At 34.1% G+C, this 67,533-nt stretch overlaps 10 protein-coding genes, 1 long non-coding RNA gene and 3 pseudogenes across 14 annotated transcripts; 7 read left to right on the plus strand and 7 right to left on the minus strand.

The window, feature by feature from the left end:
- Positions 1–4,097: 4,097 nt before the first annotated feature.
- On the plus strand, positions 4,098–8,460 carry LOC123195414 (annotated as a pseudogene).
- A 910-nt stretch (positions 8,461–9,370) lies between these two features.
- Positions 9,371–15,462, plus strand: LOC123195456 (pentatricopeptide repeat-containing protein At4g35850, mitochondrial). The gene is made up of 12 exons (XM_044609150.1): positions 9,371–9,526; positions 9,616–9,914; positions 10,361–10,426; positions 10,513–10,610; positions 11,520–11,640; positions 11,725–11,931; positions 12,882–12,958; positions 13,607–13,700; positions 14,329–14,394; positions 14,501–14,578; positions 14,679–14,780; positions 15,019–15,462. The coding sequence occupies exons 1-12, from the start codon at positions 9,502–9,504 to the stop codon at positions 15,118–15,120; spliced, it is 1,335 nt and encodes a 444-aa protein (XP_044465085.1). The 5' UTR covers positions 9,371–9,501; the 3' UTR covers positions 15,121–15,462.
- An 818-nt stretch (positions 15,463–16,280) lies between these two features.
- On the plus strand, positions 16,281–19,865 carry LOC123195791 (annotated as a pseudogene).
- A 295-nt stretch (positions 19,866–20,160) lies between these two features.
- LOC123196682 (ras-related protein RABB1b) lies at positions 20,161–22,650 on the minus strand. The gene is made up of 6 exons (XM_044610751.1): positions 22,465–22,650; positions 22,245–22,384; positions 21,254–21,336; positions 20,782–20,986; positions 20,561–20,629; positions 20,161–20,466 (listed from the first exon to the last, which is right to left on the minus strand). The coding sequence occupies exons 1-6, from the start codon at positions 22,508–22,510 to the stop codon at positions 20,374–20,376; spliced, it is 636 nt and encodes a 211-aa protein (XP_044466686.1). The 5' UTR covers positions 22,511–22,650; the 3' UTR covers positions 20,161–20,373.
- A 393-nt stretch (positions 22,651–23,043) lies between these two features.
- LOC123196681 (proteasome subunit beta type-7-B-like) lies at positions 23,044–26,543 on the minus strand. The gene is made up of 9 exons (XM_044610750.1): positions 26,421–26,543; positions 25,737–25,893; positions 24,701–24,842; positions 24,457–24,553; positions 24,292–24,361; positions 24,089–24,193; positions 23,649–23,747; positions 23,466–23,553; positions 23,044–23,371 (listed from the first exon to the last, which is right to left on the minus strand). The coding sequence occupies exons 2-9, from the start codon at positions 25,878–25,880 to the stop codon at positions 23,295–23,297; spliced, it is 822 nt and encodes a 273-aa protein (XP_044466685.1). The 5' UTR covers positions 25,881–25,893; positions 26,421–26,543; the 3' UTR covers positions 23,044–23,294.
- A 669-nt stretch (positions 26,544–27,212) lies between these two features.
- On the minus strand, positions 27,213–32,386 carry LOC123195982 (annotated as a pseudogene).
- On the minus strand, positions 27,370–28,130 carry LOC123196539 (cytochrome P450 CYP72A219-like). Its single transcript, XM_044610602.1, has 3 exons — positions 28,116–28,130; positions 27,805–27,998; positions 27,370–27,721 (listed from the first exon to the last, which is right to left on the minus strand). Exons 1-3 carry the CDS (start codon positions 28,128–28,130, stop codon positions 27,370–27,372), a joined length of 561 nt encoding a protein of 186 aa, XP_044466537.1.
- A 307-nt stretch (positions 32,387–32,693) lies between the features above and the next one.
- Positions 32,694–35,187, minus strand: LOC123195983 (cytochrome P450 724B1-like). Its single transcript, XM_044609860.1, has 9 exons — positions 34,854–35,187; positions 34,437–34,761; positions 34,200–34,352; positions 33,890–34,129; positions 33,716–33,802; positions 33,546–33,624; positions 33,364–33,470; positions 33,096–33,217; positions 32,694–32,917 (listed from the first exon to the last, which is right to left on the minus strand). The coding sequence occupies exons 1-9, from the start codon at positions 35,057–35,059 to the stop codon at positions 32,806–32,808; spliced, it is 1,431 nt and encodes a 476-aa protein (XP_044465795.1). The 5' UTR covers positions 35,060–35,187; the 3' UTR covers positions 32,694–32,805.
- A 2,329-nt stretch (positions 35,188–37,516) lies between these two features.
- LOC123195953 lies at positions 37,517–38,659 on the plus strand. The gene is made up of 2 exons (XM_044609829.1): positions 37,517–38,138; positions 38,212–38,659. The coding sequence occupies exons 1-2, from the start codon at positions 37,590–37,592 to the stop codon at positions 38,554–38,556; spliced, it is 894 nt and encodes a 297-aa protein (XP_044465764.1). The 5' UTR covers positions 37,517–37,589; the 3' UTR covers positions 38,557–38,659.
- Positions 38,660–38,987: 328 nt separating this feature from the next.
- LOC123195470 lies at positions 38,988–41,433 on the plus strand. Its single transcript, XR_006497474.1, has 2 exons — positions 38,988–39,406; positions 40,138–41,433. It is a non-coding gene; the product is annotated as an uncharacterized LOC123195470 (long non-coding RNA).
- Positions 41,434–41,554: 121 nt separating this feature from the next.
- Positions 41,555–45,593, minus strand: LOC123195469. 3 transcript variants are annotated; one of them, XM_044609180.1, is made up of 7 exons: positions 45,461–45,593; positions 44,095–44,434; positions 43,404–43,580; positions 43,171–43,260; positions 42,936–42,994; positions 41,934–42,084; positions 41,555–41,859 (listed from the first exon to the last, which is right to left on the minus strand). In XM_044609180.1, the coding sequence occupies exons 2-7, from the start codon at positions 44,413–44,415 to the stop codon at positions 41,788–41,790; spliced, it is 870 nt and encodes a 289-aa protein (XP_044465115.1). In that variant the 5' UTR covers positions 44,416–44,434; positions 45,461–45,593; the 3' UTR covers positions 41,555–41,787. The 3 variants fall into 3 exon arrangements, with proteins under 3 accessions (XP_044465115.1, XP_044465116.1, XP_044465114.1); XM_044609181.1 differs by having other exon boundaries at positions 41,555–42,084; positions 44,095–44,282; positions 44,368–44,434; positions 45,461–45,587; XM_044609179.1 differs by having other exon boundaries at positions 41,555–42,084.
- Positions 45,594–47,979: 2,386 nt separating this feature from the next.
- LOC123195853 (protein SIEVE ELEMENT OCCLUSION B) lies at positions 47,980–51,023 on the plus strand. Of its 2 annotated transcripts, none has more exons than XM_044609715.1 (7): positions 47,980–48,254; positions 48,339–48,440; positions 48,529–48,977; positions 49,088–49,197; positions 49,299–49,441; positions 49,530–50,021; positions 50,115–51,023. In XM_044609715.1, the coding sequence occupies exons 1-7, from the start codon at positions 48,048–48,050 to the stop codon at positions 50,766–50,768; spliced, it is 2,157 nt and encodes a 718-aa protein (XP_044465650.1). In that variant the 5' UTR covers positions 47,980–48,047; the 3' UTR covers positions 50,769–51,023. The 2 variants fall into 2 exon arrangements, with proteins under 2 accessions (XP_044465650.1, XP_044465651.1); XM_044609716.1 differs by having other exon boundaries at positions 48,348–48,440.
- A 7,098-nt stretch (positions 51,024–58,121) lies between these two features.
- On the plus strand, positions 58,122–61,801 carry LOC123196982 (alpha/beta hydrolase domain-containing protein 17C-like). The gene is made up of 5 exons (XM_044611147.1): positions 58,122–58,736; positions 59,431–59,467; positions 59,582–59,818; positions 59,929–59,976; positions 61,056–61,801. The coding sequence occupies exons 1-5, from the start codon at positions 58,435–58,437 to the stop codon at positions 61,536–61,538; spliced, it is 1,107 nt and encodes a 368-aa protein (XP_044467082.1). The 5' UTR covers positions 58,122–58,434; the 3' UTR covers positions 61,539–61,801.
- Positions 61,802–62,517: 716 nt separating this feature from the next.
- Positions 62,518–65,706, minus strand: LOC123195487 (glycerol-3-phosphate dehydrogenase [NAD(+)]-like). The gene is made up of 11 exons (XM_044609210.1): positions 65,327–65,706; positions 64,880–64,956; positions 64,691–64,763; positions 64,388–64,605; positions 64,195–64,302; positions 63,940–64,003; positions 63,800–63,837; positions 63,596–63,716; positions 63,468–63,522; positions 63,339–63,387; positions 62,518–63,102 (listed from the first exon to the last, which is right to left on the minus strand). Exons 1-11 carry the CDS (start codon positions 65,631–65,633, stop codon positions 62,920–62,922), a joined length of 1,293 nt encoding a protein of 430 aa, XP_044465145.1. The 5' UTR covers positions 65,634–65,706; the 3' UTR covers positions 62,518–62,919.
- Positions 65,707–67,533: the final 1,827 nt, after the last annotated feature.

Raw genomic sequence — 67,533 nt, forward strand, 5'->3', positions numbered from 1 at the left:
ACGGGCGTTTATAGAAGAATTTTGTGGAATGTGATGTGAAATGAATTGAATTGAAATGGATGCTGCGTACGTGCCACGTGGAGCACTGTGAGATGTAGGGCTCGTGTTGAAACGTTCGTGCTTTTTGTAGAAATAGAATGGCTTATAGGCTTATAGGCTTATAGGTGTTTTTGCATTTTGGAATGGCCAAACGACAATTTCCCACCCAAGGTTTAGTGGTTTCTCAAATGTCCCCTCTTTAACTATAGAAACACCAAACACCCACTTATGATCGGTTAGATTTAACAAAACTCTAACAGTAGTAAGGGTAAAATCATCATTTTAGCTATAATATTAAAAATAAACTAAAATAGAATATAAATTTGTTCCCTAAACTTTAAAAACTAAAATTTTTTCCCAGCCTAAGTTTTAAAAAATCACAGTTTCACTCTAGGGTTTGGTTTTGAAATCTCCGGCGACCTCTCCGGCTCCGTTGCCGACGGCCTCTCCCTCCCGAAGCAACCTCTCCTTCTGGCGATCTCTTTCCTCCCACTTGGAGGTCCGATCGACGTTAGAGACGTCTTGGGAGACGAAGTTCTTCGTCTTCGAAGACGAAAACGAAGCGTTGTCTTCGTCCCAAGGCGTCTCCGACGTCGATCGGACCTCCAAATGGGAGAAAGAGATCGCCGGAAGGAGAGGTTGCTTCGGGAGGGAGAGGTCGTCGGCAACGGAGCGGGAGAGGTTGTCGGAGATTTCAAAACCAAACCCTAGGATGAAACTGCGATTTTTTAAAACTTAGGCTGAGGGAAAATGTTAGTTTTTAAAGTTTAGGGGGGCAAAAAGAGATAAAATTTTTAGGCGTTAGGATTTTGTTAAATCTAACCGGCCATGGGTGGGTGTTTGGTGTTTCCATAATTAAAGGAGGACATTTGAAAAAACACTAAACCTTGGGTGGGAAATAGTCGTTTGGCCTTCTGGAATTTACATATTTGTATGACCACCTCGACACGTAAAGAAGTGGAGAAAATATAAGGTCAGGGACTTACTCCGGCCCAGAGTTTATTATATTTTTAAATTAATATTTATTAAATATTAAAAATTTAAATATTTTTTTACACAATTAAAATTAATAAAATTATTTAAATTTTATAGATAAAATTATTATTTTGAATAAAAATATATTAAAAATAATAAAATATTACTTATTTTCTTTTTAAATTTAAAAAACTAATAATTTTTTTCTAAATTAAATTTTAAATATTACATATCTCCCTAGAGTTTCTTTTTTTTTTTCTACATATCTCACTAGAGTTTTTTTTTTCTCTCTCATTTTTTAAGTTGAAAAATAGGAGGGTGAAAAAAGAAAAAACCTTTTGGAGGGAGGGGGAGAGGAGAGGAAATGTAATATTTTAAAGTTTAATTCAAAGGAAAAATAGTTTATTTTCTATGAGGGAAATAGATAATGTTAATTAGTTTTGTTAATTTTAATTCCCATAAATCGGTGTTTGAGTTTTTAATACTTAACATATATTAATTTGGGAATACAATAAACTTTGGATAGAAATAAGTCCTTTGGCCAAAATATAAAGGCGAAAAGACTTATTCCCTTACCGTTTAATTTATTAACAAAATTTTATTTATTAATTTTAAAAAATATAAATATTTACTAATCATCTAATTTTATTGATGGATTCTATTAGTTTGATAATAAATTATTGATTTATTCATTTTAATATAATGACAAGGATGTTGTCATCTCAACTCGTTCATTTAGATTAGTGAGTTATTGTTAGAATTCAAGCTTAAAACTTAATCATAATTAATGAATAATTTAGATGGTGATTAAGGTTTTTAATCTAGAATGGTAAGGATTGAATCGTAAAATTTTAAATTTATAAAAAAACTCAAACTATCATATTTAAAATTTCACGTGAAATTAAGAGTTTTTTCAAAAAATGTGAATAGTAAAATTATTATTTTATTCTTATAATATTAGATTTTTTTAATGGGGTGAAAATTTTGATAAAGATAATGCAAATTATATATTCAAAGAGTGAATAAATGTTTTAAGGCCAAAGCAAGGCGGAATTAATCACTCCATATGTTATTATTATTATTATATTTCGGGGTGTATACGGATCAAATCGAATTAGAACATCCTTTGTTTAAATAAAAAATAGTTTAACTTAAGTTTGATTCGAATTTATCAAATCAATATTGAGGGTGGTTCAAGTTTAACTCAAATTTATTGTTCAAATTAATGACTCAGATATATGGTTTGAATTTATGATTTATTGATAATATAATATTGTTTAACAATTATTTCACATAATTTAAATCAAATTACAAGTTAAGTTCGAACTGAATCGAGTCATCTATCTAACTCACACATCAAACTGAACCAAATTATCTCTAACTTAAGTTTAGCTTAATTTTCAAACAAATCAAATGTCTTAACTCGAACTTAGTTTATATTTGAAATAAATAAATTCGAATTAAATTGAATAAAATTAAGCAGACTTTTAAACTCGAACTAACTTGGTTAGGGCAAGCACTAATTATATTTTAGATCTCATGAAACAAAACTTCATTCCAATAATTTTATGTTATCCAAAGTTTTTAAATATTTATACCAAATCGACAAAAAGCATGTTCTACCTCCTACCCAAAATATATCTACAGACGAAATCTATGAATTGACCGTTTAAGCAAGTTCAATTCATTGACACAAAAGATTATCGTTACGTCTCTCCATTTTGTGTGTCCTGAAATTCAAACTATACATTGAGGAATAGGCCGAATGACTATTTTCCATCTAAGAGTTGATGCAAATCCAATTTTCATCTATTAATTATTGAAAATATAAATACTCACTTATCTGTTAATTTTTTTATTATTGTTAAAAGTAAAATTGTTATTTATTAAAATATTTAAAAGTAAAAAATTGCTTGTTTATAACAAAATCCAAATTTAAAAAATTTCTCTAAAAATTTATGACAATATTCTTCCTCTTTAAATTTCAAAAATCTAACAATGAAACGAATTGTTCTCTCATAAAGACAAGGTTTGAAAAGTCAACGATTTCTCTTCGTTAGAGTTTTTGGTCAGTGACGACTTTTAGAGGCCGGAGATGACAACACCACATTCTCCCTCCCTCTTGGCTTCTTTTTTAAACGTGCTCTATTTTTGGCTATCATAGGCAGAAGAAACTAGTCAATGAAGACGAATTTTTCATATTTAGATAAAGACACAATTCCGTGTGGCCTAAAGTTTGGTGGGTTTTTAGACCAGGCATGTGAGGATGATTCAGCTCTTACCAAATTTAGTGTACATAGTGAAGCAAATTGTTTTCTACCCTTGAAGAGTTCGAATTTCTTATCTATCAAATGGAATATTTACATAAAATAACTAAATAATTCAATATATTTGGTAACAAGTAATTATATATGGTTAAAATTCTATTTTTTGGCCGATGATATATTTATTTTTTATTAAATAATAAAATATTTTTATTATTTTTTTAATAAATAATTTAAATATATGATTTTAAATTATATATCAAAAAAATATTTTATTTAATAATTATAGAGTCGATTATTGAATCTAAAATTTATCATATCTAAAAAATATCGTAAAGTGATAAGATTAAATTTTTCGTTACAAAAAAGGAAATCTATTATATTATCATATTTAAATATTTGGGTAATATTTAAAAAAATTGTATTGGTAATAAGGTAATAATATAAAAAATAATGTAATTAATAAATTTTATATTTTAACAAAAAATATATTATTAACATAAAAAAATTTAAAAAATTTTTAAAAAGGGTAAATAAAATGATAAAAAAGAAAAATTTATATATAAAAAATATAATTAAATTTATTTATGATATATCAAAAAATAAAATTTTAATTTATTTAATTTTGTGATTATAAAATTAACTACTAAATTTAATAAATTTAAGATTCTGATCAAATATAATAATTCGATCCGTTTTCAAGTAACTGGCGTTTTCGAGTAAAATAATATGTCAATATTTTTTCTTTTTAATTGTTGTCACTTTCTCAGGCGAAGACACGTGTTTATCTTCTTCCTGTTCATCCTTTTAATTATTGTCTCTCTCTCCCCTGTGACAATCTCTTTCTCTCTCTCACTAATTTTTAAAGTTTATTTGCTTTTGTTTTCCAAGGACGAAAAGCTGAGGGAATCTCCTCCACTCACTGTACGATCAGCTTCTTGAGTTGATACGCAGACTAGCAACTCACACTCGCCTCTTCTTCGCTTCATGGTGGCTACTCTACTGGTTCCTTTACTCTCTTACGTGGGTAAGTCATGTATCTAAAGCCCTTTTTTTGGTCTGCTCTTTTGCTTGATTCCTAAATGATGTGAAAACAAGTGACGAATTTTCTTTGGAACTTTTGATTCTTTTGTTACATTTTCTCTAGGCTTGTTATTTAAGGTATATTGTTTTTACTCTTTAGAGCTTGATTTTGTTCTGTTGGGTTTACCTGATTCTGTGTGCTGAAAAGTATGTATTCTTAAGAAAGAGGAATTGGAAGAATGTAGAGTTTTCTTGGAAATTTCTTTCCCTTGCATTGCCAAACACCCATTTATTTCTTTTGAAAGGTGATTTTTTGCGAGGCTTTTGCTGTTGATTTGGATTTCTTGATTTGGCCCCCATGGTGTATCCAATAGTGAAAGGGAGAAGTGGGTTGTTTTAAGAGTCATTGGGGGAGAGAATTGAGAATTATTCAAGTAATTTTTTTCTTTTTTGTCGGATAGCAGAAGTTCATATTCATTTTTTTATGTTTGAGCTCTTCTGCTGTTTGCTTTATAGGTATTGATTCAGTCTGGTGTAATTATTTGCGTGCCGTGCTGTGAAGGAGATAAGTGGATTTTGTTTGAAATTAGTGAACTTCTGTGGATAATTTAGTTGATGGGAGCCAGAAACTCAAGGTCCAGTTGGAGGCAGAATTCATGGGGTTCTCACCATGGGTATTCTCATTCACCGTATGGTCAAGAAAATCAGAATTGGGGTTCTCAGCAGCTCAGCCACAATAGTCAAGAAGTCAGACTTATCCACCCCAGCAAACATATTCTTCACAATGGTATAATCCCTCTTCTGAACGATACAGTGGTAACACAAGGAAGCCTGATAGGAGGTATTCCAGAATTGCTGACGATTACAAGTCCTTACATGAGGTAATATCACATACTAGAAGTACTTAAGTAGATGAACTAGGCATTTATTTTTTATTTTCATGTAGTTCTGAATTCCTCTCTTTCTTGGTATGATAATTGAATGGCTTTTACGAATTCTAAAATGATCCATCTTCCATCATTTTGACTTGTGACATTCTGTCAACTGCGTATACAAATTCATTAACCTTCTGTGTAGGTGACTGCAGCTCTTGCTCATACTGGCCTTGAATCATCTAATCTCATTGTTGGCATTGATTTTACAAAGAGCAATGAGTGGACAGGTTGAAATGGTTCTTCAGTGCTTTATATATGTTATGGCATTATTTAGCATTCTAAAGCTAGTTTAATAAATAGGTGCACGATCATATAACAGACGAAGCTTGCATCGTATTGGAGATGGCTTAAATCCTTATGAACAAGCAATATCCATTATTGGGAAAACCTTAGCTGCATTTGATGAGGATAATTTGATTCCGTGCTATGGATTTGGGGATGGTATGCTTTCTTTCACTGTTATTTTTATTAATTTATTATTATTATTTTTGTTATAGTTTATTTGTCAGAAATCTGTGGTTGATAAGCATCACATTCTTGTAATGGTAGCATCAACACACGATCTAGATGTCTTCAGTTTCTTTCCAGATGACAGATTTTGTAATGGATTTGAGGAGGTGTTAAGTCGGTATAGGGAAATTGTGCCTCATTTACAACTTGCAGGTTTGGTCTGTATCCTTCTAGTAGTGCCATGTTTTATATTCTGGAGTACCTCTTCAAGGTTAGTTGTTTCGTTCCTGTATCTTATAGTTTTTGATTTTTCATGACAGGACCAACGTCATTTGCCCCTGTAATTGAAATGGCCATGACCATCGTTGAGCAGAGTGGTGGTCAGTACCATGTATTATTGATAATTGCTGATGGGCAGGTATTTACCTCAAATATAAATATAATCTTAGATCTGTAAGCAAATAGAGGGATGGATTACTATGATCGTAGGTTATTCAAATTGAAAATGAATTGGAAAAAGAATCGAACTTCTGGTTACAAAGCTGATAAAATCCTGTTATTTTTACCATATGTGTTATGCAATAATAGGTGATTTATCTTAAGACAGTTGGATCTTTGTTATAAGTTGGGGTTGACCCAACTTTGATGGTTGTCTCAGGTAACTAGAAGTGTTGATACCGAGCCTGGCCGATTAAGTCCACAGGAGCAGAAGACAGTTGAGGCTATAGTAGAAGCCAGGTGAAATTTAGCTCCTTAAGTTCTTGGCATTGGTTTGTTTGTCTGACTCTTATCTTATTTTTATTTTGTTCTAGTAAGATTCCCCTGTCAATTGTTCTAGTTGGGGTGGGGGATGGGCCTTGGGACATGATGAAAGAATTTGATGATAACATCCCTGCCCGAGCTTTTGATAATTTCCAGGTAGGTGTCTGGGACATGATTATTTCTCTTTACACTTGTCAGCTAATTATGTAACTTTCTAGTGGTACTCACATTTTGTGTGTGTCTGCATTTTTTCTAGTTTGTGAATTTTACAGAAATAATGTCAAAGAATCATGAACAATCTCGAAAGGAAACAGAGTTTGCCCTTGCTGCTTTAATGGAGATTCCCTCTCAGTATAAGGCAACAATAGAGCTTAACATACTGGGGTAATAAGTGATTCATCCAATCGTTATTGTTATTTTTGTGTATTTTTGTATATATATATATGTATCGACATAAATTTCATTGTCATATATCACTTGCAGTCACCGGATGGGAAATGTTCCAGAGAGGTCCCCCTCCCTCCACCTTTATATGGTGCAACAACTGTCAGCAGGTCAAAACCTTCCTATTCTACCTCTACTAGTTTCAAGCCGAATGCTCCTTATGAAAGGGACAGTCAGCCTGTCAGCTCAGCTCCTCCTGTTACAAGTTCTACATATGATAACCAGGTATCTAGGTTTTTGAACAGAATGATCAAATTTTTTTTATAACTTCCTTAACAAGCTGCCATTGGACAGTAAGATAGGAATTAGAACATGTTGGGGAATAGAGCGTTAATGCATCAAATCCAATGAAAATAAAGGATGCTTGGTGCTTTGTCCTTATTGCATGATTGTTATTCCTTCTAGCGGTTACTAGAAAACAGCTCTTCCCTTAAACTAGCTCTTTTCATTTTGTTAAGATGAGTTACCCCATTCCTAACATGTTCCAGTTGTGTTGCTTTAGTATCTGTATTCACTTAATGTTGGAGGCTCTGGATATTGTCAGTGCAAAAAATGGTTAGCTATAAGAGAAAGAGGCAAAAAGTTTACAACATTGCCAACTAGGCCATTTATTTTGTTAAATTATAATGAATTTTTTATTGCATGTAAGGTATCTTTGTGCTCTGCTTTTACCTTAATAAAATCAATTGTATCTAGACTAGTTTATCAGATTCTGAGTGAGGCTTTAGATTTAACATCTGCCAGTTAATGTCTGAGATACTGTTGTGATTCTTTATGACTCCCAGTCAGTTTGCCAGAAAAAAAGCAGATGTGCAATAAATGGACAAATTAACATTTAATGTGGACTTGCATCTAGATTGTGAGCTTCCAGTGTCTGCGCTTGTTGCCTTATAAACTTCTTGTTTGATTATAACATTGATAAATAAAGTATTTATTGTCATGAAGGTTGACTATGAATGTTGGGGCTAACATTTCTGTTGCTCTGGACAGCTTTGTGTCATTTGCCTCACTAATGTGAAGGATATGGCCTTTGGTTGCGGTCACCAGGTGATCCCAACTTGTATTCCTAGTTTTTTTTTTGTGTCAGACGGTATGAAGGATATATACTAAGAGAATATACTGACACTCTTATTTTCTGTCTTCCTTTTGTCAGACATGTTGTGAATGTGGACAGGACCTTCAATTATGTCCCATATGTCGAAGCCCGATTCAGACCAGAATTAAGCTCTACTAAGCTACATATAACCATGTTTATGAATTAATTACTTGCAGAAATTCTTTGTAGTTCATCAGCTATGGATGAAAAGCATATTAGGCTTGCTTAATTCAGCTTCAGATTTCTAAGAAAAGGAAAGGAAAAAAGATTCTTTTGTCTGTTTGTTAAATACAGGAGATAGCTAATGTACATATTATTTTTTTTCCTTTTTATTATGTTCATTCACATTCAGTTTTTTGGCTGATGAATTGTTCCAATTTAGTTTCCTTTTCAATGGAAGATTGGTGCAGTAAAAGCTATAAAGATTTATGGCTGTGATACAGCTGAGAAATGGAATTTGACTTATTGAGCAGATTGATGATTTGCATAAATAATGTGGGCTATAGGTAAAGAAATTTACCGTGTTTTAGTGAACAGTTAAAAATTAGGTCAGGCTGAGGTTGGCAGCATGGCATCAATTTCTTCTTGTAGTTGGTAATCCTCTGGTGGTGGTGGTGGTGGGGTTTTTTATTTGCCCACATTGTTTGAAATGGCTACCCAAAAACTCTTTTACTCTTTTATTTGCTTTTTTGTGCTTCAGGATGGTGTAAACAAATTGAATTCGAAATCTAACTATAATATCTCTCTTTAAATACATACTCTTGAGGGAATAGATGTTTTTTGCATTAAATGGTTTAATCAAATTTGTCTGAATTCCTACAATTTACGATATAGTATTTTATAATTGTTCGAATGTGGATGAATGGATTTGAGTAAAGATCCATATAATATATGATTGTGTTATGCAATTGATTTCATTTGAAAATCTAATTAGATTCTTAAAACGAAGTGTTTATAATATTCCTCCACTTATATCATAGTATGAGGTGATGGAAGATGGGTGTAAAACTCGTCTTTGTGATTCATTTTGTATTCTAAAGTGACTAATAAAATAATAATAAAATTATGCATACATATTTTTTATGTACAATTTGAAGTATAGATAATGTGTCATTATGTAATTGAATGATTTTGAATTTAAAATAAAATAATACCTATTCATTGGATGACATATTATTTATGTATTTAAATTATGTATTAAAAATATATACACATAATATGAATAGAATATTGCTTGTCTTTGATGGTTTTCAATAATTATGAGGAGCATTTTAATAATTGTAAACAAACTTTCCGTGTATTGAAGATTTCACAAAGGGCATTTAGAGACCCTAATCTCATGCATCTTGGGCCGATATGGGCTTTTAAGTCAGCAACTGAGTGGGCTTCTTCATTATTATTGGGCGGCCCATGAACAGGCCACAAAGACGACGCTCATTAGCATTTAGCACAAAGTGGCTTCTTCTTCCTCGTTGTAAAATCTTAAAACCCTTCCTTTCACTGTCCTTCCGCAATGAGACTCCTCCAATCCATTTACGGTAACGTTACATCACTTCACAGCTCCAATTCCATTCCAGCTTCTTTCATTTACAATTTTTTTCATTCTTTTTTGCTTCTTTTTGAGCAGGTCACCACAGATCACTCGGCCGAGCCCTGAGCCGCCGGTTCTTGAGTGCTTCAACGGAGGAGTACGCCAGGAGAAACTACGCGAACAACGTCTCGGAGTACAACTCCGTTGTTTCATCTCTGACTGCTCAGAGAAGGCATTACTTGTTGAGAGACGCTTATGATGATATGATACTGGACGGCGTGCAGCCTACGCGCGATGTTTTTCATTCGCTAATTTTAGGGACTATGAAAGGCAGCCGCTTACAGGACGCTGTTTTCTTTAAAGATCAAATGAAAGCTGGTGGTTTACTTCCTGATGTATGTTCGTTTCTTTGCTTTATTTTAAGCAGTTTTGAGATTATTAATAAACTTTTCTGTGTATGAATATTAGTTGCTTCTATAATTTTTTGAAAATATTTTTTCAAATTATGAAAATAATTATAAACTTGGAGGAGTCGGTACTGGGGAAAGTGCGGTAACATTGAAGGTTAAGTGGAAATGTGAATAGATGATATGGAGCAGCGTGTACAATGTCACTTTTAGGATGTTATCGGATTGATTCTCTGGAAACATTTTTTAAGAAACGGTTACCAAAAGTTTTTTTCTTGTTGTTTATATTTAGAAAATGGATATCTTTTTTGAAAAAAAATGAAGTTAAATGAATGCATTCTTAGTTGTCCTGAAAGTTTTTACTGCCAAATTTTCTGTTACTGTGTTTTGTTACATACTTCTGTTTGTTAATTGTGATAAATCTTTTGTTATAGGTATCTTTGTACAACTTTTTGATATCAACCTGTGGGAAATGTAAGAATTCTGAACAGGCAATTCGGGTATGTTTGTGTGTTAAATTTTATCAGAAACTAAAATCAGATTTTATGAAGTTCTTATATTTTCAATTTGCCTCTTTTAATGAAAGATCTTTGAAGAAATGAAGAACGATCAAGTTAAGCCGAATGGCCAAACGTATGTTTGTTTACTTAATGCATGTGCAGCAGCTGGCCGAATAGATCGAGTGTATGTTCCTTCTTTACCAGTTCAACTCTTCTCTCTTTTTAGTTCAGTGGCTATGTCAGGTCCTTAGCTCAGGGTTCTACTGAACAGGTGGGCTTGGGTTGTATGCAATACATCAGTTGGTGGTCTGTGTTCGTTGCTTGTTAATAAAAATTTAGAATGCTTTCTTTACAAGTTAACAATTATTTAATGTTGCTACTTGGTTCACTGATAAATTTAGTCATTTATATATGGTATTTGTTGAGGTCATCACTCTTGAATGTGATAGCTAAATTGCATATCGTACTATGTATCAAAAACCAAATTTATCAATATCATGTATTATATTGTAGGATATGCCTTTTAAAAAATAATATAAGAAAATATTAATAAGATAATAAAAAAATTCTAATTGACATGTTTAAAAAATATCACAAAAACCTTTGAAAATATAAAATTTCTCATATACACCATTCCTAGATCTTCATTTTCTTAAAAAAGATAGATTAATCTATACTAGTAATATGCATGGTATCATATAATATGTATTGTAGTATACACTATATGCACTGTATTGTACTAGTTTGATATACTTGATAATACATATTGTTTTTCACTTGTATTGTATCATAGGATATATATCATGTATTGTAGGATACTAATAACCATGCTTTTGACCTTGTGGAGGAAAAGCAATTTGGAGAGAATTGCTTTTTTTTTAAGGAGAAAAACATTGTCATTAGTTGGTGATGAAAGCGTCAACCATCTAACCTTGTGCATCATAAAAATATGTAACTACTGTAGTCTTTTTGTGCCTAACTTCTTGAGCCTGTATCTGGCTCATTGATTGAAGGCTACTATCATGTTGTGTCCTGTAATAGGCTGCTCTGTCAACCTGCCTTTGTTCATCCTTGTGTTAATTAAATTTTACAGGTATGCAATTGTTCGTGATATGACTGCAGCTGGTGCTGGGTTAAATAAGTTCTGCTATGCTGGACTTATAGCCGCACATATGAATAAGAAACCACAAACAGATGCTACAACCGCCGCCAAAGTAATTTATAACATTTCCATCTGCTTTGAATATGAATTCATTTTGCCTTTAAAAGCTTTTCTAATAGCTTCTTTGTGGTGAAAGATTATTGAGTTTGTAGAAGCATCAAAGGGTTGGTCATCTGTTGAAGCATCAAGTACCAATGCAGAAAATGTAATGATGGGTGTTTCTGAAGAAGAATTGTACAATTTACCTACAGCTGATTATGTGCACAGACGAGGATTTGTGAATAGGCAACTAACTGTATATCATTTTGCATTTCATGCTTGTGCTGAGCTTAGAAATGTAGAGGTAGTCTCTCACATTATAGCTTGTTTTATCATCACTACATGATGAAATTTCTGCCAGTTTCTCTCTTCCTTTTTGTTACTGTCTGCTTTTCGCTCATACATTGAAGGTTTTGTTATATTTTGAATGCTCTTCATGATATTGACAAGATGATATCTGTGTCAGACAAAGGGTATGATGTCATATTACTTCTACCAATTTAGAAGTGCTGGCCCTTCATTTCTACGTTAGCAATCCTCTCTCTCTCTAATGGCTATAAATTAGTCTGTACTTGTACCATATTTCTTTTCTGATTTTGCCGAAGATTAATGAGAAAACATAATAATTTTTATGTGGAAGCAGCCTTTAAATTTGTTTTATCTCTTTGCCAGATCTTTTTTTTTAATTTTTTGAATCCATGGGTTTGTCAGACACATTTAAGAGTTCTTGAAATGTAAATATATGTCTTATGCCATTTTGACACCAATAAGATCCTATGCCTTATTTTTTATATCATTATGAAAGGATTTTAGTCTAGGTTTTAAACATACTTAACTGTTCACTAGAGGCTTATAATAACTTTTGAATGAGATTGTTGAGGTTTCTTTTTCTCGCTGAACAAGCTCATCTCGAACCTAGATATTTGAGTGGTAATATTTTGTTAAATTTGTGGAGTATTATTTTATTGGTTGGTTTGTTTATTGTTGAGCTTGTATTTGCATCCTATGCATGCACAAATTATAAGCATGATCTTTTGGTGGTTGTGGAAGGGGTGCATTCTTACTTATCCAGCTCCAGTTTAAAAAAAAAAGGAACAAGGAATTTTGCCTGCGCTCTCTAGTTTTAGCAAACTCAAAATGTCACCAAGCTATCAACTTTTTCATGACCATTAGTACTGTATTTTTATGCTGCATAAAGAGTTTGCTGCCAATTTTTCCCTGTTAATTTTTGCATATTCTTTTGTGTTGTGATAGGCAATGGAAACACTTTTGGAGATGCTAAAGAAGGAAGGAAAAGTTCCTGATGCCTTTATTGTGATGCAGACAATGAGGTATAGTCGTTGTTAATTAATTACTGCTTAATTATTCGTTTCATACCTAGAAACTTCTCAATCTTTCCTATGGTTTCATTGAGGTCTAAAGTATTGGGGCTATTTGCGGATCGTACTACTGGGGTAGCCAGGAAACTTGTGGGTCATAATGTTCTAAGTTTAATCTTATGGTTGAAATTGAGGCCTTTTGCCTCTTAAGTCTAATTCTTGGAGTTCTCAGCCTTGTTATTAACATACCTATTTGTTTGTGGTATATATATTTGCATACAAGTTGTTTAATACTGATTCATTTGTTCATTTTATGGATTATCAAATGATATCTGATTTGATTCAGAGTTTCATTATTTGAAATTTCTGTTTTTAATTATTTTGTAACTGGGAAATGTTGCTTGCTATGTCAGCAATTTTGTATACTTCTGAAAACTTGAGCATTTGGTGTATATATGTGGAGATTCCTTTTTGTGTTTTTTTCCTGCTATTGTTATGAAGTATGTTAAGTTATTCTTGAGCTATTAGGTGAATGTACTAATCAGTAATTAGCCATACCAAAACACTAGTCTTCATTGAGTATATTTATCTGTTCAATCTTTAATTTGGCGCTTTGACTGTAAGAAATTTCAAAATGTCTTTAGCTCAATTTTCATTCAGGTGCTATCTGCATTCTGGAGACATTGATCGTGGTCATAAAACTTTTGAAGACTATATAAATTCAGGGAAGCCTCCTGTGGCGGAACTATATGTGGTGAGTTCTGTAATGAGAATATATCTGCAATTTCCTTTTTTGATTTGTAAGAAACTACGAAGTTCTTGTGTGAGAAAACGTAAAGAATACATAACGTTTATAAGAAAGTCTAAATAACAATAAACTAAAAGTCATGCAAGAAACATCCAACTTGGCAAACTATACCATATCAGCTTGTACTATAATGACAGGAAACCTCCCTCCTGATTCAATTGAGTTCAAAAGAAATAAATAATCTCAAATTATTTTGATATTGATGCCCAAAGGGCAGCTAAAGGCAGTACTATCCTACAAATGTTTCTATATGGAGTTCTTGGGCTGTTCCCTGTTGGTTTCAATTTGGAGTAAGAGATATTGAAGGATTTTTTGTGTAACTACAGAGGACAAATATATCTGTAGTTGGCTAAGATATTTTTCTCTGTTAGTTCGGGACTTCAATTTGTGGCTAGTTTGTTGAAAATTGCAAGATTTACACAATCTAGTTTACTCACTGGCTATTGTTCCGTATTTGCTAGTTCAATTCATTTGAAATTATTTAGAACAGTAAGTTGGTATTTACCTTAAAATTGACAAGCAATTAAGATGATTGTGGAAGAACAGACACTAATCTCTAACTTGTGTGGTGTAGACACTTGTAGAGGGAGCCATGGTTGGGTATACTCCCAGGGGCATGCAACTTGCTCAGGACACATTGGTATGCTAAATTTTTTGTTTTTTTAATAATTGTTGATGTGTTTTTAGTAATATGATCTTTGTCATGGCCTGTTTTACTCACTATATGGTTTTTCTCCCGAATGCAGGTAAACATGAATTCTAAGAACTACTTCTTGAACCCTAAAATGGGAAGTGATCTCCTCCTTGCAGCATCTGGTGAGAAGGTAAGAGAATGTGATGGTTACAAGATGGGATTCCTGTTGATCTAAGATGATACTTATTGATCCCCTTTCATTTAATGTTTATATTGTCCATTTTATGCAGACGGGTGGATATACCACTGCCAATTACATTTGGGACCTCATGCAAGCTCGCAAAATTCCTCTATTATATCCTGCGGTGGAAGCATATTATAATGGCTTGAAAGTAAGTCTTCTTGCTGTAATCAGTATTCACCAGAACTTTTGACATCTAAAATATTGTCTCTTTAAGAGTTTAATCTACACATATTCTTAGGCTAGGCTTTTAAAGGTTGAAACTTTCCTAGGTAGGAGAAAAGGAATTTAAAGTTAGACTGAAAAAGTTAAAATTGTAGTGAGGATCTACACTGTCGATGACCATAGATTCTTATTCCTATTATCTTTATTACCTGGGGAAATTGCAGGAACGAGAGGTACCTGAAAATGATCCAAGGCTGCTATTAGTTGCTCGTACCTATGACGATTTACGTTCAAGATTTGGAGGGTTTGGACGGCAGACACAGTAGTTGCCTGAGATACAAGGAAAAACTCAGTTGGAGCCTCCAACGTGGTTTGTCATGAACAGTTTTGCATTGCCAAGCCATAATGTCAATCTCAATTCAACAAAATTTTGATGATAACTAAATCCAACGCACCTATTACGAGAAATTTTGAAATCTTTATTTGTTATTATTTTTACATAATTAAGGGCTAGGTTTGTATTAAATCGACCAAACATGTGGTTCCTGATTGACTAGAAGTGATATTTAGTGTGTTTGGATAACTAATTCTTATTCAGTGAAGTTGTTGCTAAGAATTTTTTGAGGTCTTGGAAATAACAAAAGTCCTCTCGTTGGAGTTTTAGCTTAGTAGTATTGAAATTTTTGTTATTTTAGAAAATTTAAGATATTTTTTTGTTATATTATGTCATTTTAATTATATTATTCGTTACCACATTGGTAGCATAGGCTCAAGGAGACTCGGTGTGGAAGCTTGTGAGGGTATCCAACTTTGTGGAATTCCGAATAAGAATATAGACAGATATACACCGGAAAGTGAATAGTTTGGTCGATATTGTATTGTTTAGACTTGTTGTTTTTTCTAGGAAAAAAATCATAAATTGAAATTAAATTAATTTTGAGTTGTATTGAATCGAATTAAAATTATTGATTAATCAGACTAAATTTTGGTTAATTGGTTTTAAAGAATTTTAAATGGTTGCTTTACTTTATTATTTTTTAATCAATTATTTGAAAATTGGCTTATTATTTTATTATTATTTTTTAATTTTTCTTAAATAGGTTCAGATTAGTTAATTGAATTTGAAAAATGAACAAGCCGGTAACTAAATTGAAAATCAATTTTGTTCTATTCTTGAATCGTTGTCTAAATTAGTTTTTTAAATAATTTTTTTATATGACTTTTAGTTTAAAAATTAATTCAATTTGATTATAAAATAATTTTGAACACTTCAAAAAAAAAAAAATCAAGAGTTTATGTTTATAATATTACTATTATCTGAGTAATGAAAGTGAAGAGGACTACAAGTTGTAATATTAAAATAGTAATTGAATGCTTTACGGTGTGCAAAAATTGGTGACCTAATTGACGCCATCGTAATCTTAATGTAGCGGGAGACTAATTTCGTTTTAATTATGATCGAAATTGAGGGGAGTGAGAGTGACTCAAAAAATAAAGACAATTATTTAATATTCAGTAAATTCATGACTCGATTCCGCTACCTATTTTCTATTTATGGCTTTTAAAAGAGATCACGTTCTCTGAGACAGAGAGACTGCTTCTTCAAACCAGGGGACTGATGGTCCTGACTGAACTAAATCGCAATACCAGGTTAGGACACCAGTGACCCCGCTCTTTATAAGCTTACAAAATTAATCAAGTAGAAACTAAAACCCCTACAACTAAATCACTGCATTCTTTCTCCATCACTGTGTATCGCTAAAACTCAGCACCTTTACTGTCACCTCGCCTGCGGCAGCTGACACTGCCTTTGTTATTCTCCAGAGCCTCTACTGTTCATTCATCGCAGCGGACACTACACTGCGTCTCTTAGCCACCACAGCGCCAAAACGCAGTAGTTGTACGCTCCAGGCCGCTTCTGGCAAGTAGCACCTCCACAGAAGTTTTACTGCAGCGCATCGAATTTTAGACAACAAAAAAAGGTCTAGAATATGATCATTATATTAAGAATATTTTCCTGATAACACAGACATCCTTAGATAACAATTTAATTTTTCAGCAGATGTATAATTGGCTTGCAGAATTTGTGGAACAATTTAAATTTTTAAAGAAGTTTTTGTTTATTGCTAGGTTATTTTTCTATAATAATTACATGTTTCCTTCAGTGTTCTTTAAAGTGTAATTGCTTGTTTCAATTCAATGAACAGAATTGTGGAGGAAGAACACACTATTAGTGAAATTAGTTCCCCTATCACTGGGGGTAGTCCAAAATTCTAATGGTAAGAGTTCAAAAAGAAGGGAAAAGAGAAAGGAAAAACAATTTTTCGGGAAAACTGTGGAGGCTAAGGAAAGCCAAGATGTTAGTATAAAGAGACTGATGGAAGAAAATTCAAAATCTGGTGATGGAATTTTAGAAAGTGGATGGACTAAATAGAACAAAAAATTGTTGAAGGCGGCTGCTAACATTGAGGAGATTAACGAGATCACTGGAATGAGTCTTCTGGAGGAGAGGAATCAAAAATCAAATGATGAAAAGGTGAAAAAACAAAAAAATAGAAGAAAAAATTGGTTGTTCAAGGAAACTAATAAATCTGAGGATGATCAAGAGAAAGATGGAAATAGTGTTCCAAAGGATTTTAATCCGAAATTTACTGATGGAGGGTCAGATAATGGGTCAAATGAAACAGAGAAGAGGGTAATATGAAGGATTTTCATAAGGAAGGGAAGCCAGAATCTGATAGTGGAAAGCCAAAGAGTCATAAAAGTAAAAAGAAGCAGCAATTATTAGAGGAAGCGGCTAAGGCTGACCAGCGTGGAGTTTGCCACTTGAGTTGAATTCCTCCCCACATGGATCATGTAAAGCTTCGCCAGATTCTCTCTCAATATGGGGAGATACATCAGATTTATCTTGTACCTGAAGGTAATTGTTTCATTGTGACTGAACACTAGGTACAGGATTCTAACAATGAAATAATTATTTTGTTTCTCTCTTACTTTTGATTGGCCAAAAGTATTTAATGTGCCAAATCTGTTAGCCTAAGCTGAGATTGAAATTATTTATTTAATTTGTTTCTTTTCCATTAGGAAGAGAGTGAACCAATGTGTTGTGAATTGAATTTTGTTTGATGGATAATGATTTGCATTACAGGTCCTGCAGCCCAAGTACCTCATAAGTGGTAAATCATAAGCGAGATGGTAGATTTCAAGAACAAGTTTTTTCAGAAGGGTGTTTATGTTTGAAACAATATACTCTAATTTATTTTAGATATCTGCAGCTAGTATTATAACTGATTGTAAATTGCTCATTTATGAATTACATAAGTTTCTTTGTGCCACAGCTATAAAATGTGATGCTTCTTGTTGAATTATGTCTTCAATTATTTTTGGCTCTTTAAGGTTCATTACATCCTTTTTGCTGGCATGCAGTCACTTGATTTCCTCTTTCTGTAGGTGGGTTGAGTTCACCAAGAAAAGTGTTGCAAAGAGGGTTGCTAATATGTTAAATGATGAACAAATTGGTATGGATACTTCAACAGGAATAGTTTCTGTAATTCTATTTTTTACTTTAAAATTGTCCTGACAGATTTATGGATCCTTGATAGTTTTTGCTCTATCCTCTAACATTTTGAGGATTGTTTGGTTTGAGTTTACTTATATATTGCCTGGTGCTCTTTTCCATCTTTAATTGTGGTGGTAACATTATGCTACTTGATGCATTTATTTCCTATTCTTGTTTCAGTGGAAGGAAAAGGTCTTCATTTTAATATGACCTTTGGAATATCAAGTACCTAAGAAAATTCAAATTGGATAATCTTACTGAAGAAATAGATATAATACTTGTTGAAATTTCCTCTCATTGTTTTTTATTTTTATTGTTATTTTTTTATGCTATGAGTTGTTGCTGCGGTTTATGACATTGAAGATACTAATATTGCAGCTTATAAAAGTGCTGTTCGGGAGCAGAAAATAGCTCTGGAAATTTCAGCTGCTAAGAGGGAGCGGGATTTCTATCATTCTAAAGTTGAAAAGTCCCATGCTTTGAACTCTATAGAAGAACGATTAAAGAAGGTAAACAATGTGTACACTTCAATAATATGGGTTGCTTGTTTGATGAATCAGTTTCAAATTGTTTGTTGTCTCATAACCACTTGTTATTATTATTATTTTGCGTTGGATACAATTGTCTGTCATAGGGTATATTATTGACATTGCTAAGTTTTAGTTTATAGGGGATAGTGTGGATGACTTATGACGTTTAATATTAGTGGATAAAGCAGGTCAATTATCTGAAGTTGTACAATTCGCTTCTGAGTTATGTGTATATTATTGAGATGGAGATGAGATTAGATTCTAATATCACTTTTCAGTTCATTTAAATTTTGTTTTACAGTAAAAGAGTATAATTTATTTCTAGAAGACATTGTGTTTATCTCTTCTTACCTATTATCACAGAAACAAAAAGTGCAAAAAGAAATCGGAACTGATTCTGACCTCCATGTTAGCCAGTAGCCAACAAAAGTGATTCGTCAATTCCCACAGAAGCGACCAGTTGCAGACAATACAACACAAAGCAAACCTCGACTCTCAAAAGACATCTTAGCTGGGGTGAGTGCCATTTGATTTCTCCACAACCTAGTTTGCACTAATAATGATATGTTCCCCGAATCTTGCTTGTGATTGTAGGTATTTGGTGGTTCCCAATGACGGGATTTTCCAGTAATTTGTGGTGAAGAAGAGATGTTAAAGTGAAATATGAGGGTATCCTTAACTAGTTAGTTTCCTTGAGTCCAGTTGATGAATTTTTAAACATATCAGAAACACATAGTGATTTTTGTTATAATTCTACATTCTACAATGCCCACAGCTTTGTAATGGGAGCATCTTTAGAAACAATTTTGTCATACATCTATAACATCCCACAGCACAGCATAGAAATGGGATTCTTGTCAGAAACATTTTGACCGTGTTTAGTAATGTGTAGCATATTATCAAAGTTTTGTGAGAACTTTTATATGTATCAAAATTATGGTGAAAACCTGAATTTATGATTATACGACTAATATTGACTCCATTAAACATGTTCCTTATTATCTATGCGGATAAATGTTAGGGATTTTTTTGGGTAATAAAAAAATCTTATTTATGTTGAATTACTTGTTCGAGACCGAACTGACCATACTAAATAAATGAAACTCTGAGACAAAACCCACCACAACCATTATACCAGGTGACTTCTAAATGGATTGACCAAAGCTAGACATTAAATACAAATTAAGGCATAAAAAACGGAAAAGTCACAGAAATTAAGAAAATAGTGGTAAAGCAAGCTTCAATTTTCTTTTGGCCATAGAAAAAACACCATTGACTACACCCATAAAGCAATATTTGGGGATTTAAACGAGATGAATTGTTGAACAAACAAATTGATTTAGTTAAAAAACAGAAAGGTGAGATAACATCTATACATTGAATGTCTTCCATAAAGTTTGATCACATTTCTTAAGGATATAAGTGTGTGGAACGCCTATGTAAGTTCTAGAAAGGGATTGATTAACTACAGAATTCGATTTTGGTTCCAGTTAACTGCAACATCCACCTCGCTGAGCAACTGTTCCATCTCTAGCACCTGACGATCCTTGTGAGCGTCCATACCCAACCTTTATTCCAGATGACTGCAACCATTAATAGAAACAAGGTTGAATGTACCAATGATTCGGCAGAAATCCAACTAAGACATCAGTTAATAACAAAATGCTTAAACGTTACCTCATTGGATACATCAAACACGCCTTCCTGAATATTTTGAAGGATCTTAGCAGCAGTCTTTATGAAGGCCTGTAAAAATAATTACCATATTCATTTAGCAATTGAGTAATAGCTGCCATGTCAAGTGCATTCTATAGATTCACGAAAAACTCACAGTTTTCCAGCCATACACAGTACTGTTGGAAATTAAAGCCTGCTTATAATTTGGTTTAGTTAATCACCTCTTCAACATTCTGAGCTGTTCGTGCAGATGCTTCCAAAAATAAAAGTCCATTTTCCTTTGCAAACTGTTCTCCTTCCTCCTTGCTAACAGCCCTCCGATGTGCAAGGTCACACTTGTTTCCAATGAGCATGATTGTCATATTGGGATTTGCATGCTGCCTGGCATCCTCTAGCCAGCTAGCCAAATGATTAAATGTCTCTCTCCTGGACAATAGAATTTAGATTCCCAGTTAAGAAACCAATATTCTAGCAGGAAAGGAACTGGTAGAAGAACTAACAAATATATGCCATATAAGAGAAACGAAATATTTCAATTTTCCCAACAACATGATCTTGAAGGTCACACAACTCATCAAAACTCATAGTAGTTAGTGCAACGAGAAGTTGCAGGGAGGAGAGGGGAAGACTTGATCCCAATCCTGAAATCTCTTTCTTGTGCTCACATACACAGATATGAACATTCATACTCACCTAGTTATATCATAAACCAGAAGTGCTCCAGCTGCTCCTCTGTAATAAGATCTTGTGATGGATCTGAAAGATTCTTGTCCAGCCTGAAATAGAACAAAAAATTCCAAGTTTAAGAATAACTGTGATTTTTGGCTCAGGACCTAAAGTTTCAAGAATAACAATTACTGCATAATGGGGGGAAAAAAACATAAAGGTTCTTCTGTAAAAGACACAAAATTCCATCAACACTATCTCTTACTTTATGTCTTTTAATTTTAATTTCAATAAAGATTACAGGAGGCGTTCAAGGGAATAATATGAGGATTGCATTAGGACATCAAATTCAACCAACATAAAGCACAACACACAAAGTTACCTAAATTACCCTAAAAACCGACAAAACATAACGCACTATACAACCTCAGCAAGTTCTTATCAGAACTTAATTACAGATATTAATATAAATGGAGTTTCAAGATTACACAAGTACAAACACTAACTAACTAAATAGGCCTTACAAGAATCTATAGAGTAATCCACTCTCCATCAAAAGAAGCTTCTATATGACAAAAGTAAAAAAGAAAATATGTAAAATTCTTGCCTTTTAACTAGCTTTAAGTGCAGTAAATTGGTGGATACACTTTCATAGCGTGAAAGAATCTAAAAAATTCATTGACAAAATTGAACAAACAACATGCTTGTATCCCAAACATTATCCCACTTAAGTTGAATCACAATGAATTGACCTATGTTGATTGACAATTGGGTTATTCCATATACAAGGAGTTTGCACAGGAACGTATTAAAATTCTTCTCTAAAAGTGGCGGTCCTTAAAAAAGGGGTAAATTATACAAATTCAGTAAGCTAAAAAACCCTGAAACTTTTCTCATCAATTTCTCAGCTAATGGATTTTTTTTTTTAAATTTTTAAACATAACTACAGAGGTTTATAATTTAGCTAATTCAATTCGTGAGAAAAGCGAATAAAAAACAGAAAAAAGAAGTAACATACAGTATCCCAAATCTGAAGCTTGATAGGGCGGCCATCGATGGTAACCATACGAGCACCAAACTCAACACCAATGGTGAGATCATGAACAGGCTGGAACCTCTTGTCAGTGAACTGCAAGAGCAGACATGATTTCCCAACTCCTGCAACACACCATACAAACCCCAAAATCAAAGTTAAGAAGATAGTCGAGGGCTTAATTAGTAAAGCTAAAAGAAGTTACCAGTATCTCCGATGATTATGTACTTGAAGAGATAATCGTAAGACATTTCTGATAGAAAACGATGTAGTTTTTGAAACAAAAGTAGGTCGCTGTCTCTGCCTTTAGACTTGAGAATTGAAAGAGAGAAGAAGAAGAAAGTAAATGTAAAATAGAATTGAGAGGGTGACGTCACCGACACGGAAACGATTGCTCAGCTACTTATTCTGTTTACTGGTTGGATTAGACCTAATAAGCGACTTTAAATCTAAGGGTAAACATGTCATTTTACCCTTGAAATTAATAAGTTAATATTATCAATGGGTTTTGGATTTGTCAGGTTTGGTGGCGTGGTTGGCTTTGGTTCATTTATTACAACAAGAACAAAAGTTTAATTTGGCAACGTCTCCAGACACCATTCAATTCTTAACTGTTTTTTCTAAATTTATTTTCCTTGGAAGTTTCCCTTTCCTTTTCTTCCATAATAAATCATTCATTTCAGAGTGACTTAAACGACCTTCACAACAATTTTTGACATCATAAAAATCAAGGGAGTTTAAAATTTATTTATTTTTTCTTATAAAAAGAGAAAATAAAAGGAAATTCTCAAAAGTTTAATCTCATATGGTCATTATCCCATGTGAACTCAAGTTGAAGCTCATAATACAGCATCAAGTTCTTAATTAAACAGAAATTACTTCTTGGATAATCCATGGTAATTGGAGAAGGGAGTAGTGATTGGATTGCAGCCTAATCCACAAACGTGTACATTAAAAATGGTGAATGAGCTTTTAATCTAGAAATTGTTGGCTACAATAGCTTCCGCTCTGTGCTATTCTGGTGCTGATGGGTTTTCATTCTTCCATTGCCTCTCCAGATTCAATGATTTCTACCTTTTCCTTCAATGGGGTAATCTTCGTTAAGAGGACCTCTGTGAAAGAAACAAAATAAGGATTAAATCAAACTAAGGGCCATTTAGAAATTAGAAATATTACATAAACTCTTATTGGGAAGCCATTACTAACCAGTCTTCTTGGGGAAAGAATGGCCTTTTGAACTGACAAAAGTGCGAGGATTTGGCAGAAGGTGGTTCCTCAGGTATTCCTTGTGCCCCTGTGCCAACATTCATTATAAGGGAAAAAAGTTTAACGAACTGAGATTAAGATACGTTCGCAAAATATTTACTAGACTGGAAAGAAGCATCAAACCTTTGTTATTACACAAACATCAACATTGCTTCCACTTCCCAAATCGTTAAATATGCCAGAACATATTGCCTCAACTACAAGCCTTATCCCCTCATCTTTCTGCGAATATGAAATTGCCAACTAGGATAAAACACTGATACACGTTTTGATTTATAAGAAAATAGCTTGCAAAATAAATTAAATAAACATGTCCAAATGGCCGAAGGGTGCTAGTTGCTTGATCTACCACAGATGCAGCCACTTAGACAATTCAAACCACCACCTAAGCACATATGGTAGAAGCGAATCCCGAGAATAACTAAGTAATAATGATGTTCCTGAGCAATTTAGCTGTAAATTTACAAAATTTACAAACTTTTGAATTCTTCACACCAACATCAACAAAACACTATGCAAACCAACACAGACCAAAATGCTCCAAATATAAAAGGCAAACTTACAGTTAGACCTTCTTGGTATTTAGATTCAAATATAGCCATAGCAGCGAGAGAACCAGACCCCATTGTAGCATATGGCAATGTGTCAGTTGATCCATGAGGATATATCTATAAAATCAGCCACAAAAATTATTGAATAATCAAGTTATTATACAAGCAGGTAAAAAAAATTTCACTGTCATTTCTGAAAGTATATTAAAACTAACTGTACGCAGATGAGGTCCAGTGCAATCAACTCCACCAAGCACTAGAGCAGCTTGGACATAGCCTTGGTAGCTGAATAAAAAATCTAACAATTAGAATCATACAATCTTAAAAGGCTATCCAGTGTTACGTAACCAGTTACACAAATTGCAATAAATGAACTTAACTTGAAAAGGTGCTTCTTGAGAAGGGTGAGTGCTGTAACAACCCTTGACTCTCGACCAGTATGGTAACGATGTAACTGCAGCTGGGAGCTGACCATGTCTGGGGAGATGACAACATTTTGCTACAAATTAGCTATATTAACATGATAATGAAAAATAGGGGCACCCACAGTACCATTTACAAAAACTTAAAAAATGCACTCAGCACTATATATGGAAATCCTTTAACATAATCCCAAAAATATACCAGTTACAGCTTCTGTATCAGCAGCAGTTCCTGCTCCACAGCAATATATGTTTGGTGCCATGTAATGAATTTTCTCACAGTTCTTATCGCAAACTATGGGTCCTTCAGTTGCTCTGGTATCTGCCCCAAGAATGACACCATCCTATAAAAAAAATCAGCAAGAGATGAATAATGTTGCACAGGTCATTCAAGAAGGGTATTGACAGAAAAAAAAGTGCTATACCATATATGATAGATAAGCTTTAAAAAGCAAACAAATATATTAACTGTTGAGTACAACATCGATTATGCAACTCCACAAAGCTCAAACTTCATAGCAAATTCCACAAATACAAAAATCACAGTGGGCAACTTTCAAAAGCCAAAAAAGATAATAACAGTTGAGAACAACATAGACCATGCAACTCCATAATGCTCAAATTCCAGAGCAAATTCCACAAACATAAATTTGATAGTGTACATTACTGTAAACAAACAATCTCTAAAAGTGCATATGGGTTTAAGCAAATAATTACCTAGATTAATAAGACTGCAGAAACCATTTCTTCACCAACCTTAAATAAATGATCACGGCTCAACAAAATTGTGTAAGCAATGAAAGAAAGAGAGCAGAACACCATTTGATGGTGAAGAAAATGATCAAAAGAATTTTAAGAAAGCCCACCAATAAAAAATTAAATGAGTTTTGAAGATCACCCCAGCATCCATATCAATAACTACTTTACTACCAATATTCTCAATTTACCCTAACAAATTAATATCTCTAAGAAAATATTTTAACCGATAATAAACCGAATGATACAAATGAATTTAAGAAAAAACACCCCAACTTCAGCACTAGTAATAGATTAGTTTCTCAAAATTATATAAAAAAAAAAAAGGGAAGTTATCAGTTTGGACAAGTAGTTCAGCACAATTAGCATCAACCTTTTAGCTTTGTGCATGCCCATATATAAAGAAATTGAGAATTCACACTTACATTATATTGAGAAACTAATACGAACATGACAAAGAATAAAAAAGTTGGGGTTCATACCTGGAAAATCAACCCAACAATAGTTGTCCCTGTCTTCCGGTATGAGGGAGGATTAACACCCTCCTTTGAAAGCATATCATTTCGTCTGCAGAGATCAAAATTGAATCCGCCCTGGCGAGGAACATCTACCGCCACATTTGACATTTTAAACTTCAACCTGAATAAATAAGTGAGAACGTTTTGCACCGCCAGACCACCAAAATACAAACCAAAGGATTCTCAAGCAACATAAATAAAGAAAGAGGGCAGAACATAATTGCTAAAAGAGCCAAGTAGATTGCATAACATAGTGAAAACAACCTTACTTGGGTCCCTGCAAAACCTTCACTTTTCAGAAAAGCAGAGAACATTAAAAAATAAGGGAAAAAGTCCGTGAAACTAGTTATTCCTATTCCATCTTAGATTCGTACATTACATTCATAAAAAGTTTAATTCTTCTACAAAAACAATCAATACTTGGCTGCCTATAAAAGGAAATCTCGCTACCAAATGCTCAAAAGACTACTTGAAAAAAATGCCATTTTGTTTCAAATACAAAGGGCTAATTTATAACAGTTTTTTCTTTTCCAATGACAGTTGAATCTGCCCTTAACTTGATATAATAACAGGCCCAGAGCACAAAACCTAATAAAAATCACACAAAAAAAGACAATTTTTTGTACGGAAGGTGAAGAGCAAGATTACCTGAGACAAATTCACTCTTAAAAATCAAATATCCCGAGAAGTTTAGTGAAAGCTGAATCACACAAGACCCCTGACCGATTGAACTGAAATATAAATCGACGAGTTAGCTGACTCTCCAAGAAAAGTGACACGAAAAATAAAAACGAACATATTTACTCATCTGCCCTTTTCTAGTTGGGCCTTACAGTTTGTAGGCCCATGGTTCCGTTGTCCAAGTTGGGTGGCCCATTCTATCAAAAGCCCAAAATGAAATACGTAATAATTTTCTAAAATAATATTATTTTCAGAAAATTATTAATAATCTCCCAAATATTTTGATCTTTATAAAATGGATTTAATTTTTTCTTTTTGATTATATCTTTCAACTGAATGGAAAATTAGAATTCAGAAAGTAGATCTGATGAAGATTTAACAAAGTTTGATGTGTTGGCACTAGGCTTATTGGTACATTTTGGGGGTGATACATGCAAATGGCTCTATGTAGATGGATAAGAAAATCTCATGAAATTAATTATATGTGTAATATTTTTGGTCTAATAGTCTGACTAGACTTAAGATATTGAGTACTTTGAAATAAAGTCTATCATAGTTTTATAATTCAAAATACCTCTTAACAAAGTTTGCGGAGTATTTAACTAATTTAAATTTAATATCCTTAGAGGATTTGGGATATACATACATATCCAGTATTTCTTTCGTGCTTTGTTGGTGTGGGATTTGCCTATGAATGTTACAATATGATTCAAATTAACTAAATTGATTCAAAAACTAATGATAATTCAGATTTAGATGTGTTTAACTGAAATCTCCTTTCAAATCGGTTCTTTTGCCAGTTGAGTTATACCTGTTAACAAAGTTCGAGCAGTAACAAGAATGTTATAAATCAAGAAACGCCTTTATGAAAAACAAAAAAGATTAGCAGGTGATGCAGTAGTTTACAGTCTTAAGGTCAGTTAAGTCCTCTGCAACCAGCCCTTTGTCTCTTCAGACGCCAATCACTTCTTCCCTTGCTCTGGTTTGCCATTCTTTGATGCTGTGCTAGAAGTAGAAGTGCCCAAGTCAAAAGATTAGCAGTTGTTTCCTTTCCTGCAAAATAAAAGGTCTGGCATTCATCTACAACTTCTTCTACCCCTAAACCCTCCTCTTGATTCTCTTTATTATTACAGGATGACAGTAATAGACTAAGTAGATTATTCGAATTTTCTCTTGCTAAGCCATTTTTCTTGATCAGCATCATTATTGATTCATGAGTTTCCATGTCCAGTCTCCACCTCTCTCTGCTTTTCTTCGTAGGCCAGAACCTATAATAAATAAATCAGAAAACAGCTTTTCTTTTAGTAGTCAAGAAAATCGAAAGATTAAATCTTGCAATTAGATGAAATACCTGAACCCTGGAAAATAGACACCCCTTTGAGCTTCAATGAAAAGCTGAACTTGCTGTTCTTGTAACTTAAAAATACGTTTTCCTTCTTCAAAATTGCTTCCAAAAGCTGTACGTGACATGATATCAGCTGAGAGTTCATGAAGTTCTTTATGCACTTCCATCTCAAATTCATCTCTCCCTTCCCTTTTTTCCTCCTATTCTCAATCATCTTCATAACACCCGTTACAATTTCTGGCATCCATCCCTGTTCAGAAGAATTTTCACCATTGTCAAAATTTAAGATTGCATCAATCAACTAATATACTAATTACCTTAACTCGCTCCATGTTGAAGGCCTGATCGACGATGTCCTGTGTGTAAACCCATAAATCGTCGGTGAGTCCAACAAGTCACTGCCCGCAAAACAGCTTCGCCGACGGGTTAAACGGAATCTTTTCAATTGACCCACTGGTGAGGACCTCCTTGATCATATCCGGGTCAGATATTGCCAGCCAGGGCACTGACCCAACCCTGTACAAAATGTTCTCCCATGCATGCCCGAGCCGAGTTCCCGGTGATCAAGCGGTAGCCAGGACCACTTATGCCTTGCTTTTTGAACTGGGTTTGGATCCGATACGGGATCCACATGAATGTGTGAGCTGATTTTGCCGCAAATACTAGAAGAATGAAGAAAATGGAAAGTAGAAGAACCTGCATTGTTGAAGATGGATCTATAATAATGGTGGGTTTTATTTTTCAGTCAGAAGTCGTAGCGTTGATGACTTTGGAGTAGAAAATTTTTCCATGAATCAATTTTTCTTCTTTGACGTCCAAGGAATTAAAAAATCAACTGTAATATATATGAATATCACGGAACTCTCTCTTTTTATTTAATTGGAAAGGTCCAAAGCACTCCGAGATACATACTTTTCTGATACATCCCAATGCATCAATCCCTATTTGAGAGAACTTTTAATTCTGAATCTTGGTGAAGAGGATGGGCGCACCATATTGAGGCTGTATGGTTACAAACAACATTGAAGCATGAACATAAGTTGGCGACAACACAAAGGTATGTTGTTGGAGGATCATAGATAGGACAACTTTTGCTTCAGCCATGGCCAAGTTTTGACCTACACAGATTCCGGGGCCAAACCCAATGGGAGAAATGAAGCTAAATGCTTTCTGGGTTCATTGAATCTCTGCGGATTGAACTTGTTGGCATCTTCTCCCCAGATATTAGTATCATAATGTAAATCAATTAAGGCCAAAGAAAGTTCCGTGCCAGCAGGAATTTCGAGGTTCCCTAGCTTCACATTCGCCATTTTAGATGTTTGCCTCATCGCCATGACACTAAGAGGGTAGAGTCGAAGTGTTTCGTTTACTATCATGGTTACCTGTAAAAAAGTTTAAGTAGCAGGGCATCAGTACTGAATATGAAGGTCAAAAAAAAAAAAGAAACACTTAACGATTTTAAGGTCACTTAAGTTCTCTGCAATTAGCCCTTTGTCTCCACAGACACGAATCACTTCTTCCCTTGCTTTGGTTTGCCATTCTTGATGCTGTTCTAGAAGTATAAGTGCCCAGGTCAAAGCATTAGCAGTTGTTTCCTTTCCGGCGAAATAAAAGGTCTTGCATTCATTTATAATTTCATCTTCTCCCAACTTCTCGTCTTGGTTATCTTGGTTTTTGTAGGATGACATTAAAAGACTAAGTAGATTTCTTGAGTTTTCTCTTGTTATGTTGCTATTCTTGATCAGCGTCCTTATTGATTCCTGGGTTTCTATGTACAATCTCCACCTCTCTCTGTTTTTCTTGGTCGGCAAGAACCTGTATATGAAATAAGACAATATACAAAGAAAATAGCCCGCTGTAAATACTCTAGAGATAAAAAGGGCTTTGAATCTTGCATGTGATCCCAAGCCATGAAATGACAATAAGCAAACTGTCCACGCATTTTCCAATAGCCCAACCAGAAAAAGTAACTAATTATGAAATTCATGTTTATTGTTGAGATATTTTCCTTTGAATTTTTGTCGCACGTCATCTGTTTATTAGAGTTGTAATGTCTTTTCACTTTTCATTTACGATTGAGTTAAGGTTACTGATACTATTGAAGTAGTCCAAGATTCAAGAAAGAATTTATAGAGATATTGTCTTAAATTTTTGTCATATATTATATATTTATTAAATTGGTAAGTCTCTTCTTTTACATTTGTTAGATTTACCATTGTTTAGTATCTTAACTCAACTTTTTTTGGGTTTTTATAATTTTTCTATTATAAAAGACACTAAAAATTAGTTTCTATAAGGCCAAACGACTATTTTCCAACCAAGGTTTGATGTTTTCTCAAAAGTCCCCCTTTAACTATGGAAATACTAAACACCCACCCATGACCAGTTAGATTTAACCAAACCCTAACGTCTGAAAATTTTATCTCCTTTTGCCCCCCTAAACTTTAAAAACTAAAATTTCCCCCAGCCTAAGTTTTAAAAAATAGTAGTTTTACCCTAGGGTTTGGTTTTGAAATCTCCGACGACCGTTCCGGCTCCATTGCCGACGGCCTCTCCCTCCCGAAGCAGCCTCTCCTTCCGGCGAATGTTTTCCTCCCATTTGGAGGCTCGATCGACGTCGGCTTGGCCTTGAAAAATTTTAGTTTTTAAAGTTTAGAGGGACAAAATTAGATTCTATTTTAGTTTTTTTTTAATATTATAGCAAAAATGATGATTTTACCCCTACCACCGTTAGAGTTTGGTTAAATCTAACCGGCCATGGTAGGTGTTTGGTGTTTCCATAGTTAAAGGGGAGACTTTTGAGAAAACATCAAACCTTGGGTGGGAAATAGTCGTTTGGCCTTTCTATAAAGTAATTTGAATGGTAAAAACTTTTAAGGTGGAGAGCTTGACTTCGTGCCATCTCGATATACCAAATAAACTACTTTAGTTTGGCTATGAAGTCTTCTTATTCAACAAGAAAAGATACTATGCCTTTTAGTCACACAAAATTTATTCAAGTTTTTGTAAGGCAGCATTGTAATAATCAAACTAAGAGTCACCTGAACCATGGAAGATAGACACTTCTGATAGCTTCAATGAGAAGTTGCAATTGCTGTTCTTGTAACTTGAAAATTTGCTTTCCTTTTTCATAACTACTTCCAAAAGCCGTGCGAGATAAAATATCCGCTGACAGTTCATGAAATTCCTTATGCACTTCCATCTCAAATTCCTCTCTCCCTCCCCTCATTTCCTCCCATTCTTCCAGCTTCTTCATGCTACTCTCAACGATTTCTGGCACCCAAGCCTGTTCAAAACAACATATTCAGCTGAGGAACAGTGTACAGTACTAGTACACTAATTCAATTGAAAGAGGAAGAGTGAGTTGTCTTCTACCTTAACTCGCTCCATCTTGAAGGCCTGGTTGGCGATTCTCCTGTGGAACGCCCATTCATCACCCGTAAGCCCAACAAGTCCCTCGCCATATACACGCTTAGCCAGGGGGTTCAACGATAGTTTTTCGAATGATTTTCCTGTATTCATAAACACCTCCTTAATCATATCCGGGTCAGATATTACAAGTCTGGGCACTGATCCAAACCAGTATAAAAATGGTTTCCCATATAAGTTAGACCACTTGTGGTAAGAAGGCGCTACACGGTTGACAATATCGTGGTCCAGGCTCGGGACAGGTTTGGACGCTGCTTCTGTGAACATAAGGCGGAACTCCGCTGTGTTTCCAGTGATGAAGCGGTAGCCAGGGCCTCTTACGCCTTGCTTTTTGAAGTGGCGTTGAATCCAGTGATGAATGCATGAACAAATTTCACCAGAGATATAAGAAGAATCAATGACAGAGTAGCAAGAAGGAGTTGCATGGTTAAAACCATTAAAGAAGGTAAGCTACCCTGAAGCTGTAGATTCAACCAGATAGCTTGAATCTTACTGGTGATTTGGAGGTAATCAAATTCGAATAAATAAAACAACCGTCCAAAGGAATAATAGATTAAACCGACACCAGTTTTCGGTGACATATTTGGATGGACTTCAAGATGCTCGACCTGTTTGAAGTTGGTTTCTAGAAAGATGCTTTCGACGATGACAAAACACTTACTTCCTATTGGATTCAATTGACCTTCCTTCACCATTATTGACTGTGAACTTTTTCTCCCGGTCTGCGTCACCCTCACCGGCAGTATTGTTTTCATTAACAAGATAATATAAACTAAGGAGAAGTCTTTTCTATTATTATGATGACGAAAGACTATCAAGATTTGAAGCAACCACCAGGTAGACCCAAGAGGGGTTAAGAGGGTCAACTGACCCCTTAATTTTCAAAAAAATATTTAATATGGTATGCTGAATATTATTGTTGAACCTCCTTATCTTTAAAAATTTTTAATTTTATATGTTTAATAACCTTTAAAATTTTTCATTGATGGGTATATATTTTACTTTTATTTAATATTGATCTTCTAAATTTTATTTATTAGTCTAGCAACCATCATGAGATGAGTAACGTCATGGACAAAACAAGAACAATGATGGTGGGGGATGTTGGAGATAGAATATTATTGAACAAATCATGAAATTGTCAAGAGTCATCTTCCTTGATGCTTTCAGATAAGATTCCTATCTGTATTCCGAGTTATTCTGAGTGCAAATGGATGGTCCAATCACGTTATGCTACTTGCATAGTGAGTCAATTAGTTATTGTTAGACTGTTTTTAGTGTGGTTCTCGTATATTTTCCTAAGAAAAAGTGTCCACACGGGGGATAGCTTTGATGATTTCGTACATTAGTGGTTTGTGCTACAATATCGAGAGTGATCGAATTCTTTCTTTGTCCTCGTTTAGGTGAAAAATGGAAGTGTGTTGGTATATTAATAATTGAATATATATTGGGTTCGTTCTTACTTGTTCTTTTAATATGCTTTATTAATTTATTGCTTTATTAAGTAAATTTAAACGGACCAATTTCTCAGTGGCTTCTCTCAGGATGACATGAAGCCGTAAGCTGAATCAAGCGCAACTAATCATTATTTCCCACCATCACTCCTGTTGGTTCAATATCCAAAACCAATCCTCTGGGGAATTCTACATAAGGATAGGCAACTGGGAAATCATCAGCTTTTATTTTCCACCTGCAGTTTCAAGGAAGAAAATGAAGTGGTTAATGTTAATTATATGCATGAATATTAGAATAATAGTGAAGTATCATCAACAGTGATTATGCAGGTTCCTGATAAGTGGGAAGCAGTTAGTTTATACCAGAATCCATGCATGTCAAAATTAAATGGGCGATAATTGCTGATATTTTACCTATAATTCAGGACAAGATGATGAAGGAAGAAAGAGATTTCTACTTTAGCCAGTTCTGATCCTGGGCAGTGTCGTGGTCCTCCACCAAATGGCATCACCCTTTTGCTCATTGCTTTATAATCCTGCGATCAACATAAAAAAACCATTGACACATAGTAGCTAGAGATAACAAAGAAATCATAGTTTATGTTATTTTCTTCTCAAGTATTTCCTGCAAGTTCATGTTACAACAGAAAGAGTAGTAATTTATTGGGGAGGCCATACTTACAGTCCATCTCCAAGGATTGAACTCTGAAGGATTTTCATGAAGAGTGGGGTCTAAGTGTACCGCAGTAAAGACTGGAAAAACTTTCCATCCTGAGGGAATAAAATAGTCTGCAATAAACGAAGCATAACGTTACACATAAATTAATAATGTAAATACAGATATTCATCGTTGATGTCAAAAACCTTTGAATACAATATCTTGTAGAGCTTTCCTGGGGACAAATTTGGCAATATTTCCGCATCTCAAAGCTTCATGTATAACCTATAAGCAAACTTAGCCAGCTTTTTATTAGTTCCCTCGCGCAAGCATGTCGAAATTTTATGCAGAAAATAGTTATTTACTCTATATTTACATTGTTGGTGAACTGCATTTTCTGGTAATCTTCCCAGTTCAAGGGTTCCCCATCATCTTTTCTTTTCCTTATTTCTTGGTGTTCTTCCTGTAATACAGTACTCGGAAAATTAATAAACCTTTATATTATGTATGCATATATTTATGTACAAACAGAGAACAAAATTAAAGATACCTTTAATTGGTCAAAAACATCGGGTGCATTGGCAAGAAAGTAAACTATTAAAGCTATAAGTGTAGCAGTTGTCTCATAGCCTGCAAGCAAGATGTCTAAAACTATGCTTACTCTCTCTTCATAGCTTAGGCCTTGTTTCGCCATAATCACATCTAAGAAGTTCCCTTCCCCGTGCCTGGAATTGTTTTGTTCCCTTTCTCTTATAATCTCTCTAACAGTCAAAGATAGTCTCTCTCTGGCCTGAACACAAGCCATAAATTTTTCATGTGTAATATATATGCATTTATTGTGGCAATTTATCGTTAATTACCTTCACAGCCTTGGCATAAGCTGTTCCAGGGATATAAATTGGCAAAGACATGAAACCCTTCATGTAAGTTTCAAAATCTTCAAGTATTTTGAAAGCTAATGGTTCTTCTGGCCCAATACTTAGAAAATGATTCAGCAAAAGATAGAGAGTAAACTGTGTATACATATCACAAAATTTATGAGCTTCACATTAGTTTATCAGTAAAGATTACTGAACTTAGCATTAATTCTTCCTTACCTTTTTAGTTTCTACGTAGAAGGCAATTTGTTTTTGTTCTTTCCAAGAGTTCATTATTGAGAGTGACATTTTCTCTACAAGGAGAAGGAAGTGTGGAGTTGATTTGGAGGAAGTGATGAAGCTGACGGCAATACTTCTTAGCTTCTTGTGAAGTTCTCCGGAGACTGCGATTAAAGACAACTTTCCAACAATGTCAAGCACGGGCTTCGTGTAGCTGGCTCGAAATAGCTTCTCCTCATTCTGAAGTATAAACAAGTTGAGCTCGGGGTCACCGGAAACTATGGTGGGGGAACCAAACAAATGTGATTTGAAAACTTTTCCATAGCTGCAACACACAATCTCATGATCTCTTGTTATATATATGTGAAATCAAGCACATGACTCATCAAAGACAAGTTGTTTAATTAAAATTATTACCTGGAGCAATGTTTCTTTAGAAAGCTACCCATTGAAGTCGATCTATGAGACTTGAGGAAGCTGAGGGTCTCTCCACAGATTGGCCATCCCATGCTCCCTGGAGGCAAGTTTTTGGCTTCTTGTTTCGCAAACAGATGTGGGGCTACAAGAAGAGAGAAACATAGGCATAACAAGAGAAATAAAATGACAAAGACTGGCTCTTCCATTGCAAACTTAACCAAAGCTAGATTTCATATCAATTCAAAGAAGATTAATTGCCCTTTTGTACACCTGAAAACGCTCGCAAAATAACTTATTATTATCAATTAAAGAATTCAAAATTCTTGGATTGTTTGGATATTTAATTTGCAATGGAATAATGCCTCTATTTATATTACTCTATCCAACCAATACTACTGCTTATTTGCTTCCATTTTACAGGAAGATGCAATAGGTGTGATCAGGTGAGGCTTCTATTTCCCGACTTTCTAGCCCTTTGGTAGGAGCTTCTTCTTGGATAAGAGTGTTAAATGATTATTACGTTTTCTTTTGTTAATTATATGTTTTGATTCACTATTAATGGTACAAATTGTACAATTCACTATTAATGAGATTGTTGATTAGGTCTGATTTTTTCGAGTTTGGGTCTCAAATCAACAACATATGAATATATCTTACTGGACAAGTTGTATCTTGGAAAACTGTAAAACAGTCTTTGGTTTATACTTCCACTTTGAAGGCGGAGTTTATTTTTAGTTTTGAATTAGCAGTTTCATCTATAGGCTTTGAATTACGGATTCAATCTTTATGCTATTGAAAAATTATTATAATAACTCAGATGTTATTTATATGGCTAAGAATAATTAAAGTGAAAGTCGACATAAACACCTTGACTTAAAATACTTAACCTTGAGCATGTCAAAGCAAACAAAAGTGTTTATTGAACACATTAGTATTGAATTAATGATTATATATCATTTGACAAAAGACATGCTATTAAAATTGTTTACGAATTTGTAATGCAAATGAGATTTTTATCGATTTAGTATATTTTTATTTGATTTGATATATTTTGAAACTCTAGATGATTAATTCCTCTCCTCTTTTAATTCTATTTGCAAAAACATATTTATATGAGAGTGGAAAATATTTTGTGAGGATCTAGAATAAGCATTTGAGGCTTATTCATAAACTGCATAAAGTACCACAGATAAGGTTTTCTTTGAAAATATGATCATTCACCATTATATAGAGGGATGGAAATGCCAAATAGCTATACAGGAATATTCAAAAACTTCACAGGCATATAAAATCATAAAACTCCACCAGTCTCTTCCCCTTAAACCCACTTTTATGTTGCTATATCTAGAAGAAACACCATGGCCTACTATGCTAGCTCATGGAGGCCAAGAATCTTTTGAAGTGCAGTGTGTTATCTCCAGTGAGTTGCTCTTGAGTTCTCTAAGTTGGATGTTGGGTTTTTTTTCACAGGGTGTTGCTGTTTATTTTATTTGTCCCTACTGCCTGGCTGGGTTTGGATTAAAGTGGTCATATGTATTGAGGTTTAGGTGTTTGTTAATCGGGTTTTGTCAAAAAACTAGACATGTCATGAGTTGTGTTTCAATGTATGCGGATGACTTGTTGTCCTCCGTTTCCTGGGGATAAGCTTAGGTTGTATTGCTTTCGGGTTTGTTTTTTCTTTGTGCAATGTATATATTTACTTACCCAATTGAAAAAAAAAAAAAAAACAACCCACCTCCGTCGGGGGACGGGTGGGGAAGTGTAATGATTCAAGGCATTCCATCTATTTCCTTTAAAAAGAAAAGCTCTCTTTATGTGTTTTTATACAAGACCCTGATTGCACGTATGGGCATGCATGCATACACCAATTATGATTTTTCACTTCTTTTTGCTTTGGTTCTTTTGTTGAAGTATGGGTTACATTTGTCTTCTTAAAAGGACCATCCAGAGTCTCCTTTTGCTTAGAATAAGAAATATTGTAAAACGATACATGGATTGATGATGTTTTCTCCAGCAAGAGCGGAGAAATCTGTGAGCTCCAAATTTAAGTAAGCTTACTGCAGCCAACAACGATGGGTTGCATTGGGCCTCCGCTACGTTTCGCCCATTTTGAGCACTTGTGGTCCATTTATGTTAATCAATTGTGGGCCTGACTCCTAATTCTAAAAAAGCAGTTGGAAGCCTGCCACTGCCAGGGTGAAAGGATCCTTGCATCTAATGTCAATTAATATTTTCAAGGTGATTCATTTAATTAATTATGCATATATAATGTAAAACCTAAATGCAAAGGATTAGGTTTAAGGATCATGATTTAAGGTTATGGGAAATAGTTTATTTTTATGGTATAAGATTTAAGATTTATAATTTAAGTAGGATAGTTTAGGGTTTAATTTCATTTTATGGTTGATGTTTTATAATTTAGAGTTTAAAAAATAAAAATTTATGATTTACGATTTATAATTCACTATTAATTAATAACAATTTATGATTTATGGTTTATATAGTTAACTCTATATTGGTTGGCAAATGAAAAATAAAAATTTGGTACTTATTTTACCATGTTATCTAATAACTTTATCGGTAAAATTCCATTTAACCCATGTTATGTCAAATATATTTTACCCCTATATAACCTTCTAGGCAGCAGAAATCAAAATATCTCAGCATGGTGTGTCTTTAATTTCTGTAGCAAAAAATTTGGATGGTCCATCAAGTGATTCAACCGATCTAAACCACATGGTCGCCATGCCTCACAGCTGCCACAAGTTATGGCATCCGTCTTCTCCAATCCCCAGCTTAAAACCCTGCGCTTCTCTTCTATTCACACCCCAAAATTATCAACCAAAAATTGTCAACACTGTAAATGAGAATAATGAAAGAAGACAGTCATCAGCAGGCAGTATCAGACGACAGGTTTTAACCAAGGAAGGTAGAACCAAACTCAACGCCTTCTCCGACAGAGAATTCTATGCTTATCCTCGGTTCGTGACCCATGTGGATGATGGGTTCATTTCCACATTGTCCAATCTTTACAGGCAACGGCTGAAGCCTGGCTCGGAGGTTCTTGACCTCATGAGCTCATGGGTTAGCCATCTTCCTGAAGAAGTCGTGTTTAAAAGAGTGGTTGGACATGGGCTCAACGCACAAGAGCTCGCCAAGAATCCCCGGCTGGACTATTTTTTTGTGAAGGATCTTAATCAGGATCAAGAACTTGAGTTCCAAGATGGCAGCTTTGATGCGGTGCTGTGTACTGTCAGTGTGCAGTATCTTCAACAGCCCGAGAAGGTAAGAATTGGGTTCAATTACAGAGAGCTAAATCTTGAAATGAATAATCTGACAAATAGAAAGACAATTACAGGTGTTTTCTGAAGTTTTTCGGGTGCTGAAACCTGGGGGAATATTCATTGTGAGCTTTAGCAATAGAATGTTTTATGAGAAAGCCATCAGTGCGTGGAGAGAAGGGAGTGCATACAGTCGTGTACAGTTGGTTGTGCAGTATTTTCAATGTGTTGAGGGATTCACACAAGCAGAAATTGTTCGAAAATTACCAGAGGCTGCTGGTGCTGCTCAAAAGGAGCAATCGCCATTCAAATGGTTTATGAGGCTGATGGGGTTGTTGTCTGGTTCAGATCCTTTCTATGCAGTAATTGCTTACAAGAACTTTAAGCCCGTATATGAACGAAATCAATCTCTCTACTTATAACAAAAAAACTATTATGTAATGCCGTGAATTGCTTTTGCCTTTTCATTTTGGATTAGTTGTTCTTTTCTTGATTACTAATAGAAAAATACTCTCAATTCCATTATTGATTCTCTTTGAAAATATTTGTAAGTGATGGATTCTTTGACCAACACCAAGCATTACCATTAGATTTGCCTTGAATTTTCATTTGCTGATTGAATGCATTAATTCAAGAGTCATGGCTCTTGACTAACAAAGATCTAATAAAATTTTTCGAGCAACGAATGAGTTAATTTGAGAAGATTAGAAAGAAGATAAATTTGGTTTACAAATAATATAATATAATAATTCAATGTTAAAAACTTTTTTTCAATTGGTAAAGACACGGTTTTTCACTTCTCACTGAGTCTCTCTCTCAGAGTCTAAGGAAACAAGAAAGAAGACCATGCATTGTTCTTCAGCCACTCCGCTTTCAAAGCATTTCCTATTGGCTAAAAGCTATTTGACTTCTTTAGCAACGACCCTTTTCACCAAAACCCCAAACCCGGTTCTTTCATTATCCTCTAATAAACCCATAAACCTCTCTTTGTTAGCCCAAAGCACCAAAAAGTTCTCATCTTTACATATAATTCTACTCGTGGCTCAGACCGCAGATTGGGCCCAACAATAAAAAGAGGAAGAAGAGAATCTGAGTTGGGATAATCAATAGATTGAGAGTTGTGTCGATGTTGAGGAGAATCTCGGTGGTAGGAGTGAAGAAGAGGAGTATAGAGAGCCTTTCAAATAGGTTTGCGGGCAGTCATCTTATGATGTTGATAGTGAAAATCTGGCCCAGCTTTTTAACCAGGCTGGTATTGTCGAGATCTCTGAGGTACAAAGTTTCTGTCTTTTTATTTTATTAAATTTCAGTGGTAGGAGGGGATTTTTATCATCTTCTATTTTTTTTGATAATGAGTTATGTTATTTTATGGTGTTTTGTTGAATGTAATAGAGACACTTATCAGAGTTGAGGATTTGATTTTGTGAAAATGAGTAGTGTTGAGGAAGCCGAGAAATCTGTGGATATGTTACACCATCGTTATATGAGTATCTTCTTTTTCTTTTCCCATTTGCATTGACACATTTATCAGTTCTGTTTGTAGCAATATGCAATGTTAAAAGACTTCAAAGATTAATAAAACTAGTAAAATATCAAAAACTTTTAAGATAAAACTCTGAGTTCAAATTTCTATCATGATTGTAAAACTTTGACTTACCTATTATAATGATTATGAATTTAATTACTGTGTTTCAGATTTACTTGTTTAATAAATACAGACGGATCTTTGATTCTTTATTTTTTTAAAAGTGGGTTAACTTTTGACTTCTTTAGTTCCATTTAGCAAAATTTCCCACGCCACACAATTTTGATTCATGCATCTTCGTGCTAATGTTTCCGTTGGAAGTGGTCCCCGTGCATTCCAAATTCTTTGCATCTAATAGCCTCTATTGGACTATTGTTTTGCTCATCTTTGTAGTTGAATGTTATCATAACCTTTTTTATTTTAATTTAATATCTTACTGTGGGTGGATTGGGTTTCTCTCTCAATTACATGCATTAAGAATGTGAGCAGTAAGCCACCCATAGAAGACATAAGAGCTAGCAATGTGATGCTAGCTGAAACTTCAAGGCTTAGGATTGTGGGATGTGATGGTGTCTTGCTATGTCTTCAATTCTTGGGTAGCTGAGGCTTTTTGGGTACATGACTTGAAGCTGTTGGGAGGTCAGAGGGGGAATAAATTTGCGTTTTCTTATTTGCTCAAGGCATGTGGAACACTGGGATGTTAGAAAGGTATATTCATAGCCTAATAATTAAACAGTTTTTTCATTTAGATGTTTCAGCGGCTAGTGCACTCGTGTGGAATTATAGATGATGCTCACAGGGTCTTTGGTGCAATGGCTAAAAATCTTTCATTTTTTTTCCTTTCAAGCTTTTGTATTTGTTGGAAATGCTTTGTCAATCACATACTCCAAATGAGGTAGCATCATTGGTGTATTTGAATGTTTTAGTTCAGTAACAGACCACATCTTATTACATTGACTTCAATTAATAGTGCACATGCATTCCATAGCCTTCCTGGAGAAAGTAGAAATGTTTTTGAGAAGATGTTATCTAGACATTTAGATACTTGTCTCATTGACCCTCTTGCTCAGCCTGGTCTGCCACATGAAGCTTATGATATATTAGCATCAATGCCTACAGAAGCTAGATCTAACACTTTTGGATAAATTGTTGGGGCTTGTAAAATTCTTGGAGAAGCAGGATTAGCAGGATGGGCTGAAAAGTTGTTCCACTTGAAGCATGACAAGCTTGTCCTAACATGTAAGCTTCTGAAGAGTATTGAGATTTTGAAAAAGGATGGGGAACAATTGTAAAAATAAGTTTCCAGATTGTAGCTGGATGAAGGTTTGCTGGTCCTCGGTATCAAGCGATAAATCCCATCCACAAGCTGTAGACTTTTACGCTATATTGGTGATAATGTTGACCTTACCATTTTGCTAGTGGGATACAATGGCAAGGTCTTTGTGCCTACCCAAGACAGCAAAGCCAACATTTTCCCCGGATTTGGTTGGGATTCAGGCTGCTCTTAAGATGCTGGCTGGCAAACGGGGAGTAGTTTTGTGGATAGAATTTCAGGAGACGAAAAAGGGTTGCGTTTTATACTAGTCTTTAATTAGATAAATAGTTTTTATAATAGCTCTTGTATAGCATTTGTAATAGTGATTGCATAACTAAGAGAGAGAAGAATTGGTTGCTACCTAGAGGAGATAAGAGTGAGAGTTTTTTAAGCATTGTAATGGCACACTTACTATATAACCATGCTTACTGTGCTGAGTACAATCACCTCTTTTTTCTCTGGATCTTTCTTTCTCTAAACTTGTTTTTTGTCTACATTTCCTTTAAATCAGAAAAATAAAGTCAGAAAAAATAAGTATTCATCATCAGAGAATGTTCTTGTCCGCAGTAACAGTTAATGGTAAGGTGAAACACTTTTTTTTCTGTATTCACTCAAAACATGAACTTTATATTTATAGTCTAGTTATGACTCTCCAGAGGATGCTTTTGAAGATTTCAAAAACAAAATTTGGTCGTCAAGTCCGGACAGCTACTGTTAAGAATGCGTGAAGCTGATTTTTGTCTTGACCAACTAATTGCACTGGTGTTGCAAAGTTATGTCAACATTCTTGTTAATAATATAACATTTCCTTAGCTACTCTAAGAGCTCCCTAGCTTTCTGAACTGCTTTAACATAGTAATACAGTCTCCAAAGTGTTACATTATCCTGAAAGACGATATTTTGCAAAGGATTAGTAATTCTATATACTCACAATTGATGTCATGTTTTTGGCTCTTTACCTCTTTTTCTAAATCAATAAAATATTCATCAGACGATAGGGGTTCTGCCGATTTATCATGTTGGACAATTTCAACAACACGATCAAGGTTATTGGGTGGTAACTTCTGAATCATTTTCCAAAGCTCCTGCTTCTCAGAAAGTGTCATAGGTCTGTAGGTTGAAATTCAAATTTGAGTCAAGCAGAAAAAATTGTTAAAATATGCCATTTTATGGTGTATCCAAATTCTAAGGCAACAACAGGACACCACAATGTACGGCTAAGATTGCTAAATGTACTAGGAAGCTCAATCAAGGCAAGATACTAAATATAAAGCCACAGTACACAAACTGATATCTACCTTTATATTATTAACCAATATAAACAGAAAATTAAAAAAATAGATACTAGCACACAAAAGAAAAAGAGAGGGAGAGGACAAGAATTATTCCCAGACTGGCTATTCATGTATTATAAAAATTAGAGTGGGACAAATTAAATATAGAGAAAGTCTGTATGTCCTAAGCTCCTTTTTTAAATTTCTCTCCAAGGGAATCTTTGATCGATTAGAACTGTTAGTAGCTGAAGTAATGCTACATATCTTCAGTTTTATCCTAAACTTTTTTACCAGATGCCTCTTCCTATTTGAGGGTGACGTGATGTGAATGATATAGTAATAACAGATAGAAAGACATCATCTAAGGTGAGAATTTTCAACTAAGACAAGAGATATATAACATTTATCCTTTTAGATGAAATGGTTGGAGGGAAAAAAAAAACTTACTATTAGTTATTAATGCATATGCATAAGCACCATAAGTGTTATTTCTCCAAACAAGTACTATGTGAAGTCATTAGCATTGGTGACAATATAATACAAGTAAATATACATCGATGTCGCAACTTTAGATCTGATTTTATCATAATTCTCGACTCTTGAAACCAACAGATCCCATGAAATGATATAGTTTTGAAAAATGCATACTTAACACATATCTAAACAGATTGTGTAGAAAAAATATACCTGCACTTTGACACCACGGCATTAAGAAGTTCTTCAAGCTGTTTTTCCATGTGTCCTAGCTAGATAACAATAATTCAGCCTCAGTTTACTCATAAATAATAAATGACTCACAGTCCATAATAAAGGGAATGTAAAGGTTAACAAGATAATCCAGAAATTGAGGCATAGACAACCTTGATAAATACAGAAATATTTTAATATTAGCAACAGATTAAATATAATTTCAGAAAATTACCGTTTCTAAGAGTTCATCAGAATATTTCTTCGTCATCTGCTCAACCTGCAAGCTGTTATTTTCTAGAAGGAACTGCAAATCATCATCCACCTAGAAAGAAGACAAGACGATGAAACAAGATACAGTGACAAGGATTTCTCAAGAAATAATATGAAGAACGCATTGCCAACTATGTAAAAACAGTAAAGGTTAATTAGTACCAAACACAATGATAAAGCAAGAAGCAAAATAACCTCTTTACAAGATCCAGAATTGAGGGGATTGGGATGTCCAGGGATGCTGGTTGAAGAGAAGGAAGAAGATCTCTTATGCTTCTTAAAAGGAACTTCCACTGCATGACCCTTGGATGCTGACTTCCTATTTCTGATTTGAGATTGTAACTGACACATGGCTATGACAGGATCCAACATCTGCATTCAAGAGGTTAAACAATTGGTGAGACTTTTAAATTGTGAATGAATATATTTAGTCAACTGACTTGCTATGACCAAGGTTAATACAAAGGAAATAAACTTGTCTCCCAGGGGTCTCGTCAAAATGGGCAATGAACAATTGTTACATATACATACACATTTTTAAGGACTAAACTAACATCAAACATATCCTAGTAATTCACTGCAAAGGTAATTTCACCATTTAATCAATAAACACCATTTAATCACTGCAAAGGTTCATCCCTAGTAATTCAATTAATAACTCTTGGTAAAATTACATTTGATAATGGTTCTCAATCAAATCACAAACTTCACTAAGCTTTCTACTTCAGATGGACTAAAGTTAAAATCCTTACAGCCTCATACTATTGTGTATACAATATATCATTACTCATGTTTAACTAATATCAGAAGCACATAAAGCAAATCTATAAGTATATTACCATAATCCAAACATGGAGTATAAAAATCAATAGAAAGCTGAAGATACCTCATCAACTTCTGGTGAGAGATCAAATACACCCTCCCTTAGTAATGACTTCAATCTTTCCATTTTGAAATCTGAAAGCTCAGCTCCAATGCTGTTACTAAAAGAAGAACTTGCACCACTACCACTACCATCAGTTGAATCTTCGCCTCTGACATTGCCACAATTTCTTTTACTCATTTCAGGGTTTTCTACAGTAAAAGGCAGAACATCTTCATCCTGATATAAGAGCTCTTTTACTTCACATGTATAGTAACCAAAGTAATCTGGCCCTACTTTACCATGACCTCTGGATGAAGTCAAAATTTTTGGAGCTTCTGACATAACTAAGAAGGTCACAGCCCTGCACATAACAACCATATTTCACCCACAGAAATAAGTATCATGATTTGCAAGGATAATTATCAAATGGTCAATATTATATAGGCAAATTAAGAACCTATTTTGCATTAAACCAAGAGCCAACACAAGTTAAATTTAAAGAATAAGAAGCAAAATATCTTACAAGAAATTGAAGGGACTCACCTACATTAACCTAATTTACTATAACCCATAATAAACAGGTAAGATAACATTGGTATAAAAGTAATGTCAAAAGAAGAAATGCATGCCAATTTTCTTTTTGCACTACTCTAAAGCAAAACTAAGCATGCTTAATGAGGAACAAGTGTACAAGAAATATAGGAAGCTATTGGCAACCCCACTCTACCATAGAATCATTTCAAAGAAGCCACCGGCGGTTCCATAAACCATTGTGAAAAAAAGTAAGATGATGATTAAAACGGCTATCGTGCACTTGAAAACATGTTGATAAAATATCTAAAAAACTGTTTTTACGGTTAAGTAGAAAAAAACATAGTTTTCTTATTTTACACTAATTCTTAGGGGTTTTATTTGAAAACTATTGTTAGCAAAATATACAGCGAAATCATTTTCTTCAAAATATTTGTCCTTACTTTCAGAAAACAAAGAACTATAATCGAATTCAAAGTCAAGTGGACCCTTATACTTCTAACGTAGTAGATGAATATTGAATTTATATCGTATACAAATGTGCAACTAATCATATTAAGGAAAACTCTAAGCCCTCTCATCCATTATAGCTCTTTAACATCTAAAATCAATAAAGCAACCATATTTTCCAAACTACATTGACAGCAATAAACCATTCCTCCTCATATTTGTTTTCTTTCAAAATTTACTACCATAACAGTTAAGAATAAAAGAAAAAAAATTGATTTATTGGCAAAACGAAAAACCTAAAGGCCAAACTTGATCGAGATATTGATTCTATCAATACGATAAGAAATTAAGTGACCTAAGTTGCTGCAAACAGATAAAAATATTATAAAACTGAAGATTTTCTTACTGATTTTCTTTTTTCAAAGCGAAAGCCCTTTCCTCTCCTTCAGCTTCAATTTACTTTTGCTTTTTCCTTTTCAGAGATTTCTAAGTTTTCAATTATAGTGATGGATGCTGTAAGCGAAGAAGATAACACCGTTAATTATTTCTGTAGATTTTCTCTAATTATGGTATTTATTTTTAGCCAATTTTTTTGTCCCACCCAAGGTTTGATGAAATCACTAGATCCACCCAAGGTTTGCTTTTCTTGTATTATTGTCTTGATGGTTTTTCGAGGCCATGCAAACTCATCTTTAACTTGCACACAAGATGTTTTTTGCCCTTGACTTTGAACCCTTCTTCTTCTATTTGGTTTATGTGATTCTAGTTCCAACATTGAAAAAAATCTCATTTCCTACATCCTTAGATAAGGGGAGGTTTAGCAGTTTGGCTAGTTTACTCTTTGGTTTTGGTGGTTTGGCTAATTTACTCCTCGGTTGGCTTGATTGAGAGGACATTAGTGCTGAACCAATGGCTTAATGTGTGATAAGAGAAGGACCTTATAATATATCACTAAATGTTTGAAATTTCTTGATTGATTGGAAGGAAGACACATTTGCCAGTATGGAGGAGCGGACATAAAAATGAATCCGAAAATTTATAAAAACTGCACATCATGCTGCTGAAGAAGCAGGTATCTCCCTGGGAATGGTTTACGGGGAAAGAGCAATCCAAATGACAGTGTTGGTAGGAACACTGCAACTATAGCTGTGGAGAAACTCGGCCACTAAACTCAACCTCAATTTGCACTTCTGGGTTAGGCTCGAGAGCATGCAGCGCTCCAAAGACAAGATTCTCAAAACTGTAAAAAATTATCCAATAATGCACGAAATTTCCACATTGCTCAGCCATGATAACAGTGAAAATGGATGGGCTTTGTTTGCTAAAGGTTCCACCACAATGGTGGGTTTCTGCTGGCACTGCATGATCAACTGAAGTAGCTACTACCCGTTAATGGTACCACTGCACCAGAAGGAAGGTGCTGGAGCCCTTTAGCTGTAAGAAAGTATAAAGGAATAAAGTTTGAAAGTAAAGATCCTAAACTGTTGATGCCATCCACAGCCTGGAGCCCTTTGACTGGTGATGGCATAAAAGCCCAGACAGGAGATAGATTTATCTGTGTATTTCAGTAACGCTGGCAGGAGACAAATTGTTAAACTGAATTCGAGTTATTCCTTGCTAGATATGGCGTCCATGCCATGATACATTTCGTATTTTCTGAAACTAAAGCAAGGAATCAAATCTTCCATTTTACTCCCTGTTCACTCTTTTGCTTTATCAAAAGAACAAAAAAGAATCCCAATTGCGAGCACAAGCTAAAAATGGGAATCAAGCAAGGAAGCAAAGAACATCGGTGCCTTCTTCTTGTTTCTCACTTGTGCCTGCGTATCCTATAAAACCATCTTATTCAAATGTGACACTGATATTGTATATTCCCTCTTTTATTACCCATTTCTTTATCTGAAGTACTTACATTTACTAGTTTTTCTTTGTTAGTACTTCTCTCGGATCGAAGCCTTATTTCTTCGTATAAAATTTTTGCAAGGACAGGATTTTGATCCAAAAAGTTACACTGTGCTTTCACCAAAATATGTTTATTTGAATCTTTATTAGAATTGTTTTTAAATTTGCAAAAACTAACTTCATTCTCAAGATTTTATGTCGGAAGCCAAAAGAAAAAAATTGAGCTAAAATTCTTGACAAATCTTTAATTTAACGAGTTCTTCGCACCGGTAACAAATATTATGAAAATAACATTCGAACACTTATACATTTATAATTATATCTTAGTTTTATCTAATTTCAAATAGTATTATCAAAACACAATTTTATTACGATAATAAAATAATAAGAATCTTTTTATCTATAATCTAGACTTTGATGTCATCAAATTTTGTAGTGTGCATAAATCTTGAAACAATTCTCTTCTTGCATCGGCATTAAACACTTTAATACTATTTATTGAAAAATTCGTGGAAGCATAACAAATATCAAAATTAACAATATGTAAAATAAATCACCAATTAGGCAAAAGACAATATTTGAAACGGTTGCATGTTGACAAACTTGATGACACCCGTACATAATTCACTCTCATGAGCTAACTTCAGTTTCAATATCTTATATTTATAGGGTATCGAAGACATGCAATCCCATTAGGAAATGGCTACTTAATCTTAGTAAAATTACAAAGTATTGTTAACCAGGAAACGACCCAAAATCTTCAACAAGATTGAAAAAAAGGTATTAAAAGTTAATAATTTTATTCTCTTGATCAAAGAATTGGACCGTATTTGAAGTTTTAAACCTTCTGAATCAAAATTTCGGGGTCTCTAGATTCACTAGAAAAGTGAGAAGGAAGAAAGGATAACAGAAGCCAGGCTTCCTCTCAACGATCCAACATTTTGATTGGACTGGAAGCAAAGAAGTTGATTCAACATCCCTGGATTCCATTGCTGATGGCTATATATACCTCAACACATATTGCAAACAAACCACACAACCCAATTTTCCTTCCAACTTCGGTTCAAATCTTACCTTCTGCATAACTTAACATGGCTTACTGGTCATCAAGCTCTGGTCCCACCCAGCAGCTCATCAAGGGCGGCCGGGGCATGGTGGCTATGTCCGATGACAATATCATGATGAAGCAAATCATAGCAACTCACACCCCTGATGGAAGAGAGGTTGATGTTAAACCCCTTTTCTTTCTCGTTCAAGACATCCTCAACCGGGCCACCTTTCAAGTTGAAACCCCTGAGGTGATATGAAATTGCTTTATATGTGTTTGATGTTGCTGATATTTCTACTTTCTTTCTTGGCTAATCTGTTGTGGTTCATTGAAGGGTGCTCAGGTACAAATGGAGATTGAGGACAAGACCCAGCAAGCTGGTTTGATAGCCATGGTTGATGCAATATCATATACGATTGACAGGATTTCCTGCGAGGTATTTGAAATGATAAAACGCATAATCACTAGCTTGTTCTATTTTGTATCTTTTCATTGAAACATACAGTTTCTATGTGAATTTTCAGATAGCATACAAGGCTTTAGGAGGTTCAGATGCGCATGCAACAACAGTCTCTCTATTCAACCTGCTGGCAACCTACTCTTGGGATGCTAAGTTGGTGCTCACCCTGGCAGCTTTTGCTCTAAACTATGGAGAATTCTGGCTTCTTGCCCAGATCTACTCAACAAACCAACTAGCCAAATCAATGGCAATCTTGAAGCAATTGCCTTCCATAATGGAGCACACTGGTCAACTAAAATCACGGTTTGATGCGCTTAACAATCTGATCAAGGCCATGATGGATGTGACAAAGTGCGTCATTCAGTTCAAGGAGCTACCATCCGCCTACATTCAACCGGATGTAGCTGCATTTTCCACCGCCATGGCCCATATCCCAATCGCTGTCTATTGGACCATAAGGAGTGTGGTGGCTTGCGCAACGCAGATCACTATGCTCACTAGCTTGGGCCATGAGTACAATTTCTTTCCTTCCCAATATATCCATTAATGCTCATATCATCAGACAAGTTTCATTTAAGCGGGCAATTTAAGTTGTATTTGATGCTCTGCTGCACTGATTTCAGGGTCGCAGTATCAACCACGGAAGCATGGGAGTTATCCACCTTGGCTCACAAACTAAAGACCATATATGAACATCTTACGAAGCAGCTGGTTACATGCTACCAATACATAGGTTGATCAGCCCTCTTTAACTAAGTTTGTTTTATTGAAGCATGCCCCCTATGAAACTGTGCCTGCTTATTTGATTTGATATAAAATTGTTGGTTACTACAGATGAAAAGAGAAGTCTTGAAGCATTTCAAATGCTTCTGCATCTCTTCGAAACAATCCATGTTGACAACATGAAGATCCTAAGGGCCTTAATCTATGCCAAGGATGATTTGCTGCCACTTGTTGATGGCGCTTCTAAGAAGAGGGTTTGCTCTTCCCACATATCATAGACCATATTACTAATATTTAAATCTTAACCACCAGCAGTTTTGATATCTTTTATGTGATATACAGGTTAGCATTGATGTGCTACGGAGGAGGAATGTATTGCTGCTCATTTCTAGCCTAGACTTCTCCCACGAAGAGCTTTCTATTCTGGAGCAAATTTATCTCGAGTCAAGGCAGCAGGCAGGCAGGCTAGAGAGTCATTCTGAGGTTGTTTGGATACCAATTGTGGATGAATCAGTCAAGTGGAATGAGACAATGCAAAAGCAATTTGAGGCCCTACAGGCTTCGATGCCATGGTACACAGTGCACCATCCAAGCCTGATAGAGAAAGCAGTGATCAAGTTCATCAAGGAAGTCTGGCACTTCAAGAACAGGCCAATTCTAGTGGTGCTAGACCCTCAAGGAAAGGTGGTCAGCCCAAATGCAATTCACATGATGTGGATTTGGGGAATCAATGCCTTCCCTTTCACTAGCACAAGAGAAGAAGCTCTCTGGAAGGAAGAGATCTGGAGGCTTGAGCTTCTTGTTGATGGCATTGATCTAGAGATTCTCGGATGGGTAAATTCCAACTTCTTATTCAATCAACCCTTCAATAATATCATACAGTTAATCATCTACTCACATGAAATGGGATGATCCTGTTTTGTTCAGATTAGAGAAGGAAAATACATTTTCTTGTATGGAGGAGATGATCTAGAATGGATACGCAAATTCACAAAAGCTGCACGCTCAGTAGCAACAGCTGCAAGCATTCCTTTGGAGATGGTGTATGTGGGGAAAAGCACCAAGAGAGAACAAGTGCGACGAATCACAGCAAGCATCCAAGTTGAAAAGCTGAGCCACTTTTGGCAAGACCATACAATGGTATGGTTCTTCTGGACCCGTCTCGAGAGCATGCTATTCTCCAAGATTCAACTGGGCAAAGCCGATAGCCTGGACCCCATGATGCAAGAAATCAAGAAACTGCTGAGCTACGACAGAGACGGCGGATGGGCTGTGCTGAGCAAAGGCTCACAGGTAATAGTAAACGGACATGGCACCATCATTCTGCCGACATTATTGGAGTATGATATCTGGAAGGAACACATACCAGTTAAAGGCTTTGATGTCTCCTTCAAGGAGCATCATCAGAAGCTTCACGGCGTTGGCCACCCATGCTGCCGCTTTGAGTTCTCGAGTCATTTTGGAAGAACTCCACACAGCATGACTTGCCCTGAGTGCCAGCGAGTGATGGAGAAATTCACAACTTTCGGCTGCTGCCATGATGATCAAGTTCCAGGCTCATTCTCAAGCTCACTGCGCTAATCGATGTGGCGCGCTTTCAGATTATAATTAGCTTTTCTATCTATCAACACGGCCTCCAAACCATGATGAATTTATATGGGTTTTGTTTTGCGTGTGTTTTCATGGTGCAATGTAATAAAATTCCTGTGTGATCTGTAATGTCAGTGGCCTTCCAGGGCCTAATTTGGACATTTTTAAATAAAATTAAGTGATTTATGTTGTAATCAATTAGTCTTAATCAGCAATAATAATCCTATTCTATGTTTTTGTTGTGAATGTTTGAAAGCTGACCACAAGGCAACAGGTCCTATGGTTCAATGCAAAGTCTGTAGTTCCATCTTGCTCGGGGCATCCATATAAACACTTCGTTTAAATTAGGATATTAATTATAGTTAAAAGTGCAAAAGTAATCATTAATGAACACTAAGCCCACCATAACTTAATTAAATGCAATAATATTTTAACAAAGCTCAAAAAGACTTATTAGCACGTAAGATTTATTATTGAAATCCCAAAATGATATTATTAATTATTAAAAAATTAAATTTAAATTCATAAATTGTTAAAATTAACTTAATAAATTAATTTTAGAAATAAAATCATTATTTAATTAATAATATATTAAAAGTAATAAAAATTTTATTTCATTTTTTTTATAATTTAAAAAATCAATAATTTTTTTCAAAACTAAGTTTTGAAAAATAACGTTTTCTCTTCTAGAATTTTATTTTCAACTTATTCTTCTTAGGCAACAAGAATTTGGTCATAACCTCTCTTTTGTATCGTTGATGGTTTCCCTTTGACCTTTTTTATCTTGGATCCATTATCGAAGATGTCGGATTCATCTAGTTGACAACGAATAAGAGACGAAAACATTGGATTTGTTAGGGTTCCATTCTTATATAGATTAAATTATATTTTAGATTATATTTTTAAATTAAATGTATTTCCCATATAGACCAATATTTAAGATATAATTACAGTTCGTATTTAATAAACTTTAACAACAAATTAGACAATCTTTTTTCCTTATATCTAAGCACATACGTAAGGGTAATGCCCAACACAAAAAAGACGAAGTAAATTAGATAAAATTAAACTACAATCCAAGATAGAACTTTTTATAACTTAATATTTAATTTAAAAAAGGGAGAAGAACTATTTCCCACCTATTTTTTAGCTGTATCTCAAACGTATATTTACGTCTGATGAAAAACTCAAACATCTACCTAAAGTTAATCTGTTTAGACTCACCCATATATTTTCTGTTAGGGTTAATATTTAATTTTAAATATTAATTTTAAAAAATACCAAATGACTTTTTCTTATTATCAAGGTTTGATCAAATGATAAATTTTTATTTTCTAAGTTAAAAAAAAAAAAACAAAATTTTCACACTTTATCTATTTCTATCTCTGAATTTTATTTGATTTTTTTAAAAAGAATATTTTGCCTTTTATTGATATTATAAAACTATTATTAATAGTTAATATACATATTAAATTATTAATATATCTTTACCATTTAAAAATTTATCATTTAGATATATAAAAAGAATAAAACTCTTACTAAACTTAAAATATTATGTTTTGTTCAATTTTTTGAGATATAACTATTATTTATGAAATTGCAAAAAGAAATATTAAAATTTTAAAAATTACAAAATCACCAACGAACTTTCTGAATTTTTAAAACTCATGAAATTTTTATTATTACCTTATCATTTTCAAAAATTATAATTTATTTTTAAACATACTTTCTTCGAAAAATAAAAAATAGAGTAAAAAATTTATATAAAATAAATTTATTATCTTTTAATTTTATAAAGTGAATAACAAATGGGAGTCTCACTTTTGAAACTTAAATTTTTTTTTTTAAGTAACTTTAGGTGGGAGATAATTGTTTGACTTTTTAAAAATAATAAAATTATATATATTTATTTTAAATATATAAATAAATATATATTTAATATATATTATCATATAATTAATTAATTATAAATTAATAATAAATTATTATTTAATTATATAATATCATATAAATATATATTTATATATATATATTTAAAATAAATATATATAATCCTGATCTCAACAAAACTTGAAAATAGAAGTGGAGATTTATTTTCCTTTTACCATATTTTTGTATCGTATGTGAATTAGGAAGGTGGTGGGAGTAAACGAGTCAAAAAGGTCTCTACACCGTGCAGACACTCTGCCGGTGAAACGCAGAAGCCTTGGAGAACCTTTTCTACTTCAATGGCTTCATGTCTTCAAAAACTCCTCAAAAAGCCAACGCCAACGAGACTCATTACTTCTTTACACGCCCAGCAATCACATACTCTCTTAACCCCTCCGCTACTTCTTAATCATCAAACCCACATCGACACCAAACCAGATCATCATCACCATTCACCGCAAACAGCAGAGAGCTTCACCCATTTTAACTCCTCCCTCTTTTACCCCAGCTTTCCATTTGGGTTGTATCGAGACTCGATTTTATCATCTGGGGTGATCCATTCCGAGCCCGAAAACGAGGTTTCGGATGATGGGTCAAGGACGGTGTACGCTGATAGTGTAAAGAAGAAGAGGAAGAAGAAGATGAACAAGCACAAGTACAAGAAGCTGAGGAAACGTCTTAGGAGACAGACTTAGGTTTGATAATCCAAGTTTTTTCTAATGTTTAAATTTTCCATTTTAGATTCAAAAGTTTCTCTCCATGGAGTGAAGAGATTGTACAAAGCTTAAATCGGTTTTTTTTTGGGGTTACTTTTATTAGTTAATATGTTCAATTTTGCTGTTCTAAGTTATGCTGCTGTGTAACAGACTAACATTTTGCTTCCAGAATGAATAAATTTTTTTGGATATCAGAACGATGATTTGTTTACAAAAAAATTTATTACATAGTTTTCTTACATTGCTTGATTAAAAGTGAGTGCCAGTGTACAAAATTCTTGCTTTAAATATTTTAGGTTGGATACTGTCATGATTGTTTTTGTGTTAGGGAATTAATGCGGGCATAGTGGAATTTGAAAACACAGTCTTTACATATTTCTCGACATGTGAGCAGGATTGATGCTTCCTTATGTAAATATAATTACGGTTTGCTAAAAAATTCTCACATCCTTTCTGGCATTTACTAGTTATCATTTCTAAGATGATCTGTGCATTGAGCCCACAAACTTTTTTGTCTGTGGTACTTGGGTTAAATGTTGGGTTGCTCTCTGACTTCTGATTACCATGTATATGAGCCCTCTGTGGTCCATTATTCTCAAGTGTGGAATAGAATTGCAGACTTAAACTCTCGCATGTAAGAGTTGATAAATTCTCCCTTTTTTTTTCAAATTTCGTGCCAAGTGAATTCTCTAAAAGACAGAATTCTGCAAACCCTTGCATGCAAGAGTATAAGTCTTGATTAGTTGAGTAGTAAAAGCCTTTGGTTTTAACTTGTAACCAATTGAGTCAAGAGTTCATTTCTTTTTTCTTTTTTCTCTCTCTCTCTCTTGTCAATCATGAATTTCCTTAGTTTCTTCTGATGGAAGAGTGAATTTTGATGAGTTACAGTGCCTTCTTTAGAAAATTAAAAACCTCCTATCCTTTTAATGGCTCCTATTTCTTTAACAAATCTATCATATATAGGTTTGACTAGAATTAAGAACAGTTTAAAAAACTCCGTGTATAATTGTGGTTATCAGTTGCCAATTTAGAATTCTTGTGAGTGGATCTTATAACAAGGGAGACTAGAGGGCAGATACTTTGCAGAAACCTTAGGTCCAAGTCAAGAATGATTCTTCATGGTCATTTTCATGGAAGGTTACTTGTTTATACATACATATATATTTGTGTGTGTGCGCATGTATGTTTATTATCTTTGTGGATCAGTGGTATAACTGGCTAGAGTACACATGCTTGTATTACATAAAATTAGTATTGCTGACATGTGTTCTCTTGATATTGCCTTTAATTTTAATTATTGCTACCAGGAGTATGTAGCAAAATTAAGCAATAGCGGCATTATGTTTATTAAGGAATCTAGTAATGGTTCTTCAACTTTGGAATATTTGGATCTGTTGTTTCAAAGTAAGACTCTACTTTGTTAAGATATGGGAATTTTTCGTTGTCGTAATACTTATAATTTTATATAAGATACAAAATATGTGAAATAAAAAGAAGTTATTGTCTGATTAGAGAGATCACAGTGCTATATAACTGTTGTCAATAAGCAAAAGGCTTTTTTTGATGAGCATAGTCACTTCATCTATTAGACTAGTGTTAGATTAAGTGACTTAGTATGTGCTTATGTTTTGTGAATTTTAGTTTTAGTTCAAAAATGAAGTGTATCAATCCGTTTTAATTTGAATGTATCTGTGGATGCTTCAAAATCTATGAATGCTGTGATAATTTGGGAACTAAGATGGGCCGCAGAACCTATTTGTGAACTTGCACCAAGAGTATCGCATGGATTGAAGAAGCATTTCCATCTAGATTGGATCCAGTAAAAGTAAATAATCTTTATATCGGGTCAGTAATGTATCGGATTGGAGTACAAGAGGAAGTCAGTAGAAAATGCTTCTGGTGAAGTGAGCTGTCTTACAAAAAGAAAGGAGAGTTCTATCGAGTTTAATGTAACTATTTGCCATGTCAGTATGTCTGTAAGACAACTCGTTCAGCTTTCATTATGCCAGGGAAGCATGGTTGAACAATCCATATGTTTTATTTAAAATCACCCAGGTCACTTTGTGACTATGTTGCTATGTATAATATTTTCTTCTTTTTCTTTTTCTTTTTGGTCTCGATTTGAGTACCACTGGAATTCATGAAGAGTACAGCCTCTCTTCTTAATAAAGTCAAAATTACTCATGCTTGATGTTGACCAGGCACCATACTACCCACTGGCCACCCTCAATTATTGTAAGCTCTGCTAGAATTTGGCCGGCAGAGAATTTTGAAAATTTGTACTCTTCTGCTGTATCCTGGAGCAGGCATCTTTGGCTGTCATATGTTGTTGGGCATAAATTGAACTACTGATTGCGTTCACATGATACATTTGATCTGCAGGGAGCATGCTCAGAGGAAATAGAACCACAGAAATCAGAAGAGAATTCTAGTTGGTAAACTTTTTCAGAGGTTTGGTTTGCTTGTGGCTGGATAAATTAAAAACCTTGTGTTTGTACAATGGGAATTGGGAAGACCATTGGCATGCCCCTTGACAGTTACAGGAACAGTTGTTAGACTCCCCGTTGCCACATTTCTGAATAAATTTACGTTGCTTCTTCTTCCTAGAACTACATGAACCACAAAATTTTGAAGTTTAGGATGTAGAATTCTGAGTCATTTGTTTACCATTTCCACTGCTGGCAAGGTACATATCTCATCATCCCATTTTAATATCAAGAGGATAGCTAAATTTAGTATGACCCAACTCTTTCTTTCTTTTTCATTTGCTTAATATTATGGACCCCATCATGATACAAACACCCCCAATATTCTGTTTTTGGTTTCATATTTCCTACTCCTTTCAATTTTATTAGTTGCAATCAAGTCATTGAGTCTTTGTAATGTGACCTTGATTCCAATCTTTTACCTGACATTTGGGTCCAGAAGGTGTGGCTGATATGTTGCATTTGTTGCTTGTAGGGCAGGGCCTGCCATTAATCTGCCCCACTTGCAGCATTTCTAGACCAGAAGAACATTAATGTAATTAGTTATGACCAAGTCACAATTTATTATGAGCCATCCAGTTTTAGAGATTTGTCATCAGAACTTTTTCACTCTGATTATCTGGGGATGTCAGAATAGCAGGAGTTTTATTAACTTGGCTGATGATGACTTTGATATCATATCATCTGGATTTGTTCGCATTTTACTTTGTCATCTAATCAGAATAGAATCATTGTAATAACAAATGTGTATTGATCTTGTTCTGTTCAGCAAATATATATTGAATGTTCATGCGTACATTGATTTCTTTCTGATTTATCTCAATATTTTTGGTATTGTGATTTGTGAGACATGACATATAATAATAATAATTATAATTCATTATGGTGATGTTGGAGCACTTTAACCCAAGAACTCTGCTGCTACTGTTTAGCCACTGTTATCGCTTTCTGGGCAAGATCACTTATCAGAATTGCCTTTCTGTGTGATGTTCTCGAGATACATAAGGATTGGTAGGGCTGGCTCCGGTCCAAGCAAGTTCGGTCTAGGAAGTTAGCTTGCTTCAGTTTTGCTTAATTGGAATTCGATTTATTTAAATTTGAACCAAATTTGAGATAGAAGGTGTTTAACTCAAAATTCGATTCGGATTCAAGGTTTGAATTGATAGTTCAAATTTGTTCTATTTAAATTCATAATTTGATTCAATAGTTCAAATTCATAGTTCGGTCCAATTTGGATTCATAGTTCAAATCAATGATTTTACATATTATTTAGATAAAATGATATCATTTTGTCAATGACTCATGAACTCAACTCATGGATTCAAACTATGAATTTAAGCTGAATCAAATCACGAATTTAAATCATTAATTCGAATCGAGTTTAAATCAAATCAAACAAAATTATTTTTTATTCAAATCGAATAATTTTTTATTTGAACCGAATTTGAGCCACGGAATGTTCAGGCTTGAACTAGTTTGAATCCACCCCTAGGGATTGGTCAGGATCGTGGCTTAAAAGCTTAAAAATGTTTGTTTAGTCTACCATTAACGTGCATTTTCTTTTCTGTTATTCATTAAAAAAAAAAAGACATTTACAAAGAAAGATATACATGGTTCGAAAATACGATGATATCTAAATTAAACAACTCTCTACATAACAAAAGAATTTGATCTTTTTTCTTGGAATGAGCACTGATATACTTAGAGCAAAGCCAAAGAAATTGTTTAGAAAAACTCGCAAGAGTGATGGGGATGGTAAGAATAAAGAATACAAAGTGGGATGATTCCATACTTCTAACACCTGTGTCCATTCATTTGAGTTAAGTAGATGCATAGTTCTTGTACAAAATTATACTCCCAAGGTTTAAAGAGCCTTCATCTTCCCCAGCTGGCTTTCAAGTTCACTTGAAGACTATATTTGGACAAACAAATTCATCTATCTTCCATACAATTCATTTATTCATCCTGATGGTCTGACACCCAAGCATTCTCTTTGGATCACAAAGTTTATTATAATTTTATTTTTAAATTTTATAACTTAATATATATATATATATAATATCTCTTTCATGTGTCACAACTTAAGTCAAATCAAAATGGCTCATGAATCCTGAAGTCACAATCTTCACATGGAGTCGATATACAGTGAGTTAGGTATTAGTACATTCGATATAAAAAATTTCTCTGTCTGATTTAAATGTCCCTAGTCCCTACACATCATCTGGCTTTTTCTCTGGTTGTGGCCAAGCCCCTAACAATAAGTCTCTTCTTTCCATCTGAAACTACCTTAATAACTTATTAGCCACTACAAGTCTACAAGTACAAGATCCTCTCTCTCTCTTTCACTTTCTATCTCCTCCTCTCCCTCTTAAAAAGTTCAAGGATCTGGGAAAAACGAATAAGAGAAATAGGAATATTAATTAATTAATTAATTAAAGGAAAAAAATGTTAATCTGAATATTTCAGAACCCAAAACCCAAAAAAACAAACAAACTAGAGCTACCTAAAACAGAGCAAGAAGTTGATATGGGTGGGGTTACTTCATCGATGGCGGCAAAGTTTGCTTTTTTTCCACCCAACCCACCTACATACAAGCTCACCACAGATGCCCTTACTGGTCTCTTGCTTCTCAGTCCGTTTCCACACCGTGAAAATGTTGAAATCCTGAAGTTACCAACTAGAAAAGGCACTGAGATAGTGGCAATGTATATAAGGTATCCCATGGCTAGCTCAACTTTGTTGTATTCTCATGGAAACGCTGCCGATCTGGGTCAGATGTATGAGCTATTCATCGAATTAAGCATCCACTTGAGGGTTAATCTCATGGGGTACTCTGTTTTCACTCTGCTTTATCTTTTTTTTTTTTTAATCTGGTGCTTTTCTGCGTTTCCTTTTTTGTAATTCTGAGGCTTAGGAACCTTGATGTTTTTGTTGATCTGTACTGTTTTTTTAGTTCTGGCATCTGGGTTTTGGTGTCTCTAGCGGATAAGATTTTGTTGGAATTTCGAGAGTGATAATGGTTATTTCTTTCTTTTTAGTTTACCAGACGTCTACAATGACTGATTTTAGCTGCGATCATTGTAAGTTGGTTGAATATGGAAGTTTTCTTAGTTTCATTCTTGGTTATGCTATGATCCTCTTTAGCATCCTGGTTCAACAAGAAAATCCTGAAGTATTTTGGTATACATATCTAATTGTAGATTATTGATAGGTCACTTGATGTAATGAAGAGGAAAATTTGCTAGGCTGCTGAGGTTTGGTCTCATAATAAGAGACTAGGCTGAAGGCATAAGATAAGCATGCTCATTCTGTTTATATCGTCAATTTAATAGATTCACCTGGTTAATTCATCTCCAACGATGATGATTGCTTCTGTTTTGGATATAAGCCTCCTTATGCATACTGTAATCATATTAATGTTAATAGTTCTCGGATACAGAAACAAATATTCAATTATTCATATGGTGATTAATTGAGCATGAAATTAGCAACTCTCTTATTTGCTTATGTGTCTGTGTGCAGATATGACTATTCTGGTTATGGGCAATCAACTGGAAAGGTTTGTTGCTGATTTTAAAAGAACAAAAGCGGAAAATTGTTATTAGAGTTATGTGGTGATAATAGCTGAGTGTTAAGAGGATCACGTAATATTCATAGCTTTCATAAACTGCAGGCAAGTGAGCAACACACTTATGCCGATATTGAAGCTGCATATAAGTGCCTTGAGGAAAGTTATGGTACAAAGCCGGAAGATATCATCCTTTATGGCCAATCTGTTGGAAGTGGCCCTACTTTGGATCTTGCCACTCGATTGCCTCAGTTAAAGGCTGTTGTTCTGCATAGTCCCATACTTTCTGGCTTAAGAGTCATGTATCCTGTAAAGCGTACATACTGGTTTGACATTTATAAGGTAGCATGACTCTCAGTTTTGGTTTATTTCCTTTTTGCATTCTATTTAATTGATAAATGAATTGTTTTCTTATTAACACTTGTATGTTATCTCTTGTTGTTTGTTTGTAGAATATTGACAAGATTCCGCTTGTAAATTGTCCCGTTCTTATCATTCATGTGAGTATTCTATTCTATAATATTTTTTACCCAATGTAAGATGTTTGAGTCTTCCTGACATTATCCATTTTGATCCTTACATGGGCATATATTTCTTTATAATATTTTGATTTAAATTTTGTATTTGACATGCTCTTAATTTAATTTCTCATGGATTTTTTCACCATTCATGTTTGTGTGGTACTTCTCTTATGGGTAAAGCATGAAAATCAGCAGATGTAAACCGCTGATGGGAATATCTTGTCCTTTCCTTTTGAATATAAAATAGCTTTTCATAGGCTGTCATAAGGTGCATTATTCATGTAAGTATCTCAAATCCAATCCAAAGAAGAAGATAGATGTCATTTTAGTTTCTTGTAAATTTCTGTTTGGAAAAAAAAAAAAAAACATGCATCTAATACTGCATTCATTATCCCAAGGGAGGTGAACACAGGTTTGAATTAGGAGGTGCATATTTGACCTTTATTTAGAACATAACTTAGTTTTTTCCTGCAGGAAAGTGGTATCGACAAATTAGAGCAGGTTATATATTAAGTGCTTCCCAGAAAAAAAAAAAATACATATATCATGAACGTATTAGCAGTTGATAGAGATAGCATCATTGAAGCACATGATCCATGGATGGGATTCCTGTGCTTTTTTTTTGTACATGGAGAAATGATGCTCCATGCTGATCTCACTGACTTTTTCATATTTCATGCCTGTGGGTACTGGCATACACATTTTATCAGAACTTGTCTGCTCTGATTTCTTGTAGAAATATTTTGTATGTCTTTGGATTCTGATTATTATATTTATGTTGATAACATCATTCTTCACTCAGTTGGGATGAATCAGTAGTATGACTGGCAAATTCCCTTGAAAAATAGTATTTGTTTCCTCATTAGAACGCAGATATCACTAGTTTTCTGCATTTTGGAGGTCATAATTTTAAGAATAAAAAGTATAGGAAATAACTTGTCGATAGTGTTTGTAGAAGGTAATACTGTTCTTTTATTTGTCAAAATCCCTCGGATGTTCTGATCATATTACTATGCCATTTTATTTTTCACATTTGAGAATTTCATATCATTTTACAGGGAACTTCAGATGAAGTTGTTGATTGTTCCCATGGAAAGCAACTCTGGGAACTGTGTAAGGAGAAATATGAACCACTTTGGCTCAAAGGGGGGAGCCACTGCAATTTAGAGCACTACCCCGAGTACATCAGGCATCTCAAGAAATTCATTTCAACAGTAGAGAAATCTCCTTCCCAGAGGTTTAGTTCCAGGAGAAGCACAGACCACTTTGAACAGCCTCGGAAGAGCACTGATTTCTTTGAGGTTTCAAGGAAGAGTACAGACAGGCGAGAGAAGCCAAGACTTAGCACAGAAAGACCTGAAAAACTGAAAAACCATTCTAATAATGCTGACAAGCTTGAAAAACTGCGAATGTCTTTTGACCAGATTGAAAGATCTCGGCGGAGTGTGGACTGTCATGATAAATCACGAAAAAGCATTGACCACCAGTTGGAAAGAGCCCGAAAAAGCGTTGATCGGTTGGATAGAATAAGAAATGGGTAATACTACTGAAGAAGAAAGAAATTTGCACTGGTTTGGTGTTGTGGGGAATGTATTTGGCTTTCTTTTTGTAATTTATTTATTATGAGTTTGTGGCTGCATTGTTGGCTTGTGGTATCTCTATAATAGCAATGGCATGAAATGAGGAAAAGGTATGACATTATTATGGGATAGCCTTATCTGCCTGTAAACCCATGTTATCAATGTATCACAAATACAAAGTGAAACATAACCATGTATAGAAAAGGACCACTTTGAAAGAGAAATCCCCCGGTTGGCTTGTTATAAGGCATGTTTAAATGCCCATCAAGATTATGCGGAATGAAGAACCATGACCTTGGTGCCCTGGTGAAAAATAAACTTATTGGATCCTGGTCCATCTTTGTTGCATGTTAGGCTCGTTTCTCAAGCTGCATGATTATTTCTTGTATTCTAGCAGCTAAAGTTGGATTCAAACCACGTTTATTTGAGTTTGAAAACAAATTCGATTGAAAAGTGTCTGAAATAAATTTGACTCAAGCGTCTAAACCAAGTTTGAGAGTTAAATATTTTTAAACTCAAATTTGAGTTTTAGGAGTATTTGACTCACTGAACTTGTAAACCTTAAAATTTTTATACGAATCAATTAAAACTATATTATTTTAATCAATACATATCAAAATAAAATAGTTTGAGTCATTTTTTGAGTTTGACTTTGTTCCAATTGAACCCTATAAATAGTCGCACAACGTAAAGCGTGCTCAAAGAACCACTACAGTGAACAGTTGTTACATATATCTCAGCCACCACTATGAATATATATATATAATCACATATCAGTATGTAACCTAATTTTGAATATACATGTCATAATGTAATGTTGTATTAAATCTTGGAAGCAATCTGGTTTCACCCAGACTAGAATATTGCTGCTCTTGTCAAAATCCTTGATAAAGTCCACTTTATTCACTTAGAATGTTATGAAACATTAGACACTCTTCACTGGCAAAACTTGCACCTTTATTACATGATTTAAAAATTCATGGGGGGTTTTAAACATCAGATGATTATTTTGCATTCTGCTTGACATCATATATATCATATTTTTCTTCTAAGAGCAAGAGAAAATACTTGAAACAATAAAAAGGACTTGATACGTTAAATTAACTTCACTAAGGCTTATACTTTTAACTGCCTTCAAAGGGAAAAACTATAACAGACTGCATCTCAATTCTGATTATCCCTCATCATCACAGAGCCAACTTAGCATAAGTTAGCAGTCCAAAGTTTTGCCTAGTCTTCTCTTCTGTCCGTGGCGTGCAACTACGGAAAAGCTAGCTTCTTCTGAGAGCTATACTTTATATATGTAAAATAGAGCAGCATGGTTTATACTTGGAAGAGTCAATCAATAGTACTGAGTAGAGCCTTCCACTAAAGATAATCTGGGTTTGCGCTCGCTGTATTCAACTATGGCTGATGGTGGAAGGCGACCAACGCTGATCTCATGCACTGTGGTAAATAATGGAAATAGCTCTAACCATCCCCGATGGCTCAACACTTCGTAAACCTCTCTTGCAGTTGAGACACCCTTTAGATTAATGTAAAAGGTCACAATTATGGCCATAGCACGGTAAACATAATACTACCTTCGGTAGCTACTTTTAGAACATTTGTTTTTAACTAACATACTCCAAATGATTCTGGAGACTGATATGAATTTATTCTTAACTGAATATGTGTTACATGTGTTTAAAAGTTCCACTCAGCTGATATATCAAACTCATTAACTTTCCAGTGTAATAATAAAAAATGTAAACATCTTACCTGTAATTTTTGGCCCTGCAGCATCTCTGCTTCAAGATCATCAAAAGACCTGCAGATAAGAAACAGCAAGGTTAAAATCGATCACTCAAAACTGTACTCAAGTCCATCAACCAAATGATCAAGGTAAACCTTTTTCCACCATTCTTAGCAAAAGCCTCTGCAACTTTCCTGTTTCTTCCTCCCACTGCCACATATGATATATTTATTATCAAAACAAAATTTTACTAAAAGAACAAGACATTGATATGCTTCCTTACAGCATGTTGTGATGAGATCAGCCACACCACAGCTCTCAAAAAAGGTGCTATCCTTAACAGATGAAAACAACAGCTTGGAAAAGGCTTTCATCTCTCTTAAACCAATTCTCATTATTGCAGCCTAGTAATTGAGGTGAATAACCCACATTAGGAAGAAAGAAACACAAGCAATCGTCCAAACTTACCAAAATAATTTGCATATACCTTGGTGTTATTTCCCATATCAAGGCCATCCACAAAACCTGTAATGTGAAAAGTTAATTTTGACCATGGCTCATCTGATATTATACCAGAAAAAAAAGGGCAAAAGAATGCTGCAAAACAAGAAGAATATTATTGCACACCTGCTGCAAGGGCTACAACATTCTTCAAGGTCCCACATAGTTCGACTCCTTCCACATCTTGGACCTATTTACAGATTCAATATAATTGTTAAAACCAAACCGTTTCTTTATCTGTTTGATGTAAATAGTAGCTGCATAACTTATATGTGTCAGTGTATAATCAATTCCTGTTATGCTCTACTTACATCAGTTCAACTAAAAACTAGTTCATTGGATCAGCAATAATCAACAAAGAAGCATGATTGTTAAACTTACAGCAGTGACAATAAAATAAGGAGTGCTAAATAATTTAACCCATTGCTCAGCAATCTCTCTGTTCTCTCTGTACCCAACTGTTGCTTCACTGAACTTCTCGACAGCAATCTGCAAAAGCAGTGTCCAGTTAGCTTTCCCTACCTTGCAAGTGAACCTTTTATTGATAAAACATGTTCTAAAATTAATTAATTACCTCATTAGCAATGTTAGCTCCCATCAACACACAGCAATTTATACCAAGCTGCTCAGAGATGAGCGTGGAAATCATGCATGGCCCTTCCCTTTTGACCTCCATTCCTTTAATGAGGGAAATTGCTTCCACGTCTCCATTTACTTTCCCAACAAGGCTCTTGCAAATACCCTCCATAAATTGATGTGGAGTCACAAATACTAACATGTTTGCATCCTTAACTGTAAAATACCCAATTATAATCACCATTGGACTTTAAAGAAAAGAAATTATCGTTTTTACATTTACAAAAGTGAAAATAAATACCTGCATTTTCTAGGTCTGGATCTGCAACAACATTTTTGCCAAGCTTAATTCCGGGGAGATATTTAACATTTTCCTGCGAACGAAATTTAACATTGAAAACTAGGAAATAGTGGAAATATATATATATATATATATATATATATATATATATATGTTCAACCAAATAAAACAATCTCTTAGCTTCATTACATTGGTTCGATTGATGACATCCGTAAGCTTCTCACCACTTGGCAATGTCTCTTCAAAAACCCACATCCTCACTTCATCTGAATTTCAATAAAAAATCCAAACTCTCAACATCATTTCCATTTAAACCTCCATTACCTTACTAACAAACAATAAAAACTCCCCAAAAGAACGATTAAATTGGCACTCAATATATCATCCCCAATAAACAAAAACCCTCAATCAATTAACTCTCACAACAATTTAAAATAGTCCATAAATATATTCACAAGAATCCATAGCCATATTTTTCTTCAATTTCCTCACTGAGCAACCACATGCAAGATTAGTATTGTTATACACTAACTTGACCAAACAAAAAGCAAAAAACAGAACTGTCTGATTGTCATCAACCTATACTGGCACACAAGAAAAATGAAAAAGAAAAGAAAATGAAAGATTTGTACACACCATGAAAAGAAGTGGCCTTGAGCGTGTTGGAAGCAATGAGCTTAGCAGCAACACTACCCCAATTTCCACTCCCCACCACGGTAACCTTAGATTTCCGAGATATATCATCATGGTTCGAATAACGTTGAGGTGAAGAAGAAGCTAGAGTCTGGCCCTCAACAGCGTTAGAATCTTCAAACGCAGGAGCCATGAAGAGAGCAAAAGAAACAGAGGAAAAGAAAGAAACTTTAAAAGGGTTAATGGATTTGATGCAAAAATGAGAATGAGAAGAAGAAAAGAGAGAATATAAGGAAGAGAGAAGAGGCATAGGGGCGGAGTTGACAGACACGTCGCGTTACAAACGATACCAGTAATTTTGCATCGTGTTAGATCTGGCGATCCCCTCTATGTTCGGTCTCTGTTTTACTTTTAGAGTTAATCACCTTAAGCCCCCTAATGTATGATATATAATCTTATCACCCTAAATTTTACATCCATATAAAAGAACAAATCTTATTTAAATATCACTCTATGAGAGGTGTTGTCTTGTCTTGTTGTCTCCATCTTCTTCAATTTGAAATCTATCGGTTAAGTTCCTGTCCTAATTTAGGGGTATTCAAAATTTTTGGATAATAAAAAACCTAAAAATCAAACCAAAAAATAGATTATTTAAAAAATTAGATTGAATATTGGTTTAAAGATACACAAAAATTGATTTTTTAGATCAGTTACTGATTTGTCTATTTTTTAAGATTAGTTCATCAAACCAAACTGATTTTAAAATAAATTAATAAAATATTAAATAAATTTTCAAAAAAATTAGGAAAATATAATAAAATAGGTTAATACTTTGAAATTTAATTCAAAAAATTCAATTTACTTAATTATTATTTTTGGTTTAATTCAAAATCAATTAATTTTTAAATTAATTTGGTTTCAATTTATGATTTTCTTCAAATCAAAAATTTAGTTTCGTTTAAAAAATTGTCAAATCAGTTTGATTTACCAATTTTAAACACTCCTATCATAATCTATATTCCAACTTGTTTTATAAACCTTTATTTTTAATTTTACATCTATGCCAATCAATTAATGAACATAATTATTATAATAAAATTATATGTACATATTTTTGGTACACAGATAATGTATCATCTTATAATTGAATGATTTTAAATTAAAAATAAAACAATATTCAATCACATAATGATATATTATCTGTATCTGTGTACATAAATTATGTATTAAATGTGTGTATATAACTATATATAACAAGCTCTAATTATTAATAGGAAGAAATTTGTGCATTGTTATCTATGATTTTTTTTAATTTTAATTTTTATAATTATTAACCCTAAAATTAATATAAACCAAAGGTGAAAAAATTATTAAAATTTTAGAGGTAAACTATTATTCAACTTTAGTAAATATTACATTATCTTCTTAACTATCATAGCAAATTAATTAACAAATTTCATTAATAGAACTTGATGATGGGTAAGAAAATCGACTTTTTAAATTTAACTGGTGGGAAAATGTCAATTCGGTAAACTTTGGGTGTACACAATCGTTCCACCTAATTTAGTCAGATAATTAAGTTGAGGGGATTTTGTTGTGCCAACTTACAAATTGGAACTCATTAATGTATGTGTATGTGTTTTCTTTGTTTGGTGGAAATGAATATAAGTGTTGCTAGCCTTCAATGGGCAAAATTAAATAAATGGGCTTAATGAGAAATGGGCATATTTATTGAAGACTTTTCTCCGATAGAGTTATTATTTAGTGCCTTTGCCTTGCGATGAGCACTAAGGAAAGTTATGTGTACTTATAATAAATATTAATATGAGTATTAATAATTATATATTATAATATAATTAAGTATTATTTTATTTTTAATTTAATATTATCTAATTATATAATGATATATTATAATTAATATTTAATTTAATACTTATTTTAAGTGTACATAATTTACGGCATATAATATATACAATGCAATTAAGTACCCGTTATTATTGAGTACAAGTTGATTAGATTAATTTGGAATTGAATTCAGTGATGTCAATGGCAACTTCATGGTAGAAAACATGGTTCTCAAGTTTCTAGTAGTAGGAGAAGAAGCATAGTTCTTTCTTGGCTTGCCAACACAAATAAAGTGATGTTCTCTAGCTTGTTTTTGTATCTTGATCAGCAAATTCTTTCTTCCTTTTTTTTTTTTTTGGGTAATT

This window comes from Mangifera indica, chromosome 14 (assembly GCF_011075055.1).
Source record: "Mangifera indica cultivar Alphonso chromosome 14, CATAS_Mindica_2.1, whole genome shotgun sequence".
Classification (NCBI taxonomy): domain Eukaryota; kingdom Viridiplantae; phylum Streptophyta; class Magnoliopsida; order Sapindales; family Anacardiaceae; genus Mangifera; species Mangifera indica.

Bases quoted from the DNA above. Each gene is read 5' to 3' on its own strand.
- LOC123196539 (XM_044610602.1), bottom strand. The intron at 27,722-27,804 runs GTATTTCATCTA...TATTTATTATAG, and splicing joins GTCTATTTTCCAGGGTTCAG to GTTCTGGCCTACGAAGAAAA.
- LOC123195983 (XM_044609860.1), bottom strand. From the start codon at position 35,059: ATGGAAGAGCCAGTCTTTGTCATTTTATTTCTCTTGTTATGCCTATGT. The intron at 33,803-33,889 runs GTATCTTTAATT...ACTGTATTACAG, and splicing joins ATGTTTTTGACCAATTAAAG to GAAGAACACCAAGAAATAAG. The intron at 33,471-33,545 runs GTTTTTGACATC...CGTTTATTGCAG, and splicing joins ACAAGATATTGTATTCAAAG to ACTATTTTATTCCCTCAGGA.
- LOC123196682 (XM_044610751.1), bottom strand. From the start codon at position 22,510: ATGTCTTACGATTATCTCTTCAAGTACATAATCATCGGAGATACTG. The intron at 21,337-22,244 runs GTATGTTACTTC...GTTCTATTTCAG, and splicing joins AGCTTCAGATTTGGGATACT to GCTGGACAAGAATCTTTCAG. The intron at 20,467-20,560 runs GTAACGTTTAAG...TAATGGTTGCAG, and splicing joins TGTTTGATGTATCCAATGAG to TCATCTGGAATAAAGGTTGG.
- LOC123195469 (XM_044609179.1), bottom strand. From the start codon at position 44,415: ATGTCAGAAGCTCCAAAAATTTTGACTTCATCCAGAGGTCATGGTAAA. The intron at 42,995-43,170 runs GTAATTTTCTGA...ATTGTTATCTAG, and splicing joins CTGATGAACTCTTAGAAACG to CTAGGACACATGGAAAAACA. The intron at 42,085-42,935 runs GTATATTTTTTC...TTCAACCTACAG, and splicing joins GCCGTGGTGTCAAAGTGCAG to ACCTATGACACTTTCTGAGA.
- LOC123195853 (XM_044609715.1), top strand. From the start codon at position 48,048: ATGGCTTACTGGTCATCAAGCTCTGGTCCCACCCAGCAGCTCATCAAG. The intron at 48,255-48,338 runs GTGATATGAAAT...GGTTCATTGAAG, and splicing joins TTCAAGTTGAAACCCCTGAG to GGTGCTCAGGTACAAATGGA. The intron at 48,441-48,528 runs GTATTTGAAATG...GTGAATTTTCAG, and splicing joins TTGACAGGATTTCCTGCGAG to ATAGCATACAAGGCTTTAGG.
- LOC123196982 (XM_044611147.1), top strand. From the start codon at position 58,435: ATGGGTGGGGTTACTTCATCGATGGCGGCAAAGTTTGCTTTTTTTCCA. The intron at 58,737-59,430 runs GTACTCTGTTTT...GTCTGTGTGCAG, and splicing joins TTGAGGGTTAATCTCATGGG to ATATGACTATTCTGGTTATG. The intron at 59,819-59,928 runs GTAGCATGACTC...GTTTGTTTGTAG, and splicing joins ACTGGTTTGACATTTATAAG to AATATTGACAAGATTCCGCT.
- LOC123195953 (XM_044609829.1), top strand. From the start codon at position 37,590: ATGGTCGCCATGCCTCACAGCTGCCACAAGTTATGGCATCCGTCTTCT. The intron at 38,139-38,211 runs GTAAGAATTGGG...AGACAATTACAG, and splicing joins ATCTTCAACAGCCCGAGAAG to GTGTTTTCTGAAGTTTTTCG.
- LOC123196681 (XM_044610750.1), bottom strand. From the start codon at position 25,880: ATGTCAAATGTGGCGGTAGATGTTCCTCGCCAGGGCGGATTCAATTTT. The intron at 24,843-25,736 runs GTATGAACCCCA...TTTTTTTTATAG, and splicing joins TTGTTGGGTTGATTTTCCAG to GATGGTGTCATTCTTGGGGC. The intron at 24,362-24,456 runs GTTAAGTTCATT...TTTTTTATTCAG, and splicing joins CTCAAGAAGCACCTTTTCAA to CTACCAAGGCTATGTCCAAG.
- LOC123195456 (XM_044609150.1), top strand. From the start codon at position 9,502: ATGAGACTCCTCCAATCCATTTACG. The intron at 9,527-9,615 runs GTAACGTTACAT...CTTTTTGAGCAG, and splicing joins ACTCCTCCAATCCATTTACG to GTCACCACAGATCACTCGGC. The intron at 14,579-14,678 runs GTAAGAGAATGT...CATTTTATGCAG, and splicing joins TTGCAGCATCTGGTGAGAAG to ACGGGTGGATATACCACTGC.
- LOC123195487 (XM_044609210.1), bottom strand. From the start codon at position 65,633: ATGCCTCTTCTCTCTTCCTTATATTCTCTCTTTTCTTCTTCTCATTCT. The intron at 63,388-63,467 runs GTTTACCTTGAT...TCTTATCTGCAG, and splicing joins GCTAAGAATGGTGGAAAAAG to GTCTTTTGATGATCTTGAAG. The intron at 63,103-63,338 runs GTAAGATGTTTA...ATTAATCTAAAG, and splicing joins TGCAGGGCCAAAAATTACAG to GGTGTCTCAACTGCAAGAGA.